Here is a 72,089-nt window from a genome sequence, read left to right on the forward strand (position 1 = left end):
ACAAGAAATAGATTAAATAAACCACTACCAAAAAAGAAATTGAAAATATTACTTACAGAACAGTCAAGACTAAATAATTGTCACTTAACCCCAATTGCCTCGCCAAAAAAAAAAAAAAATTTGAACAGACACTTTCTAGCTGTGTAACCCTAGGCAAGTCATTTAACCCCCATTCCCCCCCCCAAAAAAAGAATAAATTCTAGATCTAATCAGAATAATGAAATATTTTATAGACCTATCTACTGAATGGGATTCTGAATGACTGCACTTATTTTTCAGCGGAGCACAGTACCTTTATAAAAATGGTTCCATGACAGGGTACAAAAACTCATAGATAAATGAAGAAAAGCAGAAACATTAAGCCTATCCTTTGTAGATAATAATGCAAACATAATAATAATTAATAAAAGAAATAAGAACAAAAGATATACATCTCTTGTATGGATCACATCTTTGGAAATAACACAAATAATGAATGAGTTAAAGAGTAAATTATTGAAGTGTTAGTAAATATATAATAAAACTGACTGGTAAACAACACTCACTTGTGAAAGGTAATTACAGTAATCTAAAACTAGAGGACTAATTTTGGGGTAAGTTACTAAACCTCCTTGGGTCCCAGTTTCCCTTCCAGAAAATAAGGGAAGTGATAGAATTTATTGTCCCCACAATCCCTTCCATCCTTAAATCTATCATCCTATGTACAATAATGCTTAAGTTAGTCAGTATTTGAACTGTCACTATGTACAATAATGCTTAAGTTAGTCAGTATTTGAACTGTCAAGCAATCAACCCCACTGTCAACCAGGAATACACTAGGGAGATCTTATGCCCAGAAGATGTTCACTCAAATGCTGCCTGTCTGAAACTTTCAGACAAAGGAAGAAAAAAACCCAACTTCATAAGTCATTCAGAAAGATTCAATTCTAGCTACCAAAACCTTTGAATCAATAAAAAGGAAGCCTATGGGGATGACCTATGTGTTATGATTTGGTGGGATACCAAAAAGGCCTTCCCTAACAATACCTAAATATCTCCTTTACTTTCCTGAAAACCCACCCAAAGAACTTCTTTTCATTTTATTAATGCATCATTGCCTAGAGGCATTCTCTTTTAAAAATGAAAACATCCCCATGAAAGTAAGCTATTATAATTCACCTACAATGCAAGTAGTTTTGGATAAGAGAAAAGTGGACACCCTGGCTACAAAAAGAAATGGCAAGAACTTCTGGGTCACTGTCCCTTTTAGCACAGTTCAGACTAGTTTTAAGCTTAGATTGATTTGAGGGTAACTGGGAGGGATAACCCTGCTTACAACATTTAGAGCTTAATCTAAATACTATTCTTGCCCTTGTTTCTTTTCTTAAATGTAATCTAAAGAGTAACCTAGCTAATTTATAGTCCCTGGGAAGTTTTTATGTGTGGTCCTTTATCAACCTATGGTGTAAAATTTGTCCATTTAATAAATCAAGTGCAATAAAGATGCTTGCTTGCTACATCTAAAGGCTTCTATTTTTCCATTTTGATGCCATCTCAGATTGCCCCCCGACTCCACATAGCCCATTGTCCATAGTACTGATCCCAAATATCTAAGTACCAATGTCAAGTTCTCATTGTCAAGACCTTTTATTGGCATCCCTTTAGACTTCTTGTATCCTCTTTAAGATTTAAGATTTTGAAAGCACAAGTCTTTCAGGAGGTTCCGTTCAGTAAGAATTTCCATTATCTTATGCCCTTCATTAATTTGGAATATTGTCTTTTTTCCTTTACTTTAATTCTTGTGTATGTCCCCACTTTTATTGTTAATGATAGCTATTCTAAGAATAGAGAATGAAACATATTTCTTTCCTCTAATCAGAGATAGATGACTGCTTGGCAGAATGCTATCTATGGTGTCAGATGTGGTAAATGTATGGGTAATTTTATTTCATTCTTTGTTATAAGGGAGAGTTTCCATGGCAAGTAGAGTGGCAGTGAGTTGTCAAATAGAGCCAGAAATAATAAATTTTTAGGTATCAGTTAAAAATTAATGCATAGGGGAATCTAAGTGGTGTAGTGGATAGAGCACTGGCCCTGGATTCAGGAGGACCTGAGTTCAAATCCGACCTCAGACATTTAATACTTACCAGCTGTATGACCCTGGGCAAGTCACTTAACCCCAATGGCCTCACTCCCCCCCAAAAAATTAATTCATAGAAAAAAACAATAAAAATGCAAAAGGGGACACAAAAAGAGCAATCTTGTTTCTGTGCTATTAAATTTAATATAAACTTAAAATCAAACTCTAAATAACAGAAGTTCAGTTTCCTATACAATCTTTTTATTCTTCTATGCATATTGAAATACTTGCATTTTGATGATTGTTAAATCCATGATAAAATTTTCTTTTAAAGAAAATTAGTTTGGGTCTCAGTTTCCTCATCTGTAAAAAGAGGGCTGGATTAGACTCAATGATCTCTAAGGACCCTGCCAGCTGTGAAACTTCTGTGATTCTAAGGCTGTCCAAGTATACCTCAACCCCTCAGAGGGAGTTTCACAACTCACTTTAGGGATTTGAGTATCTTTTTCTTAAGGGATTCTTTTTTTAATTTTTTGAGTTGTTCCCTGGATTGCAGAAGACAAGGGTCATTGGCTTGCTCCAGCCAGCTATTTTTTTTAACTGTCAAGTGGAAATGAGACTCTAACCTCCAATTAGAATATCTAGAATATCCTTTTCCATGTATCTAAAAATTAATATTCATTCTACTTTCCCAGCCTGGCCTTCAGGGAGACAAACATCTGCTACTATGTCAATTTCCCTACAAACTCCTCTCTAATGTTGGAGAGCCAGGTGGACCCACAGGATCACCTAGAGTGGCTTGGGTTGCTCATTGCCTATACTAAGACAGAGAGTCTTCTATAAGCTTTTTCCTTAATCTTAATTGTGTGTATTTTAACCACACCCACACACACATTTATTAACTGCCTCAATGGAAATTCTCTGCTGGCAATTTGGAATAATGGGTCCCACAAATCGTCTAATTGATAGCAGCAACAAACAATTGTTCTTAGAGATTGTCCACATTTTATCCTTTTTGAGAAAGAGGGGAGAGAGATTTTGGAACAATAAAATGGTTTTTGTAAAAAACAAAAATTACTATGAGCTCTAGAGACTGACCAGAGATATTTCAGTTGACTGAATGAATTCAGGGAGACTTAGGCTATTTTCCACTCAAGAGACCTACTGAACTAGAATCTCTTGAACTTCAGTGGTTTCCAGTTGCCTCTAGGATAATATATAAAATCATCAGTCTGACATTTATTAAAACCCTTCACAACATGGCCCCCATACATCTTCCCAGGCTGATTACACATAACTCCTCCTCATGCATTCTACATTCTAGGCAAACTGTCCTTGCTTCCTAGAGACTCTGGTCTCATAGAAGAAAGACAAGACATATGGTAGAATATTGGCCAGAGAAGTAGATTTGACTTGTGTAAAGAATTAAATGTTATTTGAGATTTTTATGACTCCATCTTTTGGCTAGAATTTTTTTTAAAACCTCAGCGCATGCACTGACCTGGGGCTCCGCAAACCGCACGGTGCTCCACCCACTGGTTGTAGCCATCGCCATGGCGCTGGCACCTAACATCATCACCACTCATCAATGTCTACATGGGCCTGGAAAAATGATAATGATTGGAAGCCCAGTGAGGGCAGTCATGTGACTGTCAGAGTGGCCAGCCAATTGGCTGGGGGCTGTGTGTGGTCAGCCTGGGGTCTGCTGGGAAGAAGGGAGTTTTTTTTATTATTCTAGTTAGAAGCTGGAAGGAGACAGGACACTGATATGTGTTCTCAGCTGATTCCTGGGTGGTGGTGTTGTTCAGGTTGTATAATTTCCCTTTCCCCATTTTATTTCCTTTCCCTTAATCCTACTAATCCTGTTTGTGTTTTTTTAAGTTCATTCTTGTTAAGTAAATCCTGCTCTCTTTTGAGGGAGGCTTCATTCTCCTTCCTTGCCCCAATATTGCGGTGAGCCACCTAGCTAACACTCCCCAATTAAAAATTGGTCCCTATACTTGGAAAATTGCAAGGATGGTGAATAGAGTCCTAGGTGAGTGGGCTGACATGTATTTTCCAGTAGCAAAGGCAGGACTGGTTTGATTATGGTTCCTGAACTGGACAGTGGGTAAGGGGAGGCTATGGATACACATTGCAAGAGAAAGCTAGCAAAAAGGTGGCAGAGGAATAAAGAGAAATACGGCTGAATATAGCTGGTCACACAAGTTGCTCACAAATAAGAACTAATGGGATTCCATCAATGATTTTCTAGCTGAAGTTAGTACAATTTCACACATAGTTATATTATATTTTCTCTTACAATCTTCCCTTACATACCCCAACCCTTTTAGTTCAAAAATACTGAAGGCTCTTAACTGCCATTTAGACAAAACAATTTGATAAGTCACCTTTATCATTGTCCCCACAACACTGTCCCTAATCTGTAATAGGGGTAGTTAGGTGATGCAGCGGATAAAGCACCAGCCCTCGATTCAGGAGGACCTGAGTTCAAATCTGGCCTCAGACACTTGACACTTACTATCTGTGTAACCCTGGGCAAGTCATTTAACCCTCATTTCCCCACATACACACAAAAAAAAGTTCTTTAAAAAAAAGAATCATCACGTTCAAACTTTTATTTTACCGATGAAGAAAATAAGGGCCCAAGAATTTAAGCAATTTACCCAACATCATACATATCTCTAAAGCAGGATTCAAACCCATGTGACTCAAAGGTCAACATTCTGTCCACTACCCTACACTGTCTCTTGTACTAACATTCATTCTCTCAACCAGTAACTATCTTTTCTTGGGCACTAGTCGACGTAACAACTGCTCCATGACCCAAGGTGGTACATTGAGAAGAGTGTTTCTGAGCTCTCTCATTGACTACTAACCTTGGTAGAACAGGTTAATGGTAGGGAGCAATTACCACTTCTGATCAGCTTTAAGTCCCCTTCTCTTTCCATGCATAGCTTTGAGTCTGAAACTTCTAAGGTCTCCCTCTTTTCCCTAAGGATGAACCCATTTCAGAAGCCCTAGTCTCTGAAGCCTGATAACAATATATAGAGAAAAAGCAGTCATCTTAATATCTTGGTATAATTTTAGTACTTATAAATAGGAATAACTTATTACAAATCATTTTGCACACTTTCCAGCTAAATCAACCATCTTGCTGTTCCCTATATACAACATTCTTTCTCCTGTTTCCATGATTTTGTCCTATATTTGGCATGTATTTCATCTTTCCCTCTGTCTCTCAGAAACTCTAGTTTTCTTTATGGTTTAGTTCAAACTGATAGTCCCTGTAGGAAGCCTTTCTTGATCTTGCCAGCTGCTAGAGTCTCTCCCTACTTCTGACTAAATCACCCAGTATTTGTTTTTACATATACTTGAATATGCAGAGGTTCTCTCCCTCTGTAGAAAGTAAACTTCTGAGAACAGAGACTCATTCAGTTTTATGTCTGTATCACTGGGCCTAGAACAGTGATTGGCCTATAGTGGTAATTAAAAAACTTTTGATTGACTGCTAGGGATAGCATTATAACCCATGATTTCACTGTTATCATGAACTCTAGGCTAAGGAAACTCCTGTCAATACAGGTCAGGTTATTCCTAGCAACTCATAACTATAGAAAACTGCTTAAGATCTTGAGTGGTTAAATCATTTGCCCAAGGTCACATAACCATGATATAAAAGTGGCAGCACTTACGTCCTCCTAACTCTGAGGTTAGCTGTCTATCCACTAACCCATTCTTCCTTTCTCAACTACAGGAAGTAAAGTGGGAAAATGGAAAAAGAGACCCATTTAAAAATATAGGCAAATTGGGACAGCTAGGTGGCACAGTAGATAGAATACTGGCCCTGGAGTCAGGAGGACCTGAGTTCAAATCCGGATTCAGACACTTGACACTTAATAGATGTGTGACCCTGGGCAAGTCACTTAACCCAATTGCCTCACACCCCACCCCCAAAACAGGTAAATCAAATTCTGAATATGTACTTTAGAAGGCACCACATTTGGATCAACTCTACAAGCCGCTGAGAACTTGAAGAAAATATATCAAAATAAAAAGTAACAATGTACTGTTTTTTTTCTTTCTTTTTTTTTGGTACAATATACTGTTAACAACAACCTATTGGTATCGGTTAAGACACTGTGGGACTTTAATCAAGTAATTTAACCTCTTATCTGTATAAAAGAGGAGATGATTTTCCCATAGCCACGGACTTGTTAATGGCAGGGCTAGAAATAGAACCTTGTTCACTCTCTTTCCAAAGGGAGCATTCTGCTACTTTACTGAGTTCCCCCTGGGTATAGGGCTGCATCAAGCGATTTTTAAAATGTTAAGCTTTACAAATTACCAGGGGGAAAAAAGTTGCCACTAAGAAGTTTGTAATAGAAAGAAAAAAAGATGAGAAGCAAGGGGGCTCTGCTGTAAAGAACTGTAAATTTGGGTTTCCTCACTAGTTGTGTGACCATGGGCAAATCACTGAATCTCTCCAAGATTCAGGGGTTTCTTTCCATGATAAAACACGGATAATAATACTTAAACTCTCCATCTTGTATTTCAGTTGTACAGATCAAAACAAAGTAGGTAAAGCACTTGTATTTTTTACCATTTTTTTTTTCAGGGCAATGGGGGTTAAGTGAATTGCCCAGGGTCACACAACTAGTAAATGTCAAGTGTCTGAGGCTGGATTTGAACTCAGGGACTTCTGAATCCAGGGCCAGTGCTTTATCCACTGTGCCACCTAGCTGACCCCTATTTTTACTATTTTTTAAAAAAAATTCTGACCTGTGATTTCATTACAGGTAGCTCCCCCTCCTCTGATACCACATATTGGCAATTTTCTATACCTTATAGTATGAGAAAGTTGCCTGAGACATGGAGCATTTAAGTGAATAGCTCATGACCAAATGACTAGCATGTGCTAGAAATATGGCCAGCACCTATATCTTCCTAACTCCTGTAATGATTGGAATGACACCACCTGTTGGAGACTTACTGTAGAAGAGTTCCGCCCATGAAAGGAAAGTCTTTGAGGGCAAGACCAGGAGTCTTTTCTTTGGCGTCAGGAAGTGACGCGGGCTAGTGGGAGGAGGAAGGAAGAGACTGGCGCTCGGTCTCACTCTCTTGCCTTTGGACTCTGGTGGAGAGCGGAGCTAGAAATGTGCTCTCCCTTTAATAGATAGGAAGCTAGGCCTTTCTCTCTCTTTACCAAATTCTTATTCTCCTTAATAAACGCTTAAAAGTCTAACTCTTGCTAAAGCTTATAATTTATTGGCGACCACTCATTAGATATTTTACACAGACTAGCTAGAATTTTAGCCCTTAACACTCCAAGGCTGAAGCTGGATGATATCTTGCATAACTGCAGAAACATCAGCTTTCATTTCTTTAAGTCCAGGCTTGCCCACGTGTTAGCAAACCAAATCATCTAATCTCTCTGAGCTTCAATGTATTCATCTGTAAAAATGAGCATAACAATACAGGGACTATATTTACCTTCTCAGGTTATGAAGCGTGTGTGATAATGCATAAATAATGTGAATTGTGCTCCTATTATTATTAATAAAATGCCAGGCTGAGTAACAAGCTGAAATTGCCTTTGCAAACACAAACATGATGGAGACACCACAGCATAATGGAAAGAGCAATGGTACTGAATTTAAATCTTCATTCTGGATTCAAGTTCCTTCTCTGCCACTGAGTCTTATGTAACTTTTTTTTGAGTCTCTTGTCCTATCTGGGTCTCAGTTTCCTTATCTTTAAAACAAGAGATTTGATTATTGTGTTATAAGAAATGACAAGCAGGATGATTTCAGAAAGGCCTGAAAGACTTAAACGAACTGATGGATAGTGAAGTGAACAGAACCAAGAGAACATCATGCACATAGCACAGCAATACTGTTTGATGAAGAACTATGAAAGACTTAACTATTCTCAACAATACAATGATCCAAGACAATCCCAAAGGATTATTGATGAAACATACTATCCACCTCCAAAGAAAGAACTAATATTTATGGAACACAGATGGAAGCATGACATTTTTCACTTTCTTTCATTTTTTTTCTTTGATTCAAGTTTTCTTGTACCAAATGACTAATATGGTAATGTTTTACATGATTGCACATGTATAACTTATATCTGATTGGGGGGAGGGGGAGGAGAGGGAGGCAAGGAGGGATAAAAATTGAAACTCAAAACTATAAATAAAAATGTTTATTACTTTAAAAAAATAAAATAAAATGAGAGATTCAGATTAGATGCCCTTCCTCAGAGGTCCCTTCTAGTTCTAAACCTATGGGATCTCATCTCCCTTCTTTTCAAGTAAATTCCTAAAAGAGTAGGCTCTCCTTAAGGAAGTACCTAGGCTACAGGACATATGTAGCAGAGGGAACCAAAAACCTGGTTCAAATGGTGACAATTTCTAGTTACACAGACATATAGACTGACAGACAGATAAACTTATATTTGTAAAATCACACTGCTCCGGGGCAGCTAGGTGGCGCAGTGGATAGAGCACTGGCCTTGGAGTCAGGAGTACCTGAGTTCAAATCCGACCTCAGACACTTAACACTTACTAACTGTGTGACCCTGGGCAAGTCACTTAACCCCAATTGCCTCACCAAAAAAAAAAAAATCACACTGCTAGTGGTAACTCAAAAAATGTTTCCCTTTTTTGTAAGACATCAGAAAGAAATATTTTACAACTTGAAGCATGTTTTCCCATAGGGGCCCATTTCATCTGATTATCTATGAGGTTTTAAGCACCACGATTTAAAGGTTTTTTACTAGAATATATTTTTGCAACAAATGGCTATATAGTCCCAATGGGCCCCCAATGTTTTACTTCAGCAGCAGGCCATGGGAGACTGGAATTAAAATGGAACTGGGGAGATAATCTATGCAAAGATAAAGCAGACTGACAAAGGTAAAAATAAATGAGACAAATCAGCTGTAGAGGTTTCTGACAGTAGAAAAAAATCACAGCTGCAGGAAAATATCAATTAAAATTATTAGCTGGAAATATCTCCCAAGAAACAAGGACTACAAAATCTTCCCCACATACCCACTGTGCCTTTTTTTTAATACCTGCCTATGGGTTTAATTCATACCAAATCTATTTTAATAATAATAACTCCATTTATGTATTATATATTGCACCCCAAGGTTTACGAAGTGCTTTCTTTCCAATAACCTTGTGAGGTAGCAAAGTATAATTACTATCATTCCTATTTTCCAGATGAAGAAATAGACTCAGGTCAAGAAATTTGCTCAAATTCCTACAGCTCTCGAGTAGGAGGTGCCACGATTTGAACAAAGGCCTTTGGAGTCCAAATTCAGCATTCCTTCTGCTTAACCACAGCTAGGTCCTTAAATGTTTATCTTTAAAACTTCAGTTCTTCATGCTTTCTGGGTCCACGAATAAGTCTACTTTTTGGTCACAATAAGAGCTAGACTTTATAAGTGTCCACTCATCTGATTGGGCCAACTTGAAAGGAATAACAGAATTGCTTTTCTTTCTTTCTCACTCAGAGTTCTACACTAGTAGTGATTGGGCTAACCAACCAAAGCTACATGATGTCAGCAGACATCTCTAAAGGCAGAAAAATAATGAAAGGGGTTCAAGCAACAATTTCCTTTCCAAAATAAAACAATAGTAATAACAACAATGGAGTGAGTAAAATAGGAAATATCTGTAACATAACTCGGTCTTGAGAAAAGCTACAAAGCACCTCTGAGGTTGGGCTTGATTAGAGACTTGAAGATCAATTTCCTAGATCTTGAGGGACTATAGAGATTAGGAGACTGGTCTACAGTAATGAAAATTGACTTATATAAGGTTACACTGCCAGTTGACAAATGAACTGGGAGTAGGATATGCATTTTGACCAGAATGGGGATTGCGGTTGAGTGGAAAGAAAACTAGATACAGAGTCAGAGAACCTTGGTTCAAATCCCATCTTTAATATCTTCAACCTATGTGACCTCAAGCAAGTAAATGAACTTCTCTCTGCCTCCATTTCTTCATATGTAAAACAAAAGGGTGGGACTGGATAACATATGAAGTCCTTTCTAGCTCTGAATCTCTGATACTGGATCTTGTGATTTTATTTGTTTCAGAAACAGAGAGAGAAAATTAATTTACCAATGCAGAGCATCATCCCCTATGTGAATAATCATCTTATAGAGCTGCTTGGGGGCACTCAGAGGTTAAGTGATGATCAGAGTAACAAGGTCAATATGCATTAGAGGCAAGACTTGAACTCAGGTCTTCCTGACTTCAAAGAGAGCTCTCCATCCTATGCATTACTTCCTTTATTTGTTCCTCTTCAATGTTCCTAGAGTTCAACTCTTACTCTGTATCAAAGGATGAAGTTCAACTGCACAGTAAGTTCCTTGAGGATAAAGTCCATGTTTTAAACTTTAATCTTTCACAGTGCCTAGAACAGTGCTGAACACGGAGCAGCCTCCAATAAATACTTGAATAATAAGGAAAATCTGCTATGACTAAACATTTTGTAAACATCAGGATCCTCCAATAAAAGGTAGCATTTGCTCTGTCTAAAAATCTGTCCAGGGCCATACTCTCCTCATCCATTACTCCTACACCTCCAATTTTTCTGTATTTGCCAATGGTATTTACCCACACAAACACACACAAGAAAAGTTCTTCCAGCCTGATTGGCAGGCAGCACAACAGGAATGGTGGGCTGGCTGCCTCTCAGAGGGCAAAACTTATTAGGCAAGTATTATAGGAGATGAGGACAATTGGCTTGAAGTACCTCCTCCCAATCTATAAAGTGAGAAAAAAATATTTTCTGCAAAATAGTAAATATCATACCATGAAGTAAAAATGAATAACTAAAAAACTGGGTGGACTTTTTCAACCTATGGGCAAGACTGGAGGGAAGATAGTTTCCCAAGTGACAGCAAACAGGACACTGACTACCAAAGGGGAAAAGGGATCTGCAGAGCATGACACATGTTTCCCTTAAAGTGCCACGTGGCTTTTTCTTACTAAAATACCCTGGCAAGAGACAACCCCAGTCCAAGTATATCTGGAATGAGGAGAATAACGTTGAAAGATTTATTAAGCATCTATCATCATGGGCTAGCCTGATACTGGAAAAGACAGGAGGTACAGGCATGCAGTTTGCTGTGTGATTTATCTTACTTTCTTGGATAAGATGAGTTTTTGGCTTGCTGTAGTGCAATTCACCTCTAAGTTTGTTACTGGGGCTTCATTTGGGACTAATTACTTTGCCTTCCTTTTGTAGACCCTGAAAAGTTCTGCATATTGAATTTCCCAGAGCCCTTGTCCCCTTGGAGAGCTACAAACTTTCCTCTTCCTCTGATTTTGGCAACCATGAGGTGGATTACACAGACAGGAAGGCAACAGGGCAATATTGTCGAATAACTCGACTGTCAGTTATAGAAGACCAATATGCTTCTCCCTTGTCCAAAAGCAGTAGCAGAGAGAATTTAAGTGGGCAGGCTAAAATTATACAAGAGGAAATCTGGCTTGGGAGAGGGCAATTCCACTCCCAGCATTCCAGGAAAATGAAAGTGGATTTTGTGGGCCAAATTTAAAATAGAGGCTAGCTAGAAATCACTTAATTCCCAAATGCCTGAATAACTGATCCAAAGGAATTTTATGTCTTCTGTTCTGGACAACCTAGTGGAATGGCACACCCCACAATATTCCAGGAGCTTCTTCATCTGCAACATTATTCCATAAAATTTCACTGGAATTTCAGTCTTCTTTATTTAAAGGAGTTCTTCTCTGTTTGGGAGAATCTATGGGGTTTTGGTGGTGGTGCTAGTTTTCTAAGAAAAAGAAGATGTCAATTGAAGCTTTAAGAGAGTGTAGAGGGAAAAATACTAAATCTAGAATTAGAAGCCCTAGATTCGAATCCTTTCTCTGTGATTTCCTAGCTGTATAACCTTGGGTAAGTCACTTAACCCTGTTTGCCTTGGTTTCCTCACCTGTAAAATGAGCTGGAGAAGGAAATAGCAAACCACTATAGCGTTTGCCAAGAAAACCCCAAATGGGGTCAGGAAGAGTCAGGCGTGACTGAAAAACAACTGAACAACCACCACCTTGGGAAAGTTACTTAACCTCCACCTGCCTCAATTTTCTCCTGTGTAAAGGGATGAGGGTGGGGAATTGGACTGATGGCTTGGATATTTCTTTCCAACTCTAAGTCTAAGGCTCCATCACTCCATGTACCTTGGGTAAATCATTTGTCTTCTCTGAATCTCAGTTTCCTTATCCATAAAATGAAGGAATTGTACAGGACCTTCTCTAAGGTCTCTTCCAACTCTAAAATCCTTCCCAAATTGGTCTCATTCTGGCCCCATATTTTATGTCTCTAAAGCTGTCCCTGTATGCCCTTCAGCAAGTCATCTGGTTTCCCTGGTCCTCAATATTCTAACCTATAAAATGAAGGGGATGAGTGAGGACCTCCTAAGTTCCCTTCTAGCACTACTACATCTATAATACTGTGACCAGACATTACTTGAGGCCAATAAGTAGGTAATGAATTCTAGTTTCAAGATAAGACTAGAATCTTTAAGTGGAATTGCTGGAGACAGGTCAGGAGCTGTCAAAATAATTGATGCTGACCTCTCTGGGTTCTCTGCCTCCTTATAAAAGGTAGTTTTCCATAGTGGATAGATAACTGGACTTGAAGTCTGGGTTTGAATCCTGACTCAGACACTGGATTAGTCATTTAACCTTTCTAACCCCATCTCTAAGAGTTGTTGTGAGGATTAAGTGAAATAATATGTTAAGTATTTAGTAAGCTGTAAAGTATAATAAAAAAGGTATTCTTGGCCATTTGCTGTATATCTCAGGGGCAGGGGATCCAAATAAGGAGGAAGAACTGCTCACTGCCAATACAGTTCACAGGAAGTACAATGGTACCTGGATTAGGAAAAAAAAAAGGGAAGAAAAAAGAGGAAGAGAAGAAAGGAAGATGAAGATGAAGAGAAAGCGGCCTTTGAGGTCATATGGTCCAAATGTCTCATTTAAAATATTTTATTAGTATCTTTCATTTTTACATACCTACATTTCCTGAAATATCCCTTCCCTTTCACACACATAGAGAGTGATTACTTATAACAGTGAATAAAAGGAGGGGGAGAACAGGTTAGAAAAATCAACTAGCACACAGAGAAAAAGTCTGATGTCCATACCCATAGTTTCCCCAATCTGAAATAAACAGAAGGAGACACCTTCCCCCATGTCTTTTTTTAGGGCCAAGTCTGCTCATCATGGATTCACAACATTTTGTTTTGACTTTTATTTTTGTATTGACCTTCTTTTATAGATGAGGAAGTTGAGGCACAGAAAAGTTGAATGACTTCCTTAAACTCACCCAGGTTATAAATGATAAAGCTAGGATTCATACCTGGATCTTTGAATTCCAAATTCAGTATTCTTCCCATTGCACCAACCCAAGTCACCATGACTTCTCTACCTATTATCAGAAGCCCTTGCTCTTGACATCTGATTTCTTGTGCTCCCCATTTACTTATCTGTGCAACAGATGAGACTGTTCCAGCTAACAATAGTTTATCTTGCTATACTTGGTCTGACCCTTCTTGCCTATAGTGATAGCACTGCTCTTGATCAAAGGACATCTTATTCATGAAAAGAGTAGCCAAGTTTATATTTGCTTTTGAAATAAGAATGTTCAAGTTACATTTCTTTTCCCAAAGAAATGCAGCTGCCCGTGAAATCCCACAATTTGCCATTTTCCGTATTCCCAGCTTAGGCTAATAAGGTACTATTTTAGCAAGTATAGCATTCAGAGTCTTTGTGGATACCCTGTCTTCTTTTCATAATCACTACCAATCCCCCATTCTTCAATTCTTTATTCCATAACTGTTATTTTTAGTGTTGGCATTTTCCCTTTGTGTCTATGTCTTTCTTAAGTAAAAGCTAAGTAGTATGGCAATCAGCCAGAAATGGATTTCAATCTCTATACACATTCTCTCTCTCTCTCTCTCTCTCTCTCTCTCTCTCTCTCTCTCTCTCTCTCTCTCTCTCATTTCACTCAGTATACTAAAGACTTCCTTACCTTCTTTGTAGTACCCCTCTTAAATATAGCCAAGCTCAGCCTGCTGTTTTGGGGTGATAACTTTTCAAACCCTGGCCTAAACTCCCCATTGAGAGTGTCCCTCTATTGCTAGGAATATCAAAGACACGAATCCAACAAGAAAAAAAAAACATTTAGTTAAAATATGAAGCAATTCAAATAACAAGGAAGAGAATGAAATATGAAAAGATTCTTGGCATCTATATACAAAGGAGTAAAAATCTCTTATGCTTCCAGGGGAGTTATAATCTACTTTCCCACTGATCCCTCTAGCTACTCAACATAGTGGAAGAGGAAAGTCACTTAAACTAGAGGCCTAGGAGTGGACACTTGGTTTCTACTGGAGTTCTACTTCTGGCAACCTAGTAGTATGACTATATTGTTAGCTTACATATATCCTTCTGGGAAATGCAGTCTAAAGAATTTTCTCCAATGAATGAGATTCTCTCTCAGTCCCACACATTATGGGAAATGGAATTTGAACCTTTCACATATATCTCTCAAGGACAAGAAAAAGTCCTCTCCCCTTAAACTCTCTCTAAGGATGGTTGTTGTTGTTGTTGTTGTTGTTGCTGTTGTTGTTGTTGTGTTTGTCCTTTGATCTCAGAGAGGACCATGACATCTGGAGGTGATGTCATAACTTGCAATAAATTGGATTTAAATGAGGGAGGGTTGTGCAAGGTCACCTCCAGAGCCATATGGGTCCAATGGCAAGGTATAGATCGGGATGACTAGAGGTAGCCGTGGATGTTTGAAGCAACTGGGGTTAAGTGATTTTCCCAGGGTCGCACCACTAGTAAATATCTGAGGTGAGGTTTGAACGCAGGTCCTCCTAACTTCACCACCTAACTGCCTACTAAGGATGGCAAAACATAAAACAAAGAAGTCTAATTAATTTACTCATTGTTGCAAAGGTTCATTCCCAATCTCTAAAGTTGACTAAGACTAGAATTGAGCTCATGTTCCCCAGGCTCTTCCCTTGTCTGGAGGAGGAGGAGGAGGAAGAGGAAAAGGGGAATGATTCACCTAAATACTAAATTGAACCTTTCTGCATGTATGTCACTAAGTTAGTCAATAATAGACTCTGGGCCAGCCTTACATGCAACAGGCAGAATCTAAAGGACATCTCTCTCCAAATCCCTCCTACCTGCCTGCTATACTATACTGCCCCCACCCACCAAAGCAAATGAAGTTCCCACCATCAGAACCATTGTTTATATAGAAAGCTCCTGCTAAAATGTGTTTCTTGGAAGTGGGTATGATGGTATAACATTAACACATTTACAACCATTTCTACATTATTCTGGTTTAACTAACATAAAAACCTGGAGTGATTAGAACAATGGACAGGTAGGACAGAGGAGGAAAAAGTGTCAACCAAGAGGAGGATTTGGTACACAAATAGAAAGTCCTTGGCAATATCTTTTTAGACTATTTTTTTTTGGTGAGTCAATTGGGGTTAAGTGACTTGCCCAGGGTCACACAGCTAGTAAGTGTTAAGTGTCTGAGGCTGGATTTTTTAACTCAGTCCTCCTGACTCTAGGGCTGGTGCTCTATCCACTGTGCCACCTAGCTGCCCCACCTTGGCAATATCTTAACATTAGGGAGTGGAAGGAAGAAAGAAGGGGTCAGAAAATAGAGGTGAAAGGACTTAAAAGTCAAACATCATCTACTGAACAATTTTGAATACTTCAAAAAATGACAGTTTGGTAAAGCAAATGGTTTGCTCCAATTAATGCATATACTGATGCCACACAAAAGAAATCTGGCCTAAATCAAGATGAAAAATCATTTTTCTTAAGACTAAAAACTTAAATTGGGCAACTAGGTGGTGCAGTGGATAAAGTACTGGACCTGGAATCAGAAAGACTCATTTTCTGAGTTCAAATCTGGCCTCAGCTACTTACTAACTGTGCAACTCTGAGCAAGACACTTAACCCTGTTTGCCTCAATTTTCTCATCTGTACAATGAGCTGAAGAAAGAAATAGCAAACTCTACTAGTATCTTTGTCAAGAAAAGCCCAAATGGGGGTCAGGTATAACTGAAGGGTCAGATACAACTGAAGAGTCAGATAAAATTGAAAAATGACAACAAGCAGAACTAAAAATATATGAGTGACTGGTTAGTAAATTTATCCAAAGAAAAAAATAGCCAAACCTTTATTTGCACTTGTAACATCCTCCTAACCCTCTTCAGTCTCTGTGGAAAATAGAGCATGTAGATGTGTGTAAAGTATAAAAAGATTAGAAAGGTAAGAAGGGGCCAGGTTGGGAAAAGCTTTAAATGCCCAGCAGAGGACTTGATTTTTTGATCGTGGACATGAGAGGGAGCCATTGGAGTTTATTGAGTAAAGGAGGTTGACATGGTCAGACCTATACTTTTATACAGAAAAAATCACTTTGGCTGCTGAGTGGAAGAGAGATTGAAGTGCAGAGAGGCAGGGAAGTATGAGGCAGGGAAATCACTTAGAAGTCTACTGCAATAGTCCAGGTGAGTGGCAATGAGGAACTGGACTAGGATGGTGTCTGTGTAAGTGTTGATAAGGATGTAGGGACAAGGTCTTCTTGAACTCAAAGTCAGCTACCCCGAGTCCTTACTGGGGTAGAATTATGTGATTCATCCCATAAATTGGATCTACATCCTAATTGCACCATATTGAAAAGTAGCTACTTCTTCTATATGCCCCAAACTAATCTATCCACTACATGATATTGCCTCTCCCTTCAATAAGATGGCCACTGAGAGCCCTTCCGACTCTAGATCTGAAGCAATGTTTTATATACTTCAAATTTTGACCCTCTCCGGGGCAGCTAGGTGGCATAGTAGATAAAGCACCGGCCCTGGATTCAGGAAGACCTGCATTCAAATTTGGCCTCAGATACTTGACTCTTAGTTGTGTGACCCTGGGCAAGTCACTTAACTCCCATTGCCTTGCAAAAAAAAAAATTGATCCTCTCATCTTTAATATTTCCAAGTTTGTTGTTGCTCAGTTGTTTTCAGTTGTGAAATGTTCTTACAAATCTTAAAGCACTGATTGTTGCTGTCAGTCATTTCAGTCTTGTCTGACTCTTCATGACTCCATTTGGGGTCTTCTTGGCAAAGATCCTGGAGTGGTTTGCCATTTCCTTCTCCAATTCATTTTACAGGTGAGGAAACAGAGACAAACAGGGTTAAGTAATTTGCCTAGGGTCACAGAGTTAGTGAGTGTCTGATACTGGATTTAAGCTGGAATTTTCTTGACTCCAGGCTGGGAGTTCTATCACCTATCTGCCCCATTTCCAAGATAAAGAGTCTTAAAACTTTCACTCTGTCCCTGGGATCATTTTAGCAAGTCTTCTCCAGCTTTGTCCCATATTTAATCAATTCAATACACATTTATTAAATGCCAACTGCATATAGATAATTTTGTTACAACTTAGGCAACATAAAAAGCTTAATAAGACAGTTTTTCTTGGGTTGTGGTCACCAAAACCATAAGGAAAACATCCAGACTTGGGTTGTGTCACCAAAACATTGCACTTTGGGATACAGTGCTAGAGGATTACATATTTAGATTCAGAAAGGACAAAGAGGTCATATAATGCAACCCCTTCATTTTAAAGAAAAGGAAACTAAGGTCTAGGGAAGTTAAATGATTTGCCCAAGGTCACACAGCTCATAAGTGGCAGAGCTGAGATTTGAACTCAGGGCCTCCAATAGCAAGTTCAGTGCTTTTTCATCATACTCCCACACTCCATGGTATTATATATGTGATATGAAACCCTTCTCAGTCAAATAAGCAACAAAAGCTAAGACATGTCCTCGACTAAGGCACTGATTTCCTTAAATAGGACAACTGGTAAATCCCAATATCAGAGAGCTACATGAGTTTGTTTTTTTTTAAACATCCTTTTTTTTTTTTTTTGCTTAATAAAAATGGAAGCTACAGGGCTATATCTAGATAATTTCTTCTGCATTAAAAAAAAACATACATCACACCCAAAGTACAAAAATATGAAAATCTTTCACCTTGAAAGAGCTCATTATGAACCAAGTTGATGGATGTCCTGTCTTGAAGAAAGAGGAGGCCTTCTTTGATTTCATTTTCCTTGGTCCCATATCTAACCAAACAGTGCTTATGAAGGAAAGTTTTGCAGAAATAAAGAAAGCAGAACAGAATCGTTGACATCCTCAAAAGAACAGAGTAACATTTTTAGCACAAATAAAAGTCACACGCACATTTTCTACTGCCTCGAAAAAGTGACATCTACTGTACTAAAATGACACCTGCCATCTATTCTTAAATATATCACAAAATATAGTGACTTTATACATAAATCATTAACAGGGAAGGAACAATGAGCATTGAGGCTGGAGTTCCCTTTGTACCCAGTTATAGGAGGAGTTTTCACCAGCATGGAAGGAGAGCGGTCTTCCAGTTATCATTGCTTTTGCTGCACTCAAGGGTGAAAAAGCTGCAAACCCATTCCAACGCTCGGCCAACCCTGCAGCTTTTAAAATGTTATTTTCCCCCTCATTTCAGAATTATCTGAAGACCAATTGGTTCCAGGCAGCTCTTTTTGTATATTAATTTTTAATTGAAGAAATAGCAATTAGATGGCAGCATTGATTGCTGGTTCCCATAATCTTTTTTAATTTGAGATAACAATCTATCCAAAAAATGAGTTTGTCCCTAAAATATCTTTTCCTAATGGCAAAAATACTGAAGTCATATACCAAAGCAGCAACAGCCTACTGTGAAGGGGTCTAAATTATACATAGTGCATTATGCACCTGGTATATCAATTATGATTTCTTTAAAAAAATAACCAACTTACTGCAACCCAGCAAAATGATCAATTTTTTCAAGTTTCTTTTTAACTTTCTCCTTTAGTACAATGCCTGCCTCTTTACTAAAAAAAAAAAAATAAAAGATAACTCAAGAAATTTTAACTGTCCAAAAGTACAATGGGGTGACTTGTGAGGTAACAGATACCCTTTCACTAGAAATCTTCTTCCAGAGGTTGGGTGATCGATTACCAATTTGCAATGTAATAGAAGGATTTTCTGTTCTAATATGAATGTGACTGAATGTTTCATAGGTTCACAGAATTAGAAGGGGTCTTTGAGGTCATATAGCCAAACCCCCTTTTTATATATTTGATGAAACTGAGTTTTCCTGACTTATCCAATCCTCAGAATTTCATCAGTGGACCTTTACTTGCTATAAATGTATAGGTCTATAGTCTTGGCAAAAATAATTAACTGAGTGAAACTTATGTGTATGGATTCATTTCCAAGAATCAGATCAAATCTGAGATCCAAGTTTGACTATGAGGCAGAATCCTACCCACTCTCTATGTACCCTTCTGAATGAGTCAGAGTTTCTCCAGTGTTTTTTCTCATATGAATAAATCCTTTCATTAGATTAATGCTTGGAGTGACAATGTTTCTCTTCACTAAGATCTAAAATACAACTAATACACCAGGCTAAAAAAGTCCACTTATGTTAACACAGTTTAATTATCTGGTTAATAGAACCTGTCTGCTGACAGCAAAAATACATGAAGTAGACAAACCTTAATTTGGGTGTCCTAAGCAAGGTTAGAAAGAGGATTTTTTTTTATCAATGAGCCCCCAGAAACAGGGTACATAGAAATAATATTGAAATGTAGTTTGCAGCTAGGACCTATGTCTTCAATTTAGCTAAATCTGGTTATAACTTGGTCTGGTTCTCCCTCTAACCCATACTTTTGACACCCAATGCTAATTGTGACAATTTTTTGGTTGTCCTATGGGAACCACTACTCCCTGCTGTCAAAGGTTCTCCACTATAGTAACTGACCTCTACTTCCTTCCCCTGTCAATGTTCCATCTCATAAGTCTACTTCACCACCCTCAAAAGGGAGTTTTGTTTCCTTCAAGGTATCTCATGAGGGAGGTGCTACTTTCTGATTTCTCAGATAATAGTGTGGGGACCAATTTTTAATTAGGGAGTGCTAGCTAAGCGGCTCGCTGCAATATTGGGGCAAGGAAGGAGACCGGCAGCCTCCCTCAAAACAGAACAAGATTTATTTTAACAAGAACGAACTTAGAAAAAAAAAACACAAACAGGATCAGTAGGATTAAGGGAAAGGAAATAAAATGGGGAAAGGGAAATTATAATACCTGAAAAAATACCACCGCCCAGGAATCAGTTGAAAATACACAGCAGAACTCCGGTCGCTTTCCAGCTTCCACCTAGAATGTCCAATTCTCCTCCCCCAAACCTAGAAACACCCCACACAGTCCCAGCCAATGGGATGGCCACTCTGACAGTCACATGACTGCCCTCACTAGGCTTCCAATCATTATAATTTTGCCAGGCCCATGTAGGCTTGGGGAGTGGTGATGACGTGAGGTGCCAGAGCCCTGGCAACGGCTACAACCAGTGGGTGGAGCACCGTGTGGTTTGCGGAGCCCCAGGCCAGTGTGCACCGAGGCATAAAAACCTCAAATAACAATTAATTCTTTACAATAGCTAGGTAATATCTTCACAGGGGGGTGAGGGGAGGAACTAGCTACCCTTAGTAACAATCATATTTTAGAAGACACCTCTTGAGAGAATTGCCTGATTGCAGAGGAACAATGGCAGGAGTTTCAAAGCCATATAACAAACATTTTATGTTTACATATTTGTAAATGCAAGGCATTGTGACATTGTACTGATCATTGTTTTTTAAGTCTCTAAGTCCCATTGGACGCCTTCCAAAGGACTTGCCTTCTACTATACCCTGCTTTATATAAAATAATATCAACAGTCCTATCATTCCCATATTTTGTCACTAAAACACAACACCTTTTTATTCAAGGGAAATCCTATATGTTATCCCAAGACTTAAATAAGGAAAGTACCATAAAATCCTTTTGGTGCTGAACCATATGTACATTCTGAGACATGGTCTATGTGTTGAAATTGCTTTGCCCAATTGTACATATTTGTTAAAAGGGATCAGTTCTTCTTGGGAGGTAGAAGAAAGATGGGTTGCTGAGTAGTAATAGACATGGAAAAAAGAAAAAATGATATTTTACTCATTGAAATCAAACTGTAAATGACAACTAACCAAGTTTAGGTAGTTGTATTGAGGCTCAATAGTAAGTTTTTAAGAAAATGCTTAATTGTGAAAAGAAAATCCTTCATAATTTATTGCAAATTTAAGGACTTGGCCATATTTGGGGACATTAAAAAGTATGGGTGTTTTAGTTGCTCTTCTCATAAAATTTGAGAATGTTTTTCACTATATGTGGACAAGTTCATAGCTCCAATGATAAGCTAAGTAGTCAATTCCTTATATATCTTAGATATTAGACTATTATTACTAATTTTTGAAACAAAGATTTTTCTCACATTGCTTTCATTATTTTAACTGCCTTAATTTTCTTTGGGAAAATATGTTAATTTTATATAATCCATAAATTTTGTCTTTAGTGATTGTATCTATCTCTCTTTAAGAAGTCCCGCCCCCCCCCCCATACATGGTCAATTTTTAAAAATGTGCCATGTACTGCTGAGAAAAATATATTCCTTTCTATCCCCATTCAGTTTTCTCCAGACATCTATCATGTCTAACTTTTCTAGTATTCTATTCACCTCTTTCACTTCTTTCTTATTTATTTTTTGGCTAGATTTATCTAATTCTGAGAGGGGAAGATTCAGATCCCCTACTAGTATAGTATTACTGTCTAATTCCTCTTGTAACTCATTTAACTTTTGCTCTAAGAATTTGGATGCTATATCACTTGGCGCATACATATTTAATATTGATATTGCTTCATTATCTATAGTGCCTTTTAGCAAGATGTAGTTTCCTTCCTTATCTCTGTTAATAAGATCTATTTTTGCCTGCACTTTGTCTGAGATAAGGATTGCTACCCCTGCTTTTCTTTTACTTTAGCTGAAGCATAATATATTCTGCTCCAGCCTTTTACCTTTACTCAGTATGTATCTCTCTGCTTCAAATGTGTTTCTTGTAAACAGCATATTGTAGCATTCTGGTTTTTAATCCACTCTGCAATTCACTTCCGTTTTATGGCAGAGTTCATCCCATTCACATTCACAGTTATTATTACTAACTGTCCATTCCCCTCCATTCTATTTACCCCCTTTGTACTCCCCCCCCTTCTTTCACCCTATTCCTCCTCATCAAGGTTTTGCTTCTTACCCCTGCCTACCCCAATCTGCCCTCCCTTTTTATCACCCCCCTCCCTTTTCTTTACTCTTTTCTCCCTTGCTTTTGTCCTCCCTTCTATCAGCCCCCCCTTTCCCTTCCCCTTTTACTTCTCTAAAGAATGAGCTAAGTTTCTTTATCCCAATGAACATTTATGCTATTCCCTCTTTGAATCAAATCTAATGAGAGTAGGGTTGAAACAATGTTCACCCCTCCCTTCTTTCCCTCTATTGTAATAGGTTTTTTTTTTTCACCTCTTCTTATGATGCAATTCACCCCATTCCACCTCCCCTTTCCTCTTCTCCCTATAGGCTCCCTTTTTAACCCCTTAATTTCCTTTATGTCATCAAATAAAAGACAATTTATATTTATACCCTCTGTGTATAATCAATCCCTCTGTCTGCCCAAATACATTTACAAATCTCAAGAGTAATAAGTATTATCTTCCCGTGTGGGGATGTACACAGTTTAACCTAATTGAGTAACTTTTTTTTCCCCATTTCCCTTTTTAAACTTCTCTTGAGTCTTGTACATTAAGATTGAATTTTCTATTCAGTTCTGGTCTTCTCCTTAGGAAACCTTGAAAGTCCCCAGTGTCATTGAATGTCCATCTTTTCCCCTGAAAGAGAATACTAAGTTTTGCTGGGTAATAGATACTTGGCTGCAATCCAAGCTCCTTTGCCTTCCGGAATATCATAGTCCAAGCCTTGCGATCCTTTAATGTTGAAGCTTCTAGGTACTGAGCAATCCTGACCCTGGCTCCATGATATTGAAATTGTTTCATTCGGGCTGCTTGGAGTATTTTCTAATTCACCTGATAATTCTGGAATTTGGCTACAATATTCCTTGGAATTTTCCTTTTGGGGTCTCTTTCAGGAGGTGTTTGGTGGATTCTTTCAATGATAATAGAAAGTCAAATGTAGAAAGGCAGAAATAGTAAATGCATCCTTCTCAGATCATCATGCAATAAAAATTACATGTAATAAAGAGCCATGGAAAAGTAGACTGAAAGTCAGTTGGAAACTAAATAATTTCATTCTAAAGAATGAATGGATCAAACAACAAATCATAGAAACAAGCAATAACTTTATCCAAGAGAATGACAATAATGACACAACATACCAAAATCTACGGGATGCAGCCAAAGCAGTGCTTAGGGGAAAATTTATAGCTCTAACTGCTTACATGAATAAAAAAGAGAAATAGGAGATAAATGAATTGGGCATGGAACTAAAAAAGCTAGAAAGACAACAAATTAGAAATCCCCAATTAGATACTAAACTAGAAATCCTGAAAATTAAAGGAGAAATTAATAAAATGGAAAGCAAGAAAAATATAGAATTAATCAACAAAACTAAGAGCTGGTTTTATGAAAAAAACAATAAAATAGATATAATATTGGTTAATTTTATTTAAAAAAAGAAAGAAGAAAACCAAATTACCAGTATCAAAAATGAAAGGGGTGATGTGACCACCAATGAAGTAATAATTAGGAATTATTTTGCCCAACTGTATGCCAATAAATTTGACAATATAAATGAAATGGAGAAATATTTACAAAAATACAAACTGCCCAGGTTAACTGAAGAGGAAATAAAATCCTTAAATAAGCCCATATTAGAAAAAGAAATTGAACAAGCCATTAATGAACTCCCTAAGAAAAAATCCCCAGGGCCAGATGGGTTTACAGGTGAATTCTACCTAACATTTAAAGAACAATTAATTCCAATATCATACAAATTATTTGGAAAAATAGGTGAAGGAGTTCTACCAAATTTGTTTTATGACACAAATATGATGGTGATACCAAAACCAGGCAGAGTAAAAACAGAGAAATAAAATTATCAACCAATTTACCTAATGAATATTGATGCTAAAATCTTAAACAAGATATTAGCAAGGAGGTTATAGCAAGTGATCACCAGGATAATACACTATGACCAGGTAGGATTTATACCAGGAATGCAGGGCTGGTTCAACATTAGGAAAACTATCAACATAATCAACCACATCAATAAGAAAACTAACCAAAATCATATGATTATCTCAACAGATGAAGAGAAAGCTTTTGACAAAATACAGCACCCATTCCTAATAAAAACACTAGAGAGCTTAGGAATAGGTGGAGCTTTCCTTAAAAGAGTAAACATTATCTACCTAAAACCATCAGCAAGTATTATATGCAATGGAGATAAATTAGAGGCCTTCCCAATGAGTTCACGGGTGAAACAGAGATGTCCATAAATGTTAGCTTTAGCAATCAGATAAGAAAAAGGAATTAAAGGAATCAGAATAAGCAAGGAGGAAACAAAGCTATCACTCTTTGCAGATGATATGATGGTATGCTTAGAGAAACCTAGAGAATCAACTCAAAATTTACTTGAAACAATGAACAACTTTAGCAAAGTAGCAGGATATAAAATAAATCCACATAAATCATCAGCATTTCTATATATGACCAACAAAGTCCAGCAGCAAGAGATAGAAAGAGAAATTCCATTTAAAGTAATGGTGGATAATATAAAATACTTGGCAGTCTACTTGCCAAGACAAACCCAGGAACTCTATAAACACAATTACCAAACACTTTTCACACAAATCAAATCAGATCTAAATAATTGGAAAGATATCAATTGCTCATGGATAGGCAGAGCTAATATAGTAAAAATGACAATTCTACCTAAATTAATTTACCTATTCAGCACAATACCAATCAGACTACCTAAAAATTATTTTATAGAGCTAGAAAAAATAATAACAAAATTAATCTCAAAAAACAAAAAGTCAAGAATATCAAGGGAAATAATGAAAAAAAAACCGCACAGGAAGGTGGGTTAGCTGTACCAAATCTGGAGCTTTATTATAAACCAGCAGTCATCAAAACTATCTGGTACTGGCTAAGAAATAGAGCTGAGGATCAATGGACTAGGCTAGGCACCGGAGACACAGTAGCAAATGACATTAGTAATACAGTGTTTGATAAACGCAAAGGCTCCAGCTGCAGTATTTGACAAAAACTTCTGGGAAAACTGGAAGATAGTATGGCAAAAATTAGGCATAGACATCAACATCTTACACCTTATACTAAAATAAGGTCAAAATGGATACATGATTTAGACATAAGAGGTGATACCATAGGTAAATTAGGAGAGGAAGGAATAGTCTACCTTTGAGATCTTTGGAAAGGAGAACAGTTTATGACCAAACAAGAGATAGAGAATATTATGAAATGCAAAATGGATGATTTTGATTACACTAAATTAAAAAGTTTTTGTACAAACAGAAGCAATGCATCCAAAATTAGAAGGGATGCAGAAAGCTGGGAAACAATTTTTATGGCCAATACTTCTGATAAAGGTCTCATTTCTAAAATATATAGGGAACTAAATTAAAACTATATGAATTCGGGGCAGCTAGATGGCGCAGTGGTTAAAGCACCGGCCCTGGATTCAGGAGTACCTGAGTTCAAATCCGGCCTCAGACACTTGACACTTACTAGCTGTGTGACCGTGGGCAAGTCACTTAACCCCCATTGCCTAAAAAAACAAAAACAAAAAAAAATATATGAATTCAAGTCATTCCCCAATTGAGAAATGGTCAAAGGATATGAACAGGCAGTTTTCTGATGAAGAAATCGAAGCTATCTATTCCCATATGAAAACATGCTCTAAATCACTATTGATTAAAGAGACGCAAATTAAAACAACTCTGAAATACCACCTGACACCTATCAGATTGGCTAACATGACAAAAAAGGAAAATAATGAATGTTGGAGAAGCTGTGGGAAAAGTGGAACACTAATGCATTGTTGGTGGAACTGTGAACTGATCCAGCCATTCTGGAGAGCAATCTGGAATTATGCCCAAAGAGCTATAAAGCAGTGCATACCCTTTGACCCAGCAATACCACTTTTGGGTCTTTTCCCCAAAGAGATCATAAAAAAAGGGAAAAGGACCCACAGGTACAAAAATATTTATAGCTGCTCTTTTTGTGGTGGCAAGGAATTAGAAATTGAGGGGATGTCCATCAATTGGGGAATGGCTGAACAAGTTGTGGTATATGAATGTAATGGAATTGTATTGTGCTGTAAGAAACAATGAGCAGGAGGAGTTCAGAGAAACCTGGAAGGACTTGCATGAACTGATGATGAGTGAGATGAGCAGAACCAGAAGAACATTGTACACAGTATCATCAACATTGTGTGGTGCTCTACTGTGATGGACTAGATTCTTCTCACCAATGCAATGGTACAGAAGAGTTCCAGGGGACCCATGATGGAAGGGGATCTCCAAATCCAGGAGAAAAAAAAGAACTGTGGAGTAGAGATGCTGATTGAACCATACTATTTCTTTTGCTTTTGGTGCTGTTGTTTTTCTATTTTGAGGTTTTTCCTCATTGCTCTGATTCTTCTCTTATAATATGACTAATGCAGAAATACGTTTAATGTTATTATGTATATATATATAACCTATATCAGATTACCTGCTGTCTAGGGGAGTGGGGAGGGAGAGGAGGGAGGGAGAAAAATCTGAAATTGGAAAGCTTGTATAAACAAATGTTGAGAACTATTTTTACATGTAACTGGAAAAAAATAAAATATTTTATCAGGAAAAAAAAAAGAATTTTCCCCGCTTTGGGACAACTAGGTGGTGCAGTGGATAAAACATCAGCCCTGGATTCAGGAAGACCTGCATTCAAATTTGGCTTCAGACACTTGACACTTACTAGCTGTGTGACCCTGGGCAAGTCACTTATCCCCAATTGTCTCATACACACACACACACACACACACACACACACAAAACTCAAACAACAAAACTACGATTAGAAGAATTCTCCCCTCTTCCCCTGCAATTGGAACCTCTTGTACCTTCCTTTAATTTTTATTTTTTGAGATTGTGACCTCTTTCAGGTAGTACATTCATTTTGACCTTGTTGTGTCCTATAGTGAAAAGTACTTGATTCCTTTCTAGCTTCTTTAGCACTTCTTATCAAAAAGGGAGTCCTTCCCTAAATGATTTGTGTTCTTGGTTTTATAGGTTACTGCAAGGTTCCAATTAGTAAAAATAATGAATCCCATGAAGTGGTTGCATTATTGGAATTTTCACTATCTAAAGCTTTAAATGTATGGAAAATATAGTAATTGGTTCCATCCCAATGAAAACATGCACTGAAAATTAATTTAGTTATCATTCATACCCATTGGGACTTTGATGTACCAATAAACCCAAGTTTTTAATTTTTCTCATTCAATCAAGTCAACAAACATTATTAAGTGCCTACTAGATGCCAGGCACTATGATAAGTGAAAATGGACGGAATTAGGAGATGAAGTATCACATATGGGAAACAGTAAGGCAATTAGCATCCTTCTTGGATTTGTAGAATATATGAAGGAGAATAAGATATAAGAATAGAAATGTAGGACTTTTTTTTTTTGGTGAGGCCATTGGGGTTAAGTGACTTGCCCAGGGTCACACAGCTAGTAAGTGTCAAGTGTCTGAGGCCAAATTTGAACTCAGGTTCTCCTGACTCCAGGGCCGGTGCTCTATCCACTGTGCCACCTAGCTGCCCTGGGCTTTTTTATTAAATATTTTAAAAGACAGGGTATTTTATATTTGATACTGGAGGTAACAGGGAGCCAGTGAAGTTTATTTAATAGCAGCGACATGATTTGACCTACATTTTCCTACAATTTATAAAATAATATTTTGTTTTTCTCCAGTTTCACGTAAAAACAATTTTAACATTATTTTTTTTAATTTGAGTTACAAAATTTCTCTTTTTCTCCCTCGCCATCCCCCTCCCTGAGACAGTAAGCTATTTGTTATAGGTTATCCATGTTCAATCATGCAAAACATATTTCCATATTGATCACATTGTAAAAGAAGACACAGACCAAAAAAGAAAACAAAAAATATAGAAAGTGAAAAATACTATGCTTTGATCTGCATTAAAGATTCTCTGGAGATGGACAGCATTTTTCATCATGAGTCTTTTGGAATTATAATGGATCCTTGCATTGCTATTTAATTTATTCACAGCTGATGATCATAAAGTATTGCTGTTACTGTGTACAATGTTCTCCTGGTTCTATTCACTTCATTTTGCATCACTTCATGTTAGTCTTTCCAAGTTTTTCTGAGATCTGTCTGCTCATTATTTCTTACAGCACAATAATAACATGTTCAACCATTCTGCAGTTGATGGTCATCTCCACAGTTTCCATTTTTTGCCACCACAAATAGAGCTGATATAAATAGTTTTATACAAATGCTGACCTACGTTCTAAGGAGATCACTTTGATAGGTATTTAGAGGATAGTCTGTTCTACAAATATATTTATCTTTTTAAAAAATCAGAATAAAAAGGGTTTTATTATTATTATTGTATAATATAGTTCAAGTTGTAGAAATGCTAACCCATTTTTATTCATATATTTATTTACCATTGAAATTCTTGGTAGTTTGTTCCTCTAAATGATGGACTTTTACCAGTTAGGTTGATGGGGTGCTTGATGCGGAGATGAAGTGGACATTAGGATCCATTTGGTCCAAAGTATTGCCTTGTTAGTTTATCATAGCATTTACACTCTCCATTAATTGTTTTTATTATCTTGGCATGGCTCATCCATGAACACTAGATATTTCTACAATTATTTGTTTTCCATTATTTGTATAAAAAATATTCCAGCGATTTTATCACTCTTCTACCTCTGAGCAAGAGGAAAGTCTCTATACTGTGCTACCACCAAAATATTGATTCACCAATGAGGGAATGTGATTATTCTTGTTCTTAAAATATTGATTTTCTTCTTCCTTATTACCATAGATATTCTGCCCTTGTTCTTTCAAAGTCCTTCAGATAATGTGAAGATTTATTAAGAGAAAAAGGAAAAACAAGTTCATCTGCAAAGCCTTATCTCACTCCACCTTAGATGCAAGAAAATAGTACTGTTATTTTTTTTTTTTGCCTATGAATGAATAGAATTTTATTTTCCACAATATATGGAAAAATAAATTTTAACATCAATTTAAAAAAATATTTTTTTAGTGAGGCAATTGGGGTTAAGTGACTTGCCCAGGGTCACACAGCTAGTAAGTGTTAAGTGTCTGAGGCCGGATTTGAACTCAGGTACTCCTGACTCCAGGGCCAGGACTCTATCCACTGAGCCACCTAGCTGCCCCTAACATCAATTTTTTAAAACTTTGTGTTCCAACTTCTCTTCCTCCCTCCATTCCCACCACTCACCCATAAGAACTCAAGCAATTCAAAATAAGTTATGCATGAGTAGTCATGGAAAAATTCCCATATTAGCTAGTTGTGAGAGAAAACAGTCAAAAAAACCCCAAAACTTCAGATTAAGGAATTGTCAAAGAGGAAAAGAAGAAAAAATTTAAAATGAGTTTCTATCTGTTTTCAGATACTATCAGTCCTTTCTCTGCAGATGGACTGCAACTTTCATAAGTCCTTCAGGGTTATATTGGATCATTGCCTTGCTGAAAATAACCACATGCTTTCTAGCAGATCATCCCCCACTATTGCTGTTATTTTGTATACAGTACATTTCACTCTGCTTCAGTTCATGTAGGTCTTTCCAGGTTTTCTGATAGTATCTTGTTCATCATAACCTGTATATAGTACCTAAAGCTTAACAGAGAATTTTCTTCATAAAAGCCCAGCAAAGTAGGTACCATATTTTTTGCCATTATAATCAATCATCATAACTATTTCCCTCTATCCCATTCCCCTCCCATGACATTTACTCTATCTTCTTTTTACCTATTCCTCCTCAAAATTGTTTTACTTCTGACTATCCTCTCCCTTGCTCTGCACTCCCTTTTTTCACCCTTCCTTCTTTATCCTCCTCCCCTTCTACTTTCCTGCAGGGTTAAATAGATTACTCCTCCCAATTGGGTATGAATGCTATTCCCTCCATGAGCCCATTCCAATGAGATCAAGGTCCCTGAGCTAATTCCGTGTTCTAAATTTTTCTTCCTCCCTCCCTCCTCAACCCTCCCTATGAGATCAAGCAATTCAATATGTCATACTTGTACAGTGATGCAGAACATCTTCATCTTCCTTGAAAGTGTTTTGCTTTTAACTGCTCTCTCCCCCAATCTTCCCTTCCTTCCTTCCCTTATTCCCCCCACTCTTATCTCCCTCCCCTCCCTGAGGGCAAAAATATATTACTATACCTACTTGAGTCTGTATGTTAGTCCTTCTCTGAGCCAATTCTGATGATATTAAGGTTCACTCATTCCCCAACTCCTTCCCTCTCTTCTCCTCCCCTCCATAAGCTTTTTTAATTGTTTCTTTCATGTGAACTTCCTCTCCCCAGACAATCTCTCTTCCTCCTACACCTCAACCCTATTTTAATAATGTCATCATGGGTTAGTTAGGTGGCACAGTGAACAAATCACCAGCCCTGGACCCAGGAGGCCCCAAGCCCAAATCCGGCCCCAGACATGACACCCTACCCTGTCTGCCCCACCAAGAATAAAACATAAATGCTTTACATCCCTTCATATTCAGTTCAGACCTGTGTCTTCTGTGAATTCCTTACTGAGATAGTTCTTATAAGTTTGAAGTATTATCTCAATTCGTTTAGCTATATGATCCTCTTTATGTTTCTTCTTTGATGCGTTTGTAGGTTAAATACTTTGCTTTTTTTTTTAAAGGAGTTATTCAATTTTTTTCTAAATAACCAATTTCATTTATTGAAGAATAAACAAAACTTAGCTGGAAATAAAATTTGGGGGCATATCCCCTGTTTTTTCGGGAATAACCAAAGTTTCCTTTGATTTCTCATAAATCAGGAATAGTCAGGTACTATTCTGATTGGTTTTCCTTCCACTAGGAAAGCACCCCCCCCAACCTTTTCTACCTGCAGTGTTTGTTGTTTGATGATATAATTCTGAAGTCTGCCTGTGAAATCTCTTTGTGATTTAAATCTGTGGTTTCTTTTTGTTGATATTTTATTGTTGTTATTCAATCATTTTTTCAGTAGTGTGTGTCTTTTCTTGACAAAGACATTAGAGTGGTTTGCCTTTTTTTTTCTCCAGCTCATTTTGCAGATTAGAAAACTGAAGCAAATAGAGTACAGTGACTTGGCCAGGGTCACACAGATAATAAGTTCCTGACTCCAGATTTGCACTCAAGAAGATGAGTCTTCCTGACTTTGGGCCCAGCACTCTATCCACTGTGCCACCTAACTGCCCAGTTCAATATTTTGCAGATTCTATTAAATCCTTTTCCTGCCTACTTCCTAAGTTTCTGGGACTTTCCCTTTTGATTTTCTAGAAAATATAATTCTAGGTGTTGTTGTGGTTTTTTTCCTAATCAAGTTTTTTTTTCTTCTAAAGAACCAATAACCTTTAAATGATTTGTTTTCATAACATATTTAAGGTCAGGTTGGGTGGGTTTTTTTGAGAGTAGTTTTTTCATGCTTTCATCTATACTTTTAATTTTGCTCAATCCGTTTTCCTTCTACCTTTGAATTTTTTCTAGACAATTTTGTCATTCTTTTTTCATTCTACGTTGTTTTGAACAGTATCTCTGCTGTTCCCTTAAAATGCTCTATTCTCAGATTTTTTTATGCCTGGATGATTCTAATTTGCCTTTATTTCTTTTTTATTTTAATTCTTTTATTGCTTTTGTGAACTATTCTATAACTTCTTGGAATTTTTCAGTGGTCATTTCTGAGATCCTTGCATAATTTTTCATAAACCTGGATTGCTTGGATGTTTTGATTCAGTTTTGATCACTATAACTTATGTGTTCATTGTATTGGCGCTTTTCCTAGATTGCTTGCCCCATTTTCTTTCCTTTCTCTTACTTTATCAATTTTTTTTTTGGTGAGGCAATTGGGGTTAAGTGACTTGCCCAGGGTCACACAGGTAGTAAGTGTCAAGTGTCTGAGGCCGGATTTGAACTCAGGTCCTCCTGAATCCAGGGCCAGTGTTTTATGCACTGTGCCACCCAGCTGCCCCGACTTTATCCATTTTTAACAGTCCTTCTCTTGCTTTTTTTTCTTATGGTTTCCTTGTAATTGAGTTTACCATTCATTATTTCATTTTGAACAAGATAGTCTTGAAAATAGGCTCAGGGCTCTTTTGTTCCTTTTCCAACTTAAGTTGCATGTTCTACTTTTCCTCTGATGAACAAGTAAAGGTGAGATCTGTGGCCCTCAAGGTTTAGGTATGACCAGCCAAATTACTGATGCAGAGAGACTAAAAAGTCAACATACCTGGGTTTATTTTTTTTTTACACAGTTCCTTCTTTGGGTTCCACTCTCTTCACACCCTAAAATGAAACTCCCCAAACTTTAGGGTTTGGTTTATTACACCAACCATTCAAAGGTATGGGGTAAGGGCACCTTAGGACACTGCTGAAGAGCATTCTGAAGAAGTAGGGTAATATGCCTGATCTTCTGAGGCCCTTTCCTCTTCCACAGCTTCTACCTTTTTTTTCTCCAAAGCAGCCATCAGATTTCTGGGCCCCAAAACACTGTGGGATTGAGAGGATCCAGTCAGGACACTAATGAGGCAAAATTCTGAGATGCCTTTATTGCTGGCTCCCTTATCCTCCTATGATTCATCTTCCTCTACAAACACTCCCTTTCTTCATGTCTCCAGAGTCCCAGGACTGGTCTAATTTGGGGGTTTCAACTTGCTCAGAGCAACATTTATTCTGATCATGGTTAAAGGGTTAATTTGAAAAGCAAAACTAATAGCTAAGACTAGCATCTGTAAGGAAAGAGATGCCTTGCTGTGGGCCAAGCAAAGTGTTTGTAGAGAGTGCTAAGAGTGACAGGCCAGCAAGTCAGGTTTGGTTTGGTTTGGGGGTTTTTGTTGGGCGTTTTTTGGTCTAAAAGTTAACCCTTTAGTGGCTTGTTTAATTTCTTTCTTTCTGGTGGTTGCTACTTTTGTTGTAATGTCAGACAACCTCCTTATTGATTTAAGGCCCATGATGGAAGGGTCCAATACTAGATTACCTCTCACTGCTCTATCTTGATCTCCTCCCCCACATCTTTTTTTTTTTTTTTCTGAGAAATGTCACCATTGTTTGGCTACCTCTGTGAAATATTATGTGTATTTCTGGTCACAGCAACTCAAAAAAAAATCCTCAGAGAGCTGATGAATGTCCAGAGAAGGGCAACTAAAATGGTCAAGGGCATGGACATTAGGGGAAAAGACTCTTATAGGAGAAAAGCCTGAAAAGATTAGGACTCCCGTATGGAGAGACAAAGATGGAAGAGGGAACATGATCAAAGGGTCTAAGATAAGGTAAGGTATGGACAGGGAGAACACACATGTGATCACCACATCCAAGAATACTGGAACTAGGGGGCACCCCCTGTGGCCTGAAAGATGAATACAAGCAAGTGCAACTTCACACTGAGGGTAGTCAACTCATAGGCCTCATTACCCTCAGGAGGTGGTGCAGGAAGAAATATAAATAGCTTCAAAAGTGGTTTAGATAAGCTCACAGATGACAGAATCCTAACTAGATACTAAAGGAAACTGGGATGTTTGGGGGTACGCCCTTTGCCTTTGAAATGAACATGAAGTAGGACAAGCATGTCCTTCTAAGTGTCCCCTGGTACTGCTAAGGCAGAGTGCTGGATTGGATTGAATCATGAATCCAAACCAATGAAGCAATTCACTTCTTGGCTGAAGTTTCAGATCTCAGAGCTTTCCAACTTCCAAGAAAAGGCAAGGAACGAAAGACAGATTGGCTGATTTATAGAAAGTGATAATGGGAGTCCTCCTTGCAGCCATCATTTCAGTCTGCAATAAAAATGACTGGTCTGACACCCTCCACTTCCTGAATATCCAAAAGGCCTCAAATGTCCAAAGTCTGCAGACATAAACTTCACAGTTAATGGACCTGTCAATTTCATAAAGTGAACAGTTTTTTTCATAACACTTAGGGAAACTGTAAAAAGAATTAAAAAGTCTTGTATTTAATGTGAACATAAATGTTTCACTTACCGGGCATTGGTTGGAATCTGTAGCAAAGGAAGCTGACATGAGGCTGCTAGCAGTGGTGAGCAACAGAAGGAACATATAAAATGGGAGTAGTTTATTGAAGGAATTAAGGTCTCTATTTTTAGCAACTTTAAAACCATACATTCATTAATTATAAAGCTTATAAAAAGCCAAGTCAACTTTCCCTAAATAACCATCCAATGTCTTGGTTATGATAAATTTGTTATGACAAATTAGTTTCAATTTACATCCTTAAAATCAGATTAATATCACATAAAACATGCAGACAAATATTACTGTGCAAACATGTAATAATAGGTAACATAAATATCTGTTGTCCTATTAAATTTTCAGTTATAACTAGGGTCTTTATACAAATATGTTTCCTTTTTTGAGCCACCCTAATTCATGAAATTTATTTGTGAGTCTTCAAATGCTAAAGACTCATCTGGATTTGCCATATCATGCTCACATACTTATTACCCTGGACCAAAAAGAAATCTGAATTTCATAAGAGTGGAATGGATCCCGTGATCAACACATAATTTGTAGGAACCATCCTAGGGCTGTAGCCATTAATGGCAGCTGGGCAGAATATGTCTGTGAATTCTGTGATGCTTTAATGAATCTTCTTTGCCCTACTGAAGAGGTAATTGATTCGTGGGACTAAGATGTATATATTTTTTTTTCCCACTGGTCTATTATCATGTGCCTTAAGTTCCAAGTCTTCACTCAAATGTTTTGTGGTTACATTTAACTTTAGAGGAAAAATTTAGCATATGCAAATACTACTCCTAACATGAGAAAGAATTGGAGAAATGGCACTTGTGGGAAGAGCATCTCATTAAGTAGGAGAAAGAGCAACCAAGGTATTGACAGCAAATACAGCTAGATAGCTCGAGAATATAACAAAGTGTCAGTACAGGATCTTAATGGTAGAAGAGATTTGATGTGATCCTCCAAGAAGCATGAAAATTCACTCAAATCAGGTGAAAGTATTTAGTTTCTGCCTGGCTGAAGAATCACCCTCAATATAATGTAGCTATACCAAAACAAGAAAGCAAATCTTTTTAAACAGAAACTCCAGATTTCAAAATTTTCCATCTCAGAACTTACGAACCAGGGGATTGCCTTGACATATACAGTCTGAAGACTTACTGAATGGAACTTTCAAGTCCCTTTAGATGTGCTACAGTAAAAATTCTGGTCAACTTCTTGCTGCATTCTAATTCAAAACTTCTGGTAGTGTTTTCGTTTCTTCCCCTCACTCTCAGGAATTTTGGTTCTATTCACTTTTAAAGGCCAGCAACTTACTAGGAAATTTATGGCCTGAGGGACACAAGAAGTAGTAGGCCAGCCTGGTGGAGGAAATGGAGAAAAAGGCTTAATGGGAGTTGAGTAACTTTTTAATACTTTTGTATCTTTAACTGTCTCCTGCATCCAGACAAAATGGTTTTGCACACTGTGAGGGAAAAATTCATCCTCTTCTCAATAATTCTCAGGAACTCAGCAGCGAGGTGACAAAGACTTTATTTTCTTCTCATGAAAAGGAGGCACCCTAGTGTGCAGCTAGTGGGTGCCCAGAAAGGGGGCTCTCAGGTCCTGTTTTATATCCTAGTCCCTAACGCGAATGGACCCTCCCCTTTTTCATCAATGGTCCAATTACTCAAGGGTTACAATCTACGCGCAAAAACTAGCTAATTGGAACGCAGTATTCCCACCCCTCTTCCTTGTATGGGCATGACTCAGGAGCGGACCTTATACTTATATGAACACAACTCTGGAGCGGATCTTATTGAGACCAGGTCTCCTTGAACCATGTGACCTTGCTAACCTGAGGGGGAGAGGGGATCTGAGACCTTTGTCCTACAAAAAAGTCAGGGGGAGTATGACTGACTGTTACATCCACATTGAGAGGAGACAACTACCCATTTCTCACAACACTGTCTCCCACACATGATTCATGCTTTCCCATTCATAGCCCTTTGCCTAGAATCCAGGTTAGAGATCATCCAAGCCATTCGTTTTACAAATGAGGAAACTGAGGACCACAGAGATCATACATAATTTTCACAGCAGACCATCTCACATTAATACTATTCTTTTGTATACAGTGGATTTCATTTTGTATCAGCTCATGCAAGTCCCTCCAGGTCTTTCTGATAGTATCCTGTTCATCATTTTATTTTTTTATAGTAAACTACAATTATATAGTACTTTAAATAGAGATTTCCTTACAATAAACCCATGAGGTTGATCATTGCAACAGTAATTGATGACTTTTATATGGTACCTTAAACTTGACAAAGAATTTTCAACTGTTTCCCTCCATCCTATTGATGTGGGATGGAATTAAGGGTGAAATTGATCCTGAGTCATTCCAAAAGAATTACAAGACTCAGTGACTCAGTTTCCCAAATTTTATGGCAATACTGTGAGTGAACACAGGGAAAGAACCAGAAAAGTGTAAAGGTATCCTTTGATTTAGGAAAGACAATACAGTTATATTTATAGTATGGATAAATTGATTATCAGTCTCATTATAATAATCTCTACCTTAGGGAGGTACAGGGGAGGGCTAAACCTAATTTGGAGTTCCTGGGGTCCTAAACCAACCCGAGGTGAGTACCCTTTTCCATGGAGGTGTGTTTTGGGGGTTACACATGTCACAAGGTGAATCTGGGGACATATTTGGCCTTTTCTGCATATGTCTCTTTTTGATTCCCATGGTCAGTTTTCAAAATATCTTCATTTATCATTTGAATTTCTATGCCCTGTCTATGTATCATTGTTATGGTTGAAAGTCTCCATGGCCTGCCTCTTTATGTTTTTGTTGTGGGTGGTGATTAATGTGGGTACATGAAAACCTAAGCCTTGACTTATATTAATGAAGACTCTAGTCTTAAGTTATCTATTAACTGGGGTCTGAATCCCTTTTAGAGCTCGTATCTGAATTAGAGCTTGGGTCTTATATTTTTCTGTTAACCCCTTTTTTGCCTCCTACATCACTATTTCTTTCCCATGATATTTACTCTATTTTCTATCTTCTTTTTTGGGGGGGGGCGGGGCAATGAGGGTTAAGTGACTTGCTCGGGGTCACACAGCTACTGTCAAGTGTCTGAGGCCAGATTTGAACTCAGGTCCTCCTGAATCCTAAGTGGGTGCTTTATCCACTACACCACCCAGCTGCCCCTCTATCTTCTTTTACCCTATTCCTCCTCAAAAGTGTTTTGCTTCTGACTGCCCCTTCCCCTCTCTGCCCTCCCTTCTTTCACCCCTCCCTCCTTATCCCCTTCCCCTCCTACTTTCTTGCAGGGTTAGATAGATTACTCTACCCAATTGGGTGCATATGTTATTCCCTCCTTGACCCAACTCTGATGAGATTAAAGTCTTTGCCTTAATTCTGATGTGTGTAAGGCTCCTTCACTTCCCCACTCCTCCCCCATCTCTCCCCCCACTCCATAAGCCCTTTCCTGCTTCTTTCATGTAAAATTTCACCCCATTTTACCACTCCACTATCCCCTCCCCCAGCGTATTCCTCTCCCCCCTCAATTTTACCCCAAAGATGTCATCATGGGGCAGTTAAGTGACACAGTGGACAAAGCACCCGCCCTGGACCCAGGAGGACCCGAACTGAACCCAAATCTGGTCTCATATGCAAGACACTCATCAACCTCGACTGCACCCCCCCAAAAATGTTTTAGGGAGCAGCTAGGTGGTGCAGTGGATAAAGCACCGGTCCTAGATTCAGGAGTACCTGAGTTTAAATTTGGCCTCAGACACTTGACACTTACTAGCTGTGTGACCCTGGGCAAGTCACTTAACCCCCATTGCCCCGCCAAAAATAAAAATAAAAATAAATGCTTTAGAAGTATCATCCCTTCATAATCAGTGCCTACCTGTACACTCTGTCTAAATTTATTCCTATCATCAACCCTAATAGGTCATACACAATGTTAATTGACATTGATATAGTTCTTAAAAAGTTCATTAAGCTCTGTGAATGCAAGCTATTCTTTTGGAGAGGATCATAGATTTAAATCTAGAAGATAGGTTGGCCATCTAATTTAACTCTTTCCTTTAACATGTGACAAAAATGAGGCCAGAGAGGTAAAATGATTTGTTCAAGGCAACCCAGGTTTTAAGTGTCAAAGTTAGTATTTAAACCTGGATCCCATGACTCCAGAATCAGTTACATCTGCAGTTATTTTAAATGGAATTTTTCTTTCTATCACTTCCTCCTGGTTTTTGTTGGTTATGTATGCTGATGATTTATGTGGGTCTATTTTATATCCTGCATCTTTGCTAAGTTGTTAGTTGTTTCAATTAGGTTTTTAGTTGATTTTCTAGGGTTCTCTAAGTATACCATCACATCATCTACAAAGATTGGTTGTTTTGCTTCCTCTTTGTCTATTTTTATTCCTTTGATTTTGTTATTTTGTCTTATTGCTAGAGCTAGCATTTCTAATACAATAATGAATAGTGCTTGTAATAGTCATCTAATTGGGTGACTTCTATTTTATCCTCATTATGAATAACACTTATTTTTGGTTTTAGATAGATACCATATTTGTGTCATAAAAAATTAGGTATGGCTATCTTACCTATTTTTTCAAATAATTTATGTAGTTTTGGGATTAATTGTTCTTTAAATGTTTAGTACAATTCAGCATCTGATTCTGGAGATTTTTTCTTAGAGAGCTCATTTACAGTTTGTTCAATTTCTTTCTTTTCCTAAAATACATTTATTTCAGTATTCAATTTTTCCCCTTCTGTTAATCTGGACAGTTTATATTTTTATAAATATTTATTTCACTTAGATCATCAGTTTTACTCACATATAATTAGGAAAAATAACTCCTAATAATTGCTTTAATTTTATTTTCATTTTTGGTAATTCAACCTTTTTATTTTTGATGCTTGGTAATTTGACATTTTTCTTTAATTTTTAAATCAAATTAAACAATGTTTTATCTATTTTATTGGTTTTGCCCCCACAGAGCCAGCACCTACTTCTATTTGTTCAATTATTTTTTTTAAAAAATTCAATTTTATTAATCTCTCCTTTGAATTTTAGGATTTCTATTTTGGTGTTTATTTGGGGATTTTTTCTTTATTCTTTTTCAGTTTTTAAAAGTTGCATGTGGAATTCATTGATCTGCTCTTTCTCTCTTTTACTTATGTTTTCATTTAGCAATATAAATCATCTCCCAAATGCAGCTTTGGCCATAGCCCATAAATTTTGGCATGTTGTCTCATTGTTGTTATCCTCTTTAATGACATTACTGATTGTTTCTTTGCTTTATTCTCTGACATGCCCATTCTTTAGGATTATATTGTTTAGTTTTCAATTGATTTTTTAATCTATGACTTCATGGCCCTTTATTTAATGTAATTTCCATTTCATTGTGGTCTGAAAGTGTTGCATTTAATGTTTCTGCCTTTTGACATTTGTTTGTGAGATTTTTATGTCTTAACACAGGGTCAATTTTTTTGAAGTTGCTATGTACAGCTGAGAAAAAGGTATACTCCTTTCTATTCCCATTTCATTTTCTCCAGGTTTCTTTCATATCTAACTTTTCTAAAATTCTATTTATCTCCTTAACTTTTTTCTCATTTATTTATGGTTATATCTATCTAATTCTGAGATGGGAAAGTTGAAGTTCTCTACTAGTATAGTTTTACTGTCTATTTCCTACTGTAACACATTTAATTTTTTCTTTAAAAATCTGCTTTACCATTTGGTGCATACACATATATGTATATGTATGTATGTGTGTATTAATATTACTTCATTATCAATGGTGCATATTAGCAAGATGTAGTTTCCCTACCTATCTTTTTTTTGTTGCTTTTTTGTTTTTTTGGGTGGGGCAATGAGGTTTTAAGTGACTTGCCCAAGGTCACACAGCTAGAACTTGTCAAGTGTCTGAGGTCAGATTTGAACTCAGGTCCCCCTGAATCCAGGGCCCAGGCTTTATCCACTGCTCCACCTAGCTCTCCCCCTCCCCCCCCCCCACACCTATCTTTTTAAACTAGGTCTATTTTTGCTTTTGTTTTGTCTGAGATTGTGATTACTCTCTTTGCCTTTTTTTTTTTTTTTTTTAGTGAGGCAGTTGGGGTTAAGTGACTTGCCCAGGGTCACACAGCTAGTAAGTGTGTAAAGTGTCTGAGGCCGGATTTGAACTCAGGTACTCCTGACTCCAGGGCTGGTGCGCTATCCACTGCGCCACCTAGCTGCCCCATCTTTGCCTTTTTTTAAAAAACATTAGCTGAGTAAGAAATGATGAGCAGGAAGAGTTCAGAAAAACCTGGAGGGTCTTGCGTAAGCTGATGATGAGTGAGATGAGCAGAACCAGAAGAACATTGTACACAGTATCATCAACATTGAGTGTTGATTTACTATGATGGACTATATTCTTCTCACCAATGCAATGGCACAGAAGAGTTCCAGGGAACTTGTGATGGAAGAGGATCTCCAAATCCAAGGGAAAAAAAAAAAGAACTGCGGAGTATAGATGCTGAATGAACCATACTATTTCTTTTGGTTTTGATGCTGTTGTTTTTTTCTATTTTGAAGTTTTTCATCATTGCGCTGATTTTTTCACTTATAACATGACTAATGCAGAAATATGTTTAATGTTATTATGTGTATATATATATATAAAACCTATATCAGATTACCTGCTGTCTGAGGGAGGGGGGAGGGAGGGGAGGGAGGGAGAAAAATCTGAAATTGTAAAGCTTGTATAAACAAAAGTTGAGAACTATCTTTACATGTAACGGAAAAAAATACTTTATTAATAAAAAAACATTAGCTGAGTCATAAGAGATTCTGCTTCAGCCCCTTTAACTCGATTTGTCTTTCTACTTCAAATGTGTTTCTTATTAACAAGATATTGTTTGATTCTGATTTGTAATCCATTCTGTTATCTGCTTTATAATTACTAACTGCACTTACTTTCAGTTCTATTTTATCGTTTATCCTTCTCTTTCTTTTTTACCCTATCCCCCCTCAGAAGTCTGTTTTGTTTCTGACCACTGAGTCCCTCAATCTGTCCTCCCTTAAATCAGATTTTCTCCCCCCACCCATCTCTTCTCACCTTCCCCTGCTACTTCCCTGTTGGGTGAGATAGATTTATATACCCAAATGAATGTGTATGTGTGTGTGTCTGTGTGTGTGTGTGTGTGTCTGTGTGTGTGTATGCATATTCTTTCTTTGAACCAATTCAGATGAGATACAGATTCAAGCATTGCTTGCCCCTACATTTCCCCTTCCACTGAAAAAGCTCTGCTTTATATGCCTCTATTATGTGAAATAATTTCCCCCATTCTTTCTCTCCCTTTTCCTTTCTCCTAGTGCATCCTTCTTTCTCATTCATCCTGGTTTTAGATTGTCCCAACACAATCAACTCCCCCCTATGCCCTGTATTTATGAAGAGTCCTTCTAACTGCTCTAATAATGATAAAGTTGTTGGGATTTCCACATAAGAATGTCAAAAGTTTAACCTCATTTAGTACCTTATGATTTCTCTTTCATTTTTATGTTTTTATACTTCTCTTGAGTCTTACAACTCAAAGTCAAATTTTCTATTCATCCCTAGTCTTTTTATCAAGAATGCTTGAAATCCCTCTATTTCATTGAATATCTATTTTTCCCCCTGAAGGATTATATTCAGTTTTTCAGATAGGTTACTCTTGGTTGTAATCCTAGCTCCTTTGCCTTTCAGAATATCATTTTTTAAACTCTCTGCTTCTTTAACATGGTAATTGTTAAATCTTGTGTGATCCTGACTGTGTCCCTATGGTATATGAATGGTTTCCTTCTGACTGCTTGAAGTATTTTCTCTTTGATGAAGGAGCTTAGAATTCAACTATTCTATTCCTAAGAGTGTCTTGATCTTCCCTGTCACCATAGTACCTTTTTATGGTTGGGTTCTTTTTGGCTGTTGTTGCTTACTCACTTTTCCAGCCTATTTCTTGATTTTAAACTTTATGTTAAAGTTGGGTTCCATTCCTGTGGTGGGGGTGGGAGGATGCTTTCCCAAGTTTGAGGCTTTTTATACTATTGTTTTTAGATCTAGTTCTGGGGGTTTGGGAGTTTTAGATGATTCTAGGGTGGTATGATCTGGGGAGAGGTATGGTCACTGCTCCCTTGTGACCAGAAACAATTCTATTCTTCAAGGCTCCTGCTACCTTGGGACAAGAAATCATACTGTTCTTTAAGCCCCCTGATCTCTTAAGATCTTCTTTACCCTAGAACTGTGACTTAGAAGTAGGTATAGGCAGTGGAGTTACCAAAAAACATACTGTCCTGCACCCAGTGCTAACACAAGGGTCCTATGTAGTAGTCTCTTTGTGATCATTTGTTTGATCCCCTACTATCTCTGGCTTGAGAGTTCCCAAAGATGTTGCTGCTACTGTTGCCCACCTCCAAGCCCACCACTGATGTTGTCAACACATGGGCACCAGAGTAACCCAAACCCCAGTGTCACAGGCCTCTCCTTCTGACCTTCTAAGTTGTCTTGGGCTGGCAAAGGATCTCATCTTGATTTTTTGTTGTCTCTGCCACTCCAGAATTTTATTTGAGGCATTATTTTAAAGTTATTTGGAGGAGAATATTGGGGGAGCCCAGCTTTAGTGCTTCCTCTACTTTGCCATCTTGGTTTCACCCCTAGAAGATCCACAGCTATTATTAATCAATTCATCCTTAACTCCCATAGCAATTCTTATCAGTAGGTGATATGCCACCTCTCCCCCACCACACAAAGACACACACACACACACACACACAGCAAAATATATATCCAAAGGAATTTTATCTTTCAAATGCATTTCCTCATTCCAACCATGCCATAATTTCTCAAAACATTCTGAGAAGCCTCCTTTCAGAACCAATTGATGAGCCAGATACACACACACACACACACACACACACACACACACACACACACACACAGAATCTCACTGTTGAAAATTCTTAGATTTAATACTTTAACACAATTTTTAAAAAAATTATTCAGTGTTTGCTATGTGCCAGGTATCATTCTAAATGTTGTAGCTATAAAGATGGAACAAAACACAATTCCTACCCAAAATAAGTCTATAATCAAATACGAAGATGAGACATTAATAGGTCCCACCATGGTAGACTGGAAAGAAGTCTCTGAAGTCAGAAGACTTAGGTTCAAATCCTTCCTCTGATCATTAGTATCGATATGGCTTTTGAAAAATCACTTAACCCCTCTAGGCCTCAGTTTCCTTATCTATTAAATGAGGAAATTAGACTAGATGGCCTCTTAGATGATCTCCACTTATAGCTCAATGATCCTACTAGGCATAAAACAAATCAAAATATGTAAGAGCTGAGAAAAGTTCTCAACAGACTAGTATGAGAAATTATAGGACAGAGACTTCACTTTATAGGATAGGGTAAGGTTTAGGGAATAGAACAGGAATGAAAAGTAAAGAGAAATAATGGAAGACTTCACAGAAGAGAGTATGTCAGCAGTAGCTGGTATTCATTGGTATATTATCTCTGTCTTGATAAATTCAATATTCATAATATCTTGTGGATATTCAAGGTATCTGTGTGCATACTCTAGAGCTGGAAGGGATCTCAAAGGAGATCTAATCCAACCCTTCCATTTTACTGACTATGAAATGGATGCCCAAGAAAAGTTGTGACTTGACCAAAGGCACATAGATGGTTAGTGTCAAAGGTGAGATTTATCTCTATCATAAAAGTATTTTATTATTTTCCAGTTATGTGTAAAGATAGTTTTCAACATTTGTTTTCATAGGATTTTTAGTTCCAAATTTTTCTCCCACCCTATTTTCCCTCCACTCTCCCTAAGATGGAAAGCAATCTGATATAGGTTATATATGTACAATCACATTAAACATATTTCTGCACTGAGATGTATCTCTAGAGTCAATTGACTCTAAAGTCATTTGATTCCAGAGAGTCAGCTCCACAGAACATATCCTATACTCACTATCTTTATTTCCTAGTCCCTCACTTAGCTGAAAGGTTTGATCTTTTATTAGTACTCCTCACTCATGTTATTTCCTCATGTTATTACTAATGGTTCCCATGTTAAAAGACTAGGACTTGGATTTAACTAGTACTTCTAGTTTTCTCTTTCTTCAATATTTTTCACCTGTATTTACTTCCCCATCATTAGACAGATTCTCCAGGGTCAAGACCATGAATCAGAACTCTCAATATTCTACCTTGCCTACCACACAATAGCGAAATCTGGTATGGTTCAAACTGTGACAGATGATAACTGAGCTGGGCAGGAAAGGAATGCAATTTTTCATCAGAAAGAAATCAGAAAGTTCATTCTTTGAACTGCTAACATTGTATATAGAGATGATGAAGGCAGGAGAGGATAGAAAGATACAGGAACTTTAAATAGTACATATGGCCTATAAAGTAGAACATATGAAAAGGAGACATAAGAAACAAAGCTGTAAAGTTAAATTGAAACCAAGTTGTGGATAGACTTGAACACTAGAATTATTCATTCAGATTTTATTCAATAGACTTTAGAGAAGAAGGGCAGTGAAGATGTGATTAGAACTATGCATTAGGAAGATAACCGAAAGGAGAGACTGAAACAAGAAGAGACTGGAAGGCAGGGAAAATAAGGAGGATATAATGACTGTCTAGGGAGATGTAACAAGGGTCTTACCTGTAGTGTTTTTCAACAGGAATGAAATGAAGAGTACACATAGATAAAGTATTGCTGAAACTGAATGGACAGGGCTTGGAAACTGATTAGGGTGAAGGGGTTGAGGGAAAAGGACCATCAAAGAGAACTATAAGATTTTAAGCCTCAGAAATAGTAGTGCTATCAATCAATTAATCAACAAGCTCATGCTATAAGGACTCACTAGACACTTTGCCAGTCACTGGGGACACAAAGATATAAGTGAAAACCATCCATGCCTTCAAGGAGCTTAAGAGAAATTAGAGAGATGTTTTTTCAAGGTGATGGGGCAGGATAGGGATGATGACAAGTCCAATTGTTGACATGTTAAATTTAAAGTAACAGGAAAAACATCTAGAAGGTCCATCAGGTCATTGAAAATGCCAGATTAGAATATAGGGGAAGGGTTGGAGGTGAAATATAGACCTGAGAGTTATCCTCATAGAAGTTAAAATATAGGAATCATGGGGGAAGATCAGATCACCAAGGTAGAGAGCAAAAGAATTCTTAAGGGCTCTCCACGTTTAAGGGGTGGGAGGAGAACAGTTGGACACGGAGGTGGGATAACTAGATGGGTATAAGAAAAACTAATAAAATACAGTTCCATGTAAAACCAAGGGAGAAAAAAGAACTAATAAAGTGAGGGTGGGAGTGGCCAACAATGTTGAATGCTTCTAAGAAATGAAGGAGAATAAGAGCTGGAAGAAAAATCAATCAGTGAATTTTTCAAGTAGAAGGTCAACAGTAACCTTGGAGAGTATAATTTCAGTAGAGTGGTGGGGATAGAAGTCATATTAAATGGATAGTCAAAGATTGGAGGTAGAAGGCATATATAACCTAGTATTTCTAAAAGTCTGGCAGAGCTAGAAGAAAGATTGTATGACAAGAGGATAGAAGGGTTTTAGGAAGGACTTTTTTATTTGTTTGTTCTAGGATATGGAAGGCTTAAGCATGTTTGTTGGCAGAGGGAAAGCTACCAATAGAGAAGGAAAGATTTAACATGCATGAAAGGCTCAATGATTGATACAATAAGTTTCCAAAAGGCTTGAGAGGAGATTAACTCAAGGACATAGTTAGAGGTCAAAACAAGTCAACAGTCATTTATTAAGTACCTACTGTGAGTCAACCACTATACTAAGCCCTGGGGATATGAAGGCCAAACCAGTTCCTGATTTCAAAAAGTTCACTGTCTAATGGAGGAGACAACATGAAAACAACTTTATACATGTAAGACTAATACAGAATAAATTGGAGATAATACCATTTGGAAGGTGCTAGCATTGAGGAAAATAGGAAAATATCTGAAGAAGTCAGGGAATCCAGGACACAGTGATAAGGAAGAACATTCCAGGCCTGGGGGGACAGTCAATGAAAATGAGCAGAGTCAAAAGATGAAGTACCATGTGTACAAGAAGCAACAAGGAGGCTAGTGTCACTGGATCATATAGTATGTAGAAAGGAGTAAGTATAAGGAAACTGGAAATTTAAGAAAGGGTTGTTATGAAGGGTTTTAAAGTGACCCTTTCAGGGCGGCTAGGTGGTGCAGTGATAGAGCACCGGCCCTGGAGTCAGGAGTACCTGAGTTCAAATCCAGCCTCAGACACTTAACACTTACTAGCTGTGTGACCCTGGGCAAGTCACTTCACCCCCATTGCCTCACTAAAAAAAAAAAAAAATTTAAAGTGATCCTTTCCTTTGCCAAAGTTAACCCCTTCATCACCTCAAATATCTGTTACCTCCATAGTATGGAAAGAGAGAGCAGGTAAAAATATACATCTATACATACACATATCTATACATACATACATACATACACACACATACATACATGAAGGATATTTGGGAGTGAATGGATGAAATTGAGGGAAATCACTTTGGAAGACTCTCATCACTTCAGTAAAGTATAAGCATAAGCATGGAGGTAGGGATTTGAGGAGAATAGAGAAGATTTGGAATAGCTACTGTATTGAATGCATCAATACTTTAACTGCAGTACATCAAAGACTTGATTTTGTGGAATGGGTACTTACTCTCTGACCTGGTAGATGGTCTTTAAGGGTTGCTTTCCTTGAAAAGTTTGTTGTCATGTAATCAAGCAATGATGGATTTCTCCAAAGACTTAGCCAGGTCAGTCCTTAGAAGACAAATGTACAGAATGATGGGTATAATCAAAGTTTTTTCAGCTTGCTAAGATATGGCAGAGTTTATGATCTGCTGGTATAGCCTTTGAATACCTGGTTCACTTCCACATTACAATGAGATATTCAAGAAAGAAATATAATGATTATCGTGCAGATCCATTTAAGATAAAATAACATAACTTAATTCTAAACTCCACACAGCTTTATTCCCTTGCTCACTTCAGTTGTTTGCTAAACTATATGTCAAATGACTTTTGATTGTTTCCAGACTGATAAAGGATGAAGAGTTGCCAGCATCAAAGACATTAAAAACAATGTGCTTTCTTTCAAACCTCAAATTATATCACAAAATGGTAATTATCTTTTTTTATTTAGAATTTTATTATCCAAATTACATGTAAAAACAAATTTTGATATCAATTTTTTAAAACTTTGTGTTCCAACTTCTCTTCCTCCCTCTCTCCCCACTCCACCCCCAAGAATTCAAGCAATTCAATATAAGTTATACATGAGTAGTCATGCAAAACATCTCCACATTAGGCAGGTTGTGAAATAAAACAGACAAAAACAAAACTTCATATCAAGGAACTATCAAAAAATTATGCTTCAATCTGTTTTCATATAGCACCAGTAATTCTCTGTAGATAGATTGCATTTTTCATAAGTTTTCAGAGTTATCTTGGATTATTGCATTGCTAAAAATAACCAGGTCATTCACAGCAGATCATCTTACAATATCGCTGTTATTTTGTATGCAGTACATTTCACTCTGCATCAATTCATGTAGGTCCTAATATTCTTTTTTTTTTTATGTAGTTCTTTCCAGATTTTTCTGATTGTATCCAGCTCATCATTTTGTTGTTGTTGTTGTTGTTGGGTTGTTTTGGTTTTTTTTTTTGGTTTCCAATAAAGTAACCAAATACCATCAGTTTTCTCTCTGTATATGGATTGCATTTTTCATAAGACCATCAGAGTTGTCTTAGATCATTGTATTGCTGAAAATAACTAAGTCATTTACAGCAGATCATCTTACAATATTACTGTTATTTTGTATACAGTAAATTTCACTTTTCATCAGCTCATGCAGATCCCTCCAAGTGTATCTGATAGTATGCTACTCATCATTTTTTTAGTAAACTACATTTATATAGTAATTTAAAGAGAGATTTCCTTACAAAAAACCCATGAAATTGATTGTTGCAACAACAGTAATAGATAACTTTTATATAGCACCTTAAACTTGACAAAAAATTTTCTTCACAATAGCTGCCTTTAAAGTAACATACCTTTTGCCATCATCATCAATTGTCAATCAATCCTCATCCTCATCATTGCCAATCAATCCTCATCTTCTTCATTCAATCATCATCATCAATCAGTCCCCAACAATCAATCCTCATCTTTCTCCCATCATCATTGATCCATCATCATCTTAAATTACTCTTACTTCTGCTTCAAAATTTTTTTTCACAATTACTATTGTTAAATGTTTCCCTCCATCCTATTCCCTTCCCATGATATTTACTCTATTTTCTATCTTTTACCATAACCCTCCTCAAAAGTGTTTTGCTTCTGACTGCCCCCCCCCACTCTGCCCTCACTTCTTTCACTCCTCCCTCTTTATCCCTTCTCCTCCTACTTTCCTGCAGGGTTAGATAGATTACTCCACCCAACTGAGTGTGTATGTTATTCCCTCCTTGAGGCAATTTTGATGACATTAAGGTCTTTGAATTAATTCTGATGAGTGTAAGGCTCATTCACTTCTCCACTTCTCCACCTCTCCCCCCCACTCCATAAGCCCTTTCCTTCTTCTTTCATGTGATATTTCACCCCATTCTACCTCTTCTCTTTCCCCTTCCCAGTGTATTCTTCTCCTGTCCCCCCCCACACAAAAAAATAGTAATTATCAAAACTATTTGGTAATGGTGAAAAATTAGGAAAGCATATCAGTAAAGCAGACTAGAAAAGAAAGAATTCAATAGCCTGCTGTTCAATAAGCCAGAGATCATAATTTACTTGAGGAAAAACTGATTTGACAAAGACTACTGAGAAAACTAGATAGTAGTTTGGCAGCAATTAAGTTTAGACCAGCATGATAGAATCCATCTCATAATAAACTCAAAATAGATATACAACTTGAATATGAAAGGTTATCCTATTTTTTTAAAAAATAGAAGAAAGTGATATCAGGCACTTTTTCACAAGTATAGCTAGGAAGAGAGACTTCTTAAGAAACTAAGGGTACGGGGGCAGCTCCATGGTGCAGTGGATAGATCACTGGCCATGGATTCAGGAGGACCTGAGTTCAAATCTGGCCTCAGACACTTGACACTTACTAGCTGTGTGACCCTGGACAAGTCACTTAACCCCAATTGCCTCACACACAAAAAAAAATTTTTAAAAATAAGAAACTATGAGTAGAAGTGATAAAAGAAAAGCTAAAGTAAATCATCTCAGTTAAAAATTGAAACATTTTATATGAACAAAATCGATGCAACTAAGCTAAGAAGGAGAATTGTTGATTGGGAAATCAACATCTTTGATAAGGGATTGCTATTGAAGATTTATAGGGAAATAATAACTATAAAAGAACAAAAACCATTCCTCAATGTATATATGATTAAAAGATATAAATAAACATCTCAAAAATTTCAAACTATTAATAACACTTTGAAATATTGTTCCATATCACCAATAATAAAAGAAATGAAAAATCAAAACAACAATGAGATTTTAACTTGCACAGCAAATTGACAAAAATAACAAAAGATAGATTTTCTGAATTCTTTAGCAGAAGTTTTATCAAACTTTTACCAGAAGAGCACATTTCCCATTGTATAATGAAAACCAATGAAAAAAATAGAATTTGACATGCAGAAATTCATTTTATAAGCAATGTTTTCAGGAAGGCATATAGTTCTAAAGTGATTTTACCTGGACTGTGAATCATCATTAAGACTCACAAAATAAACGTTGAATTAACTGGGATCAGAGAATCTTTTATATATATATATTTATATATATATATATATATATATAAACACAATATTAAGTGTCAGGGGATTTGCAGTGACTTCAAATTACAGATGTCTGTTTTGAATAAGCCATTAATGAGGTTTAATTGTAAATATATAGCAAACACAGGCTTTTAGCTTGTATTCCCTATAGGTATCAAGACATTCTCTTTCTATGATGCATTCCCCTTATACTGATAAGTAGCACTAAAGACCTCAACAATCAGTGAAAAAAAAAATTTTTTTAATTCTTTAAATAAATGGTTTGCCCCCAGGATAAGACCTTTTATACCATTTTAGCCAAGAGCAAATTTCCCTAGATAAATTGCTTGCCTGCTTCTTGAATTCTTTTCAACTAGAATTGTGGCACTCCTGTTATACTGATATTATCTCTAGCCATGCCAGTTGTTTTTTTTTTTAAATCCACATATTTTGTTTCACAGGAAGAAAATTAGATTATATTAGGTTGTATACAACACAGAGCTTCAAAACACTCACCCTGTCAAAATAATTTCTTAATTAGTTATACAACATACTTTTCAAGACAGAACGTGTCAGGCAAACATCCTACAGTGGGGAGTTTAAGTGGATTCAGGCTCAGGATTTTAATAAGACTACATCCTGCCTCCTGTGTGGAGGGGGAGGGGGGAGGTGGGAAGTAATTGTCTGGCAATTCTGCTCTTCCTTGGAGACCTACTTCAGATAAAGTTTCAACTACTTGTTATAAGGGAAATCCTTACATTTTTCTTAAGAAAATAAAAAATGCATTAGGTTCTTGCTTAATAGGTTGAATACAATATTGAAAATTTGAAAATAAGGCATTGAGAGAAGATTGCCTGTGAAAAATAAAACTTGAGCATGTGATTATAAAATGAAGTGATTAAATATAAGGATGTAATTACAACACACATTCTTTCCCTACCTTTCCCCAGCTTCATCAAAGGTTTCAGAATCTTTTATCAAGTAGCCCACAGGGAGTTTAAAGAAATCCCTTCACCCTACCCCCACCCCCCCAAAGATTAACATCAGGAAGGATTTCAGAGTACCTCCAGCTTAGAATATTGGAGTACTGGGTTTTGGGCCTGGATCTACCAACTAACTGCTGAGTATTTTTTCTATGCCTCAGGTTTCTTGTTTGTAAAATGGCAATAGTAAACCCACAATACTTGTTTTACAGAATTGTGGTGAAGCTATCTTTTTTTTTTTTTGCACATGAGATTTCATAATTGATAGGAATTCCTGAAGAGCAGATAAAGAGGTGTCTGGGGAAACCAAGAAGTTGAGAGACTTGCTCACCTTTAGGACTTGAACCCATGCCTTCCTATTCAAAGACCAGCAATCTATCCCCTATGCCAGTCTATTCTTAGTTGTTATGAGAATCACACATATAAATAAAAATATCGAAGCACATTGAAACATTTGAGTCAGTGGGGTGCAGTGCCTACAGGGCTGAATTTGGGGTCAGGAAGACCTGGGTTTGAATCCCATCTTAGATACTAGCTAGGTGTTCTCTCTGGGCATAAGTTTCCTGTTCTGTAAAATGAGGGGGTTCAGGGGCAGCTAGGTGGTGTAGTGGATAGAACATCAACCCTGGATTCAGGAGGACCTGAGTTCAAATCTGACCTCAGACACTTGACACTTACTAGCTGTGTGACCCTGGGCAAGTCACTTAACTCCAATTGCCTCACCAAAAAAAAAAAAAAAAGAGGGGGGGGTTCAAATTGCTGACGTCTAAGTTCTCATCCAGCTATATATCTATGATCCTATGGTTTACCCATCTTGTAGAAGATAAATTCCTTGATTTGAAAGTCATCACAGCCCATTCAGTTAACAAAACTCAGTAATTATACTATTTGATAGCATGTATAGTATCTTCCCTTTTTTACCCATATCCATGCCACAATCCTAGGTCCAGCCTTTAGGTTACACATCTACTAATTTTACTAATTGGTTTACACTTCCAAGTCCTCTTTATTCCAGTTGTTTCCACAGTAGTCTTTCTAAAGTGTTCCTTTGATTATGCTCATCCATGAGGTTAAAAACTTCCACACCAAACTCCTTATGCTGGCATACAAGTACCTTTACAATCTGATCATACCCTAGTCTTTTTGCTTAATTTCCCAACAATGTACTTCATCAACAGTCAAACTGGTCAATACTGTGTATTCCAAACAGGCCTTGTGCTTTCCTACTTCTGAGCTATTGACCATTCTGTCCTTATCTCCAAGCTTCATTATGAAACAAAGGTCATCATACATGTATAATGTAGGCATACACATAAACATACACACCTGCATTATGTCAGTGGTGTTACATACCTCCTGGAGTACTGCAGTCTCTGAAGCATGACCATCATTCAGAGATCAAAGGAGAGGCATGTGGTGCATCCAAGCTGCCTGAATCACCTTATCAGTAAAGAATTACAAAAGAAAAGTGGTATGAAGGATGCCATTAAAGAAATCTCTCAAGGAAGGAGATGGGATGGTGAGATGCCCAGAGCAAGAAGTAAGACTTGATTGTGTGTTCCATAGGTGTCTTCATGGTGACTAGAAGATCCATCACCTATTAGGCAGACTTCCTAATAAAATTTATTAGGGAAGAACATGGACAAGAGATAGGGTTTGATCTTCATCCCTAGAGAGAATTTCCATACTGATGAGATCACAAATGCATTTGAATATTTCAGACTCCTCGTTCACCTTTGTCCTGTACTGAAACTAGACCCCCTGCCCAAATCCTACCACCTTCATGAATATTCCTTTCCTGACTATCCCAAGTCATATTGTTCTGTCCTTCTTTCAGACCCCTACAGGGCCAAACTCCACACAGATGCAAAAAACTACCTTTCTTAAATCATAGATCTGGCACTGTCCACTACTGGTCTTAGCTTTTCCCTTTGGAGTCAAACAAAACAGGCCTACCCCATTTCCACATTATAGCCCTTCAAGGTCTTGAACAAAGCTGCCATATTCCCCCTTGATGTGTTTTCTCCAAGAGAAAAAATACTCAATTTATTTAGCTGAGCCTCATTAGACCTGTACCCTAAACCCACCACTATTTAGCCACTCTAAGCCTCAGTTTTCTCATCTTTCAAATGAGGAAAATAATAGCATTATCGTTGAAGGGTTATTATGAAGGTCACATAAGAAAAGATATGTGAAGTGCTTTGCAAATCTTAATTTATATAAAATGTGAGCTATTATTATGTGCTAAGGAGGATACAAACAATCATAACATGATTCCTACCCACAAAAGCTTATACTTCATTTTGGGAGATGAAGAAAAAGAAGTTAATGATAATCAGGTGTAAGTGCTTTTTTTGAGATGTCAGTGGCAGAGGTGTCCAAAAAGTTGTACATGATTGGCCTGCTATCTGCTACAAACCTAGCAGCATCAGAAAAGTAGACTGAACAGTAAGAAAAATGGTTGTCCCATTTTGCACAGGGGAGATATAACTGTAGTGGGACCACTGCCCCAATTATGCTTCACTTCACTGGGAGTCAGGAGACCCTGGTTTTAGCTGTGGCCTTGCCACTGACTAGATATGTGAGTGATATTCACCTTTCTAGATTTGATCTGTAGTCTTCCATTCAGCTATATGACCAGACTATGATTCTAAAATCTCGGAGCTATTTGATTTGTAGGAACCTGTAGGATGACATACTGATTACACAAGTGCTAAGAAAGAGCTTCTAAATGATGAGAAATACAAAAAGAAAATGAAGCCCCCAGGTGGAAGACCAAGGAAAAAGTTAAAACAATGAGTAGCTCGTGAGAGGAACCAGCTGTGATAGATAAGAGATATATTTGTATATACAATAGTTTTATATTTGACCAATAATACATGGAACACACCAGTCCTACTATGGGGTCACTCATAACCCCAACCCATAGTAGGGTGTCCTGGCCATTAAATGAGAAAAATCAATACATTTACAACTTGGAATGTTTGGAAGTGTATTTGTTTCATTGGAAGTAAGGGGGTTATTTTACTCTTCAAAAGTCAATGAAAGGACTGAGCAACAATAAAGACAGTAAGATACCCTTCAGTGGCATCTGACCACAAATCTGTTAATTGAAGCTATGCCCCAATAACCACAAGTTAATCAACTTTCATTTCCCCCCTCTTTTCTAATTTTGCCAGTAAAGCCATTCTAATTTTGTCATCAATGTGAGCACAATGTCATTGCTTGTGAAGTTAAGAGCTTACGGCTTCCAGAGGATACCTTTGGGTAAAGTCAGCTCTGAAGTAAAATGGCTTGTTCATGATGCACGGTGGTAGGAGTGGGCCTTTCCCAATCCATGCTCCACCATGAGATGGTCATGCTCAGTCTTTCTAGAAGTCACTACACATTGCTCTTTATTTACCTTATATTTATTCTTCTTTGTACACGAGGTATCTTCCCCCAACTCTCTTTACAAAAAATAAGCTCCGTGAGAGTAGAGAATATTTGCATTTTTGACAATGTATTCCTATCATCTGCCATTATGTCTTGCACATTGTAAGAGTTTAATAAAATGTTGAGGTTTTGTGTTTTTTGTTTTTTAAACCAAGGGCTTCTACTAGGCACTGTGGAGCCTTAAAAGATGGTTCAGTAGAACCCTGGACTTGGAGTTAGGTTACTGACCACCTCTGATGCTTAGTAACTCACTTACAAAGTTACTGTAACATTCAAATGAAACAGAGAGAGGGATTAAAATGATTGTTTCCCTAGAGAGGAAATTTCCTCTCCCAATGCAAGTAACTCAGAGTCCATAATTTATAGTCTTAGAGTTTTGCCTAGAATATTGAGAGTTACAGTGACTTGCCCAGGATCACACAACTTCTGTGTGTCCGTCTTCTAACTGGCTCTGTATCCATTACACCAGAGGTGTCAGACGGCCTGCAAAACTCCTGAGTGCAGCCAGAACCAGATTAAACTGTAACTGGGAGGGGGCAGCTAGGTGGCAGAGTGGATAAAGCACCAGCCCTGGATTCAGGAGGACCTGAGTTCAAATCTGACCTCACACTTGACACTTACTAGCTGTGCGACCCTGGGCAAGTCATTTTAACCCTCATTGCCTTGCCAAAAAAAATGTAAATGGGAAATGTTTAACAAATAAAAATACAATGCAACATAGATGATGTTAATTTGAGGCTAAGTCAATCAAAATTCAGCCACAGGGATCTGATTCTGTTTTGAGTTTGTATTTCATTACACCATAATGCCTTTCTCTAATGAAATTTTATATATTTAAACAGCAAGGTCGCTCAGTGGATAGGGTGCCACACCTAGATTTCAGGAAGGGCTTGAGTTCGAATCCAGCCTTAGATACTTACTGTGTAATCCTAGGCAAGTTGCTAAAGCTCTGTTTGCTTCTATTTCTTCATTTGTAAAACGAGGATAATAATATCACCTACCTACCAGAGCTGTTGTGAGGACCAAAGGAATGAATAATTATAAAGTACTTAGCACAGTGTTTGGTACATAGTAAGCCCTAAATAAATGTTGGTTGCTCCTCCTCCTCTTCCTCCTCCTCCTCCTCAGGTCTTCCTAATTCCAAGACCAGTACACTATCACCCTAGGTAGGGGGATATAAATAACACGTGTGAAAGAAGTTGAGGACATTTAAACTGGGTGCTACTGACAGCAAGTAAGATCATCATATACAAATGTTCTGTCAACAATGAGGTCTATGTTGATGTGTAAATAATATTAATACTAGAAATACACATTTATGCAGTGTCCTAAAGTTTACAAAATGAATTCCTCAGAACACATTTGTGAGGCATACTGCACAATGATTGTTATCTCCAATTTTAGATTAGGAAGGACAGGGAGATTCACAGAGTTAAAAAGACACACAAAAGGTCACCAGCAACTATAGTAATTTTTCATTACCAGAATATGAACCCTGGCCTCCCAGTTCCACAAATAACACCTTTTTCCCTTTGCCACCTTGCCTTTAATTATTATTATGACAAATTAAAAACTACAGTCATTTCAGAAGCTCACTCACCTTCAAAGAAATAATGCCTATTGGAAAAGGAATCTGAAAAAAAAGTCATTCTTTTTTTCCCTATGAAAACATTTTCTTTAACAAATATATCTGGACAGTTTACAAAGTCCTCAGAGGCTAAACAGCTAGTTCTAACAAGTTCTATATTTGACACATTTTTCTTCAGGGTAACTTGCTTCATTCAAGGTTTTAATGTTTAAATAAACTGCTGCCCAAATCAATAACCCACAAAATCATTCACCCTGGGAGAGGTCTTCAATCCTCCTGCCCTGCTTAAAGCCAATTTGTATGCTTGGTGACATGGCTTTGGAATGTCTTTCATTATTTTTTGCTAAGTCCTCTCACAGCCCTGCTGTAATTGTGGCTACTATATTTTCAGCCAAGAGACAGAGACAGGCTCCCCTCCCCACTCCCTTCATTCTGTGCCATTTTCTTAATGCATTTCAGAAGCTCATCATGGTCTGAGAACTTGACACTCTAGCCATTCTGATACATCAAGTAATGTGGTAGGTAGACATCAGGGATATATGCTCCCAAACTTAATCTTTGTCAAAGGCTAATTTTTTGTCAGCTTTTTTTTTCCTAAAAAAAAAGGAATACTGGCCCGCCAATTACTTAGGAATCAAAGTGAGGCATTGTAATGGGATACAATGGCTGCTAGATTTGGAATTAGAAGACCTGGTTTTAAATCCTATCTCTGTCACTTATAACCTATGTGACCCTGGATAAGTCACTCCACCAATCTGGGCCTCAGTTTCTATATCTATAAAAATGAGAATTTTGGACTGGATGATCCCCATGGTTTCTTTGAGCTTTCAATCTAGTGACCTATTCACATATTTTAATACTTTAATAATTCATTTGTTTGAAACTAGGGACCACAACTACTGGTCATATTGGAGATGGTGATTATCCCCATCCTATAATTCAACTCTGTCTGAATTTTAGGTCTTAGAAAACTTTCTATATAGTCTGATCTTTGGGGTTTTTATTGTTTTAGCAATACTTTTGCTTCTCAGTCATTTCAGACTGGCCCATCTACTGATTGAATTTATCCCTGTGACAAAGGAAAACAATAAAATGAAGCTATTGGATACAATGACAATGTCTGATAGTAGGAACACAAAGGCTATGGGCCAGGATGGCAGGCACACTTGGCACATGGCCTATTTATGCCTAGGCATCTGATAATGTAAGTAACATCCCATCCCAGTAGCCATTCACCCCTCTGCTATCATAGGGAAAATACACTTCATTATCTTTTTTTCCAGGACCTTTATTATTGTTATTTTTCCCTCCGTTATTCAAAACTTAACTTCCTTTTGGTAAATATTTTATTCACAAGGTCATGGCCATTGTGTATTCTGTTCTATTGATTCTGCTTATTTAATTCAATAGGAGCCCATACACTAATTTCCATGTGTTTCTCTGACTTCCTCATATTCATCACTTCTTGCTGCATAATAACTTTTCCCATAATTCACACATTACAGTTTTATCAGCCATTCTAATCATTGGACACTTACACGGGATCTGGTTTTTTACTACCACAAAGAGTACAGCTATGAAGGCTCTGGTGTATACTGAACTTTTATTTTTATCTTTGACTTCCTTGGGGGTATATACTCAATCAACGGGAATATTTTTTAGCAGCACAATAAGAGAATCAACATGAGAAATTCAGACTTCCCATGGCCCTACTTGTCTTAAGATAAAAGTGCTTTATACTTAGATTAGTTTAAAGAGATGTCTTTTTTAAAAAAAAAAATCAAGAAATGAACTTCAGAAGTCAAGATTTGTGATTTAAATCTAAATGATAATGTGGAGTTGTAGAACATGAAAGCTCCTTATCATGAAATTGTGCCATAATATAGCTCATAATGTCATTTTCAATACACAGCCTGCCTTCTTCTACAACCCCCAGGCTAAAGCACACTTCAAAATGTATGTTACCAGTGCATTGTTCTGCTTATGGGACATCCATGACATGAAGATTCCCTGGGGAAAAAAATCTCATCCTCCTATATGCAGCAGTTTACATTGAGAACGTGAAAAAATTAATTAACCTCAATATTAATTTGAAGTATTTCATGTCCCTACTATGAGGTAGAGTTTCTATCATAACCATAAGTTTAAAAAGGATTTAATTCTGAAACCTTTATAAGCCCAAATCTTTTTAGAATGAATATTGCTATAAAGGCAGTCTCCCACATATTTCTTTCTTGGAAGAAGTATTACAATATATCCCCTATTGAAAAAGGCTTCTCCTTCCCTTTGTCTTCAGAGGCAAAACTAGCATGGGATGGATGGACCCTTGCCTCAAAGCAGCAAGGGAGCTCATTCCCAAGTCCTCCTTTTTCCCATAACCCCTAGGCTCCATGGGGATAAGGCAAGGACTCTCTGGGAAACAGATCACCTTCTCTTCCAGAATGAATATATCGAGAGTGAGATGGGTCTTTGCACACACCCCTTCCACATACAGATAACTTTCTGTCCCAGGGGGAAAATACCTAGTTATCAACTCTTTCAAAAAGACATTTTAAAATTCATAGTCCATGTTTTTTTAACAAAGAAGGATTCTGAGTATCTTTTGCCTTTGTCTGAGGCATATGAAGTTGGTTAACCACTTAGAGCCACTGTGAAGAGTGACAGTAACACAATAAAATCACTTATACACATTTTCTAAATTTCAAACTGTGTGATGAACACAGTCAATCTGTTTTTACCCTCTCCCTGCTATTGTTTCTTTTAAGAAAATTTAACATTGTCTTCTTCAGTGTTTCAGGACTCTCTCAAGCCATTACTGATCAAGCTCTAGTTTTATTTCTGTTGGCAGAAGACTTCAGTGAAAGGCCAGATATATCTTCCACCTTCATTCAAACATTTTGAGAGAAGACAATGGATAAGACATTAAGCTTTTGAGAATGCCTAGAAAAATAAAATTCTGGAAAAGGGGATGACCAAGAATCTATGTTTGTTCAAAACTTGGAAGAAAGAAAAAGAGAGTATTATTTTCATGTTAAAAAAATTAAGTATCTAAGATATTATAGATAATCAATGTGATATGGCAGAGTTATAGAGAGAATCAGAAGAGATGAGTTCAAATCCTACTTTTAACACTTATTAACTGTCTTCTAAACACCCTGGAAAAACTGGCTTCTAACCTTATCATTCAACTGTAACTGCTCTCCAAAGTGACCAATGTCTTGCCACGGGACTTCAATGGCTCTGGAAGAGAGAATGAGGCTGATGGCTTTGTGTAATTCTGCCTCACTTGAATCCAATTCACACAGAAGTCAAGACATCCCCTAGTGATGTCATTGGTCCTCTTTGAGAATGAAGGATGAAGAACAACAAGCACCAATGATCTGTTAATTGCCAAAACCACTCACTTATTCTCAATCCTTATCTTTCTGGACCTCTCTCTACAGTCTTTGACACTGATGACTGTTCTTTCCCTATGAAGACTCCCTTCCTCTTTCTGGGTTTTCATGGCACTGCTCTTGCTTGTTTCTCCTCCTACCTTTCTAATCAATCCTTCTCAGGATCACTATTTATGTCATTTCTGATACATGTGGACATATTCTTTTTTCTTTTCTCTCTTCATTTTCTTACTTGATGACCTTATCAGTCATGGATTTAATTATCATATTATTCAGCTGATTCCCAGATTTACATATCCTGCTATCCTCTCTCCTGAGCTCCAGTCCCGCACCATCAACTCTCTACTGGACATTTCAAAGTAGATGCCCTATAGGCAGCTTATGTTCAGTATATTCAAGATAGAACTCATTAAATTTTCCCCTGCATATAGTCCTCTTTTAACCTTACTAGTTTCTGTTGAAGGTACTACCATCCTTCCATTCACCTAGGTTTGAAACCTCAATGTCATTCTTAACTCTTCATTCTCACTCCCCTCATATATACAATTGGTTGCCAAATTTTGTCATTTCAATCTCCATATCTCATGCTTTGCATTCCCTTCTCTTCACTTATACAGCCACCACCATTATTTAGGACCTCATTGCCTTTTATCTGGAATATTTCAATAGTCTCAAATAATCCATCCTTCACAGTCAAAGTGATTTTCCAAAAGAACAAGTCTCATTATCTTCCCCTGCTCAATAAACTCTGGCCCCTCTCTATAATATTCAGGATGAAATAGGAACTTTTCTGTTAAATCTCTTAATTCCCCTGGATACATTATATTTTTCCAGTTTTACCAATTACTCACCATGCACTCTTGAGTCCAATTAGGTCCCTTGATTTTCTTTACAGATGATGGTCCAGCTCATTTCCCATGCCTGGAACACTCTTCCTCCTCCACTTTGCCACTTGGAATCCCTTGTTTCCTTCAAGATTCAGCTCAACCGGGGCAGCGGGGTGGCTCAGTGGATAGAGCACCAGCCCTGGATTCAGGAGGACCTAAGTTCAAATCCGGCCTCAGACACTTAACACTTACTAGCTGTGTGATCCTGGGCAAGTCACTTAACCCCAATTGCCCTGCAAAAAAAAAAAAAAAGATTCAGCTCAACTACAACTTTCTGACTAATACGTTTTCTGCCCCCCTCCTTTCTACTACTGCCTAACACCTGGAACCTTATTGTACCCACCTTTCCCATGTTTTACATATCTTTCTATGTGTATGTTTTCTCTCCCCATAGAAGGAAGATCCTTAAAAATAGGGACAGTTTGACTTGTCTTTGTATTCCATGGGCTTAGTATAGTGCCTGCAACATAGTAAATGCTTAATAAATGTTTATTGATTAACTGAGTGACTGACCACAGAAAGATCACTTAACTTTTGTGACCTTAGTTTCCTTTTTTAATTAAGATAATGTAATTAGCTCATGGAGTTGAGAGAATCACCTAATATAAGGAAGGGGTCTTACACACTTTAAAACAGTCTATTAGGGACAGCTGTTATTTTTACTATTAGTACTATTATTACTATTAGATAATGATTAGACCAGATAGTTTCTGTGATCCCTTCTATCTCTACGAGTGTGTGAAACACTTATTCATTTCTGTGTACTTACTACTAAGAAGGATACAGAAGAAAATATATTCCCTGTCCTCTGGTAGCTTGCAAACTGGCTGGTCAGACAAAAATAAACAAAAGAGTTAAGCAGCAATACAACTTAATATATGATCGGAGGATAGTGTGCCCCAAATGAGTATTAGAGCTGTGTCATAAGAGTTAAAGGGGAGGGGCAGCTAGGTGGCACAGTGGATAGAGCACCGGCCCTGGAGTCAGGAGTACCTGAGTTCAAATCCAGCCTCAGACACTTAACACTTACTAGCTGTGTGACCCTGGGCAAGTCACTTAACCCCAATTGCCTCACTAAAAAAAAAATAAATAAAAATAAAAAGAGTTAAAGGGGAGGCAGCTAGGTGGTGTAGTGGATAAAGCACCAGTCCTGGATTCAGGAGAACCTGAGTTCAAATCCAGCCTCAGACACTTGACACTTACTAGCTGAGCTATGTGACCCTGGGCAAGTCACTTAACCCCAATTGCCTCACCAAAAAAAAAAAAAAAAAAAAAAGTTAAAGGGGGATTAATGTGAGAGAGGTGGAAAGAAAAGAGCTTGATGCAGAGGAGGTGAGACTTGAACTGGACCTGGAAGAATAGGTAGGTGACTCAGCAATGGAGAAAAACAGCACAGATAAAAAGCAAGGATTTGGGAAGGGATATTAAGAGAATAGTGAGATAAGACTGGTTAGAGCAAAACGTCATTTTTTTTTTTAGTGAGGCAATTGGGGTTAAGTGACTTGCCCAGGGTCACACAGCTAGTGTTAAGTGTCTGAGGCCGGATTTGAACTCAGGTACTCCTGACTCCAGGGCCGGTGCTCTATCCACTGCGCCATCTAGCTGCCCCGCAAAACGTCATTTTTAAAGAGTGAATAAGGTTGGATAGAAAGTGTAGAGCTAGATTATAGAACTTTCAACATCAGATGAACAATAACAGTTGCCAACCATGAAGTGGGACGGTGGAGCTGATGGAGCTGGCTGAGGCTGACAACATGGCTGCTGGAGCAATGCCAACAGCTGGGCATAAAACAACTCATCCCAAGACAGTGAATCTATAACCCTGCCATCCACACAGTTCAATACCACGTGGAATGAGCAAAGACCTTCTTTTTACATTTTCTGCAAAAGTTGTCCGAGGACCCCTAATAGCATTTTCTATTTTGTGCTGATGCCTAGGTGGGCAAACAGCTGAGTAGTTCTATATCCTTAGGAAGCCATTGGACATAAAGAACTGTATTATCATTGCAGGAATGGACATGGTGACCCAGACACTGGAACTATCACACAAGCCTCACATGGTCATTGAGATACCAGGTGGCCTAGTTGATCACCTCCATAGATCCATCACCTTCAACATCAAGAAGATTCTGATGGTAGATGATGCTGATTGGCGATTTGAACAGAGCTGCACTCATTTTATTTTTGTTTTTGTTTTTGGTGAGGCAATTGGGATTAAGTGACTTGCCCAGGGTCGCACAGCTAGTAAGTGCCAAGTGTCTGAGGTCAGATTTGAACTCAGGTCCTCCTGAATCCAGGGCTGGTGCTCTATCTACTGTGCCACCTAGCTGCCCCAGCTACACTCACTTTATTTATTATTATTATTTTTTTAGGATTTAATTTTCCAAATGACATGTAAAAGCAAATTTTGAAATCAATTTTTTTTAAACTTTGTGTTCCAACTTCTCTTCCTCCCTCCCCTCCTACCCCACACCAAGAACTCAAACAATTCAACATAAATTATACATGAGTTGTCAAGGAGAACAATTCTACATTATCTAGGTTGTGAGAGAAAAAAGAAAAAAACAAAACTTCAGATTAAGGAATTATCAAAAAAAAATGTGTTTTCTTTTTTTCAGATACCATCAGTTCATTCTCTGTAGATGGACTGCAAGGCTACATTCACTTTATCAAAAACTAGGAAGTGATCCTGGCACAGTGTCAGTACAGTGGTGTATACTCTGATTCAATGGCATACTGAGTGACCAAAGGAGTTCCAGTGACTTACCTCCAATAATCCCTTCTTCTAGGAGGCTGAGACTAGATCATCTCAACTAGTATTACTTCTTATGTCTGAGAAGGCAAATTATGTGTATCTTATCCACCTGATCCAGACCATATGAAATGAGCATGAAGATGGCTCAGTTGTCACCTTCACTAACATTTGCAAGACCTGACAAATACTGAACATAATGCTGAAGAAATTAAATTTCTCATCAGCTGCACTACATTCCATGATGAAGTAGAAAGGTCATTTTGCTGCCTTTGTTGGACAAATTCAAGTCAATTTTCTACTGGATCTCAATTACAACAATTATGGTGGCTTAGGACATGGCTATATCAACAATGCAGGTCATGATGAACCATAATGCTATGGACTTACATAAGATCTACATCCACTCAGTGGGACATACTTCTTGGGCAGGGCCACAGCATTGCCATCAAAATGTGATCAGTATTCTAAACTGTGATTCAGTATGCGATTGCCATGCCATTGAGGAACAGATCAAGATTAAGGCAGAGAACTTCAATGTGGAAGAGGCCAAGGTCCTCAACATCCCTGTTCAGGTCAATTTTCCCTTCAAACCTCAGTTTCTTTCCTTGTAAAATGATCAGTTCTGCTACTTGGCTTATACTCAATGAGTTCAAAGATGAAAATAAAACTTTAATATATACCTAAATATTCATAGCAGCACTCTGAAGTACAATTTTAGGTACTAAAATTAGAACTCTCATGGGTGCCTACCAATTGGAGAGTGACTAGAAAAGCCAACATGTAGATACAATACAATATTATTGTGCAGAAATAAATTATGGGAATTCATAAATCACCTAGGATGATTGGATGATTTGTACAAATTAATAAAGTGGAAGAACCAAAAGAACATTACACAGTATAAATATCAAAGTATAAGTAAGAAAAGAAGAAAACTAAGTTTTGAGTAATAAAAGAACAATACTGGCCCTAGAGAATTGATAATGAAAAAAAATCTCTTGATAGAGAAGTAGAAGACTACAAGGGTAGAATTTTTTGTACACTATAGGAATTGAACAATTTTTAAAAATTATCTACTTTTTCCTTGTTGCCATAAAAGTTCTAAGTTTGAGAGTTTGTTTTTGTTTTTGTTTTACCAGTGAAAAGAGGTAAAAGACAGCATCATGGGACAACCAACTTATAGGAAAAATCTCTTGCTAATTACATATATGAAAACTGTGGACAGTACAGTATAGGACAATACAGTGTAAAGGAGTAAATATGTCTGATAATAAGTTTGGTTACTTATACATTTAAGAATGAGAAGCAGCACAAAGGACATATATATCAAGAACATATGTGAAGGAACAAGAAAAATGGCTGGTCACAGGGTGAGAGTGAGTTATAGCCACTGCATAGTTCATGTACTCCATTGGTATCTTCTCAATTCCAAAGAAAATGAAATCCTCCAGCTCAGTAGACTGATCTCTTGTACTATACTTATGGAAGGACAGGGGAGAGATTCATACAGGTTAAGTATCTGCTTTCTGAATCTTTGGAGTGAATAACTACATCAGTGAGATCACAGATCCATTTGAGTTTTTTAATTTACTAGTCCTTTCAACATCAGGGCTTCCTAAATCCTTTTCTATAAAGAAGAATGTGGGAGGCAGCTAGGTGTCACAGTGGATAGGGTGCAAGCCCTGAATTCAGGAGGACCTGAGTTCAAATCCTACCTCAGTTACTTGACACTTACTAGCTATGTGACCCTGGGCAAGTCACTTAACCCTCATTACCCCACCAAAAAAAAAAAAAAAAGAAAGAAAAAGAAAGAAAGAAAGAAGCATGTGCAGCTCAGCAGTTATATATCAAATAACAATAGTACAAATAGTAATAAAATGTTTTCCCTTTATATCGCAAGCAGTAGCATATCACTGAGGGAAAATATTCTGTGCTAGGAACTAAAGACTTCAGTTCTTGCTCCACAACTGCTGCTATCTGGTTCTGTGATATTGAAATATTCTGTAAAATAAGGGATTTGGTCACGATCACTAAAGGTTCTTCCACCACTTCTAAAATCCTGAGATTCATGATTCCAACTGTACCCCAAATCTGCAAACTCATTAGTATGGGACTCTCTCCATTCTCTCATTTCTGTTTTGCTAACAACTTGGAAGAATGGGTTTCTTTACTATTTCCAATGTGTGTTCATTGTGGAACTGGCATTTGATGGGAAAGGAGTCAAATCTTGTATATAAAGCCCAGAGGCCTGTTTCTTTCCCCATTAATGAAAAGAGGTCAGAAGTTTTAGCTTGAACCTTAAAACCCTAGACTAATAATATTTAAGGGAGCTAAAGAAATAATTCTGCTCTCCTTGGAAAGCAGGGGGATTAAGTTCCTGCCCATCATCTACTGCTTCCCCTCCTAACAGAAACTAAAGTCTCTCTTGGAAAAGAGTGGGGGGGGGGGGCGGGTAGAAGAGGCCAGAGATATCTATTCTGCCTCCTTCCATGCCACACAGTGATACTCCTATGCCATATATAGGGATGACCCTCACTACTCTAAAATATACTTCCTTCATCCAATTTTTTTAGTGAGGCAAATTGGGGTTAAGTGACTTGCCCAGGGTCACACAGCTAGTAAGTGTTAAGTGTCTGAGGCCGGATTTGATTCAGGTTCTCCTGAATCCAGGGCCGGTGCTCTATCCACTGAGCCACCTAGCTGCCCCCGTCCAATTCTTTTCTATGGCTTTTCACATCAAATCTTCTCATTTAAAAAAGTTAGAGGTAGTGTAGCAGGCTAGTTAGAAGCCACCTCCTATGCAGTCAGGAAAATCCCACCTCTGACATACATTAGCTATGGAACTTGCGATAAATCACTTAGCTTTTTATTGCCTCAGATATTTCCCCACAAATATAAGTAACAGAAAAGTTGCCAAAATGCATCAGTGGAGAGAGTTTCCACACTGGGAGTTCTCTAAACCAATGAAATCTTGGTTCTGACCCTCTGAATTAAAAAGAAAAGATATGTCAGGTAGCTCTCATTATGCCTGTTCTACAGAAAAGGAAAAATTTAAATGACCTGTTGAAAATTGCATAGCTAATCCATGTGATTTGCAATTAGAACCAAGGTTTCCAGACCCCATTCAAGAATCCATCATGACCTAGTCTGTGGGGAAAAAAAAAGTATGGCCCTCTCTTTTGAAAGCTACATTATGATTTCTTCCACAATCATTGACAGAGGTGAACATATGGAAACACTGTACTCTCAAAGCACACACAGAAAGAGCAGATTAAAAGAACAAAATACACCATCTCATCAATAAGACAGAGGGGGGGGGATTGATGTTTATCTATGTGGCTTGTGCAAAAATTATATCTCCATTGATTATGCAAGCAAATGGAGCATCATTATTTTTCCCCAAGAAGAAGAGGTGAAGAGAGTCCTTGGATCCTTTCAGCTGGAGGCAATGTGGTACACAAGAAAGGAATGTGACTCTGGAGGCAAAGGTGGTGGTGGTGGTGGTGGTGGTTCGGTTGTTTTAGTTGTATTAAACCCTTTGTGATCCTATTTGGGGTTTTCTTGGCAAAGATACTGGAGGAGTTTGCCATTGACTTCTCCAGCTCATTTTACAGATGAGGAAATAGGCAAACAGGGTTAAGTGACTTGCCTAGGGTCACACAGCCAATAAGTGTCTGAGGTCACAGGAAAATGAGCCTTTCTGACTCCAGGTCCAGCACTCTATCCACTGTGTCACCTTGCTGCCCCTACGTTCATATCTCATCCCTGTCACTTCCTAGGAAACTCACTTACCCGTCCTGTTCCTTAGTTTCTTCATCTGTGAAACAAAAGCGATGCACTAGATAACCTCTGACCTTTATTTGAGCTCTCTATGATTCCATTCCCATTCATCCCTTTCATAGCCTTTCTGCAGCTGTTGCTCCAGCTCCTTGGAAATCTTTTGGGGCACATCAATAAACCATAAGTAAACACACTTCGAATGAAGAAAAGGCTGAGGAGACAAGGTCAGAGGCTGCTTCATCTGTCAGCCTTCCCTCCTGCTCTGGACAACAGGAGGCAAAGGAGGAGTCACTGGAGGTGCAGAGAAGAGACAAAGGAAGATGTGAGGTCAACTTGTACAGTCTCTTTGATCTGCTGGTAATTTCCATTTCAGGAACTAATGGCAACAACAATAACAGTGCTGTTAATAAAAAAGCCAAAAGTCTGGGCTTGTTCCTTTGGTGTGAACTGCCGAGATGCTCTTGCCACCTGCCAAGGGCCAGCTGCCAACTCATTTGGGTAGGATTACTTGGTTTCAAGGCTTGGGTTGGAGGGAAAGTTGGAGGGAAAATGTCCTTCAAAAGGACATTTCATTTTGCCACCTACCACTGTGTAAGAAGGTAGTGTAAAGTGGATCTGTATTTCCCCAGCAGAAAAAAGCAAAGACTAGATGCTTCCCAGAGTTTGGCCACTTTGTTTTCAATCCTATATAACAAACAAGATGCCAAATGGGGAGTCCTTTCAGCCATTATTGTAAACATTCAGTCCCAATGCGCATGCTCCATACCTGGGAAAGTGAGAACTAAGTCAGCCAGCGTCCCCATCTCAAGAAATGACGGGCAATGAAGTGAGACTGTTCTCTCCTGTGGAGCTGGATCATTATTAACTTGTTACATACTTCACTAGCACTAGCAGAGTCATTCATGTTATCACCTTGTGTTCTGTTTTGATATTTACTTCCATGGTTCCTTGGAGAAGCAATGTGGGGTAGAGGATCTAGTGCTGGACTTTGAGTGAGGAAGATTTGGATTCAAATCATGCCTTTTAAACTTACTAGCTGCATGATCGAGGTGAAGTCACTGGCTACTCTCTGCCTTGTGCCACGGTCTTAAGGTTTATTGCTATAGTTATTAGAGGAAATGGGATTTTCTACATTAATAATGATGAAATCACAGATCCTTGTCCTTGACTTGATCACTGATGATTCTTCAGCCCCCACCTCAGTCCACAGTAAATGTACTCCTTCTTGTGAGCTCCAACAGTCAGTAGTCTTGGACACTCATGGGGAGTGGAAAGGTTGATGTAGCTTAGCAAAAAGAGGCCTGGACTTGGTAGTTAGGAAGAAGTGGGTTCAGATCTCACCTCTGATATTTACATTGCACCATAATCAAGACAAGTAATGTTTCTAAACCCCAGTTTCCTCATATGCCAGATAGGGGTAATAAGACCTGCAGTCATCTATAACATAGAGTTGTTTTAAGGATAAGATTTCATAATTTATACACACACACACACACACACACACACACACACACACACACATATATATATATATGGCAGGGCAATAAGGATTAAGTGACTTGCCTAGGGTCACACGGCTAGCAAGTGTCAAGTGTCTGAGGCTTGATTTGAACTCAGTTCCTCCTGAATCCAGGGCCGGTGCTTTATCCACTGCACCACCTAGCTGCCCCCACCATAATTAATTAAAGTTCTTTGAAAACTTTGAATCATTACAGAAAAGGTTAGTTACTATCAACTGGTCATGTACTTTGAAGACAAAAATCCCATTTAAAATTCTCCACAAGTGATCATAGTTTCATATCTTAGCTGAGGCAGCTTAGTGATACAATAGATAGACCTCTAAGCCTGGATTCAGGAAGATCTAAATTCAAATCTTGCCTCAAACCCTTAACTAGGAAGTTACTTCATCTCTGTTTGCCTCAGCTTCCTCAATTGTAAAATGGGAGTGAGAAAATTAACTATCTCTCAGTGTTGTTGTGAGGATCAAATAAAGTAATATTTGTGAAGTGCTTTGTTCTTTGCCTGTCATATAAGAGGTGCTTAATAAATGGTTGTCATCTTCCTCTCTTCCTTCATAGCTTCCCCTCTATTCTAATCATGACAATCTGCTTAAAGTTCCTTTGTAGTTCCTACCTCTATGCCTTTATTTAAACCAGTCTTTTCCATCTGGAGGAATAAATCTGGTTAGGCTCCTCTGAATGACCTCTGGTTTGCCAGTGCCCCTCTTAAAATATGTCACTCCAAGTTTAGTTTGGCCGATGTTATAAATTTACCAGTCCATGATATAATACCATTATCTCCTTTTCATCTATATGGTGTGCTCCTATTGATGCAAATTGATATATATGTATGTGCATATCTATGTATATGCATATGTACACACCTATATGTATATATGTGCATAAGCATTCAGTGCACATACACACACATAAACATATACATACACATCATGTTATAGTGTTCAATCAATCAATGAGCATTTAAGTGCCTATTATATGTCTGGGATTGTGCTTGGTATCAAGGATATAATGATTAAAAGCAAAAAACTTCTCTCAGGACCTTATAATCTACTAGGGGGTACAGTGTGTTCAGAGATATATGAATACAGGTTACATGCAAAATAAAGATGTAGTAATTTTTGTCAAGGAATTACACTGTAAAGTGTCATCTTATTGATAGGCCTTCATAGATCTTAGCCTAACTTGGTTCTGTCTTTCGATTTCTTAGGTATCCCTCCAGCTTTGTATTAGCTAGGAATCTGATAAGCAGACCTTCTAAGACACTGATAAAAACAGTGAATAAGATCTTTATGTTATGTTTCTTCTATTGGTAACAACTTCATCTAACCATAATATCACCCAGACCTTTTGTTTCCTTGTCTTTTCCACAAAGCTATTGTGTGAAGCTCTGACAAATACATTAATGAACTTCCTGACTGCTCCAAACCACAATGATTTCCCTACCTCTCACTCAACCCCTGCAGCATAGATTGTCTTTATAACTCATTTGACCTTTGCCCTTTATTATCTTGTTCTTGTTCCAAAGTTAGGACATTTGTAGGATGGCTATAGACCTTTTGTAGGTGATAAGTCAGTCACTAAATGTACAGACTTGGATATATATTTCATCTTTATGACATGTAATCCAACCTCCTCATCTTCCAGTTTATAACTTGTAGAGGTCAAGTGATTTGCCCAAGGTCATACAAGTAGAACTTGGAATCCAACTAGAATTTAACAAAGACAAATATAAAATCCCTGGTTCTTAGAATTATATCAAAGGCAAATGGACTGCCTTGAAAGGTAGGAAAGGAGTTGGATTAGGTAAGGGAACAGACACTAGGCAGCTTGAGTTTAATAAGTCATTCCTCCAAGACAGATGACCTGGGGCTTGGTATGACCTTCTAGGAGAAGACTCATCCAGTAAGAAAGAGTTTGCAGAACCCTGTGCCAGCTTGCTGCTAGCCTTCTGCCTTGTCATGTTAATTGTCTCATTTCTTGAAATTGTGTGATATGGATGAGTAAGAGTAAAAAGTGATAATAAACGCCATTTTTACAGGGTTATCATGAGGCTCAAATTAGGTAATAAATACAAAAGCATTTTGAAATATATTATGAGAGAGGTATATTGCAGAGGATACTAGACCTGGAGTCCAGAATGCCTGGGAACCAGTCTTGGCTCAGACATTTACTAGCTATATGACCTACACACTTTCCTTACTTCTCTGGGTCTTAATTTCTTCACCTGTAAAAATGTGAAGGTCAATTCAAGGATCTCTAATATATATGACAGCTATAAATCTGGGTTCCTATGTAAAGTGCTATAGGCATCACCATGCTACAAGCCCTCCAATTCTCTGGAGTTCTATCACTAGCATCTCAACTTTGAAAATTCTAGTCATAGATCCAATAGGCTGAGAAGAGGACATTTACCTGGGATAAACAATCTGTGGACACTTCAGGACATGTCCAGGCCTGAGGCTGTGTAATGGGCAAGGATCAGGAACAGGAGTGAGAAGCAACTTTGTGACATTGGAACAATATCTCCAAGGTCCCCAACTGATCTGAGACCTGTATCTGAGAAACCAGGGTAGGGAGCTAAGACCAAGGGGAAGCCCATGGTTCTACTACTCTGAACCTATAGAGTATTTCAAATAGCTAACAGGAAACTGCGGCCATCAGCAGTCCTCCAAAGCTTCAACCAGGGGTAAACCTACAGTTGTGTTGTGCAAACCAGAAAGGCAATGAATCAGACTTTGCCGTAAATCAAACTACCTTCATTGCACTGAAAATTTGCAGGTCCTTGGATTGAGATACCCCCTGGGATTCTTGTAGACTACAGATTTAAATATCTGGAGAAAGCAGCAGCAGCAGGACCCCAGAGAATACAAATCAGTACCAAAGACAGCCTAGACATCTCCCGGAGAATACAAAATTTCATTTTGGGAATTAAAGCTGGAAGAATGAGTAAACAAACAAAAGACTCACACCATAAAGAGCTATTATTGTGCCAGGGATGGCTAAGACAAACCCAGAAGAAGAAAAGGACTCCAAAATATCTACAAGCAAAGCCTAACATGATTAAGAAATTTAAATGTTTCAAAGAATCACAGAGTTCTGGAGCTGGAAGAATATTTACCCTAATTCCTTAATTTCACTGATGAAAAAAGTAAGGTCCAATGGAATTCAGTAATCTCCCTAAGGTCTTACATTCAAATGACAACAAAGTTGGGGCTAGAGCTGAGTTCTAATTTGGGGGAGAGCAGGGCAATGAGGGTTAAGTGACTTGCCCAGGGTCACACAGCGAGTACGTGTCAAGTGTTTGAGGCCAGATTTGAACTCAGGTCCTCCTGAATCCAGGACTAGTGCTTTATCCACTGCGCCACCTAGCTACCCCTGAGTTCTAGTTTTTAGTTTGTAGCTAACCTGTAAAACCCAATAATGTTTTTGAAAATTAAGTAAAATTAGACATTTTCCTGAACATTGAAATGCCACACTGAATCAAACTGGAAATTATAACATCAGTTTTAAGACATGACACTAAACATGGGCAAAAGACAACTATGCAAAT

Source organism: Dromiciops gliroides, chromosome 2, assembly GCF_019393635.1.
Source record: "Dromiciops gliroides isolate mDroGli1 chromosome 2, mDroGli1.pri, whole genome shotgun sequence".
In the NCBI taxonomy this organism is placed as follows: domain Eukaryota; kingdom Metazoa; phylum Chordata; class Mammalia; order Microbiotheria; family Microbiotheriidae; genus Dromiciops; species Dromiciops gliroides.